The sequence below is a fragment of the Quercus suber genome, unplaced genomic scaffold (genome assembly GCF_002906115.3).
Source record: "Quercus suber isolate HL8 unplaced genomic scaffold, Cork oak 2.0 scaffold_41, whole genome shotgun sequence".
Classification (NCBI taxonomy): Eukaryota; Viridiplantae; Streptophyta; class Magnoliopsida; order Fagales; family Fagaceae; genus Quercus; species Quercus suber.
In genome coordinates, this window is record NW_027069506.1 from 1,811,644 (window position 1) to 1,883,732 (window position 72,089).

General features: G+C 36.2%; 2 protein-coding genes, 1 long non-coding RNA gene and 2 pseudogenes across 4 annotated transcripts; all 5 read left to right on the forward strand.

The window, feature by feature from the left end:
• Nucleotides 1-10,644: 10,644 nt before the first annotated feature.
• On the forward strand, nucleotides 10,645-16,979 carry LOC111985498 (cysteine-rich receptor-like protein kinase 10). Its single transcript, XM_065771259.1, is given in 9 exon segments — nucleotides 10,645-11,396; nucleotides 14,468-14,525; nucleotides 14,528-14,621; nucleotides 15,052-15,150; nucleotides 15,153-15,178; nucleotides 15,303-15,531; nucleotides 15,573-15,882; nucleotides 16,080-16,230; nucleotides 16,376-16,979. Coding segments are annotated over 9 exon segments (2,070 nt in total). The 3' UTR covers nucleotides 16,727-16,979.
• Nucleotides 16,980-22,104: 5,125 nt separating this feature from the next.
• On the forward strand, nucleotides 22,105-43,099 carry LOC111998270 (cysteine-rich receptor-like protein kinase 10; annotated as a pseudogene).
• Nucleotides 26,840-28,347, forward strand: LOC112029815 (cysteine-rich receptor-like protein kinase 10). The gene is given in 6 exon segments (XM_065771291.1): nucleotides 26,840-26,881; nucleotides 27,022-27,095; nucleotides 27,097-27,230; nucleotides 27,335-27,572; nucleotides 27,782-27,932; nucleotides 28,057-28,347. Coding segments are annotated over 6 exon segments (930 nt in total).
• Nucleotides 31,660-34,398, forward strand: LOC136066619 (uncharacterized). Of its 2 annotated transcripts, none has more exons than XR_010628139.1 (4): nucleotides 31,660-31,937; nucleotides 33,220-33,301; nucleotides 33,383-33,480; nucleotides 34,202-34,398. It is a non-coding gene; the product is annotated as an uncharacterized LOC136066619 (long non-coding RNA). The 2 variants fall into 2 exon arrangements; XR_010628140.1 differs by having other exon boundaries at nucleotides 33,267-33,301.
• Nucleotides 43,100-51,528: 8,429 nt separating the features above from the next.
• Nucleotides 51,529-55,228, forward strand: LOC111998269 (cysteine-rich receptor-like protein kinase 10; annotated as a pseudogene).
• The last annotated feature ends 16,861 nt before the right edge of the window (nucleotides 55,229-72,089 follow it).

Genomic DNA, 72,089 nt, shown 5'->3' on the forward strand with positions numbered 1-72,089 from the left:
GTTATGTCAGGTTCTCAGACTATAAACTTAGTAAAAATCAATACACTATGACACATATTGAAGTATTAAACAGAAGCTAAGTTATGTTAGGTCCACAAGCTTAGTGAAAATTAACACCTTTTCATATCCATTGAGGTGTTAAACAGAAAATAAAGCACGACAGATTGTTCAGACAACAAACTTAGTAGAAGTTAATGCTTCTTAACTGGGGTCCGTGCTATTAAAGTAGTGTATCAAAGCAAATTCCATAAGCATCACTTAAAGCATTTTAAGGTGCCCAGTACCTCGTTGGTTGGAACGTTTTTAAAATGTCTTCTCAAATTTGGATACTTTGTAATGAATTAAAAGCAAGCCTTGGTAAGGTGGTGAAGTTTATGATTAAGGTTTACTTTGGTTTCTAACTAGTACACCTAAAGTTAAGTTTTCCTTTATAGTATTAGATTTCCTTCTCACGCAATCATATAAAAACAAGAATATTCGCACAGAAAATTGCACAAGTGACAGATAAAGCAATAACATCTTATATAAATGTAATAAAAGGAAAAATATACATCACATTCCAAATGTCTTCAAAAGATAAATAAAATGGAAAATAAAGAGAATTTAACTAGGTTAATTATGGTTTTAATTTTATTTGGAGCTTGAGTTGGAGAGCTTTGCCAGTTGCTTATGGAGGAACATCTTTTTCTTTCTCCTTTTGAACTCCTCCAGCAGGCAAGGTGGTTGAAGCTAAAGCCTGTTCAAAGCTCTGAGAAGTTGCTCCATCTTTAGGCCTCTCTACTGCCTTGTCCAAAGAAATATCTTTGGCAACTTCAGGCACTTTGGGTTGCTCCTACTGATTAAGAGGGGGAGGATTCTGAATTTGGGATTTTTTGGCCGAATCAGCAGCTGTGGAGGATGCATCCTGTGGCTGAGAAGAAGGGCTTAAGGCTCGTATAGCTGGAGGAAAGTAGACGTTCTCTGGTCTCCTCAACTTGGAAGAAGGGTAAACTCTAGCTCGGTTGAGAGCTTCTGTCCAAGTCTGAGCATAGTATACTTGGCATACAGCTGGCAACTCAGTCCTGAATTTGTCCTCTGTTTCAGCTACGCCGATGTCATAGCCTTCCTGTTCAGCTTTGTCTTTTTCTTTTTCAGTCTCAGCCTTTGCTGTTTCCGCCTCAACTTTTGCATTTTCAGCCTGGTCTCTGAGCCTCTGGGCTTCCTCCAATTGTTTCTTCGGATTTGATATCTGTTCCTGGGAAGTTGCCAGCTGGTCAGTAGCGTCGCGCAGACGCTTCCTCTGATCCTCAGCCTGCCTCTGAGTGTTCTCCAAAGTTGACTTAGCACTCTTCCGAGCGTGTTCTTCCTCGGCTAACTTCTTCTTCAGCTGCACATTGCTTTGTTTAGCAATGGTGAGTGTTTGCACAGCTGTGGCCCGCATCTTCCTCTCATCATCTAGTTGCTGGCCATAAGAATTAGTTATTTCCTCCATCCTGAAAGTGGCTTGGATGGCCTAGAGGAAAGGGAGTTAGAGATGCAATAAATAAAGTTGTATGTAGGACATTTATAATTAAAGAAACAGAGTAAGAAATGTATCATACCATGCCTAAATATCTTTTAGCATTTAGGAAAACCTCGTTCTTCCTTATGCCTCTCAGCTCTGTCATGTCCTTGGGAAGTAAGAGGGTTTCCTCTAGGGCTGAGGCGACGTGGCACCCAATTCCGCCGTTGAAATTCCTAAGTGATGCATCCTCCCTTAGGGACTCACTGTCGAGCATGGGTGTGGGGAGCCAAGCCTCGGGCTCCAAGGACTGAGTGGTGGTCCTTCCCGTAACTTGTTGAGGTCCATGGCTAACCTTTTGCTACTTCACAGCTTGTTGAGTCTCATCTTCAAGAGTCGGACAGGACCTCCCGGCTTCTACCACTTCCTTATCTTTCGAATCCCTCCTCCTCTTTGGATCAATAGGTTCGATCACAGGTGGTGGGGATGGTTGATGAGGGGGAAGAGGAGATTTGGGAGGAGGGGGAAGTTTGGATTGAGTTGACTTCCCCGGCGCACCCTTTCCAGGCTGGCCTTCGATCACGTCCATCAAACTCCTCTGACTCTTTCTCTGGATGCCCATTTCATCAAAAACTACCTCAAGAGACGGGGGTTGGTTGAATACTTTGAATTCGTACGTAGAATCCAACAGTTCTACGACCCCCTTTGAAGTTTCTTCTTCTTCTTCTTCTTCTCTTTCTTCTTCCTCTCTTCCTTCCTGAGGAATAGGGCGCGACGAAGAAGCCCTCGCAGAAGGTGTGGCCACGTGTAGCGGTTCGGTAAAAAGAGTCCTTTTAGGGATCGGAAGCCCTCAGGAACAATAAATCCTTCAAAAGCTATACTGATACGGTGAAGCCGAGGATCCTTAGCCTTTATCACACACTTGGGAGCTTGAAATGCTGTGGAGATAGGCTTATACCTGAGGATGATGTGTGCTGCTTTAAGTTGGCCATCAGATAGGTTCACATACACCTCGGATTGCAAGAGTCTATCCAAACTCTCCCTGTTGACTAGTCCGAATTGAGGTCTGGAAGCGCGTTTATCTGCAAGGTCATTAAAATAGGAAAAAAACTGTGTTAGAAACAAAAATAATTTGAACTAAAGAGTACAATCCAAACTATATAGGCTTATTGCCAAAAACCCCACTTGGTTTTCCCTCTCTAGTCAGACAATGTAGACCGTCATGCCACTCCCCAGAAAAGATTAAAAAGTCATCTTTTAAGCCCTTATTCGATGTAGGGAGACATTGGATTAACCTGACTTCAGGGTGCCTAGACTTGAGATAGTAACCCTGACCCTTTTGATGATTAAGATTATACAACCAATTCACATCATGATGGGTCAGGCCTAGGTTCATCTTCTCGTTTAGGACTTCTATACTCCCTAACACCTTAAACATATTAGGGGCACACTGTGTGGGAGATAATCTAAAGAATCTAAGATAGCTTCTAGTAAGACTACTTATAGGAATGGTCATCCCTCCCTCTACAAAGGCAATCATAGGGATGATCACTACTCCTGTCTTCTTATCATTTACCAATGTTTCTAGAGAAGCATATCTCATACCCACTGTTGGGGGAATCCCATACTTCGATCTAAATGCCTTTATATTCTCCTCGGACTCAACTAGATTTTTAAACCTACCCATTCTCTAAAAGTTATGAAGAAAAGCTAATAAAAAGGGAATGTGAACTAAGAAGGTTCAAGGAGACTTACAGGTTTAAAAAGGAGATCCTTGGACAGGGTTGTGGTATTTATGAACACACGATGAGGCAAAAGAAAGTGACAGGTTCAATGGATGTGCCCTGTGATAATATGATTGTTGTAATTGGAAGGAAAGTTGATTTGAAAAGCTATTTATAGTGGCGTAGAAATTGTAAGTGGGAAAAATCCCGCTCATAAATATTGAAAACCCTCCACCGTTAGATTAGCATCTTGCTGTTGAACGTGGGGGACAGAGAGGCCGCCATAATTTAATAATGGCATGCTCCTGAATCCAAAACGTCAGAAGTGCACCTTGGGCAGGTAGAAAGGTGTTCTAGAGATTAGGAAAAGGAGATGACGGCAAGATATCAAAATCTCCCTTCTACCGAGGTGACAAAAAGCGAGATTTTGAAGGACTAATGTGGGGCCAGCTATACAAGGAGGTATTGGTAAGTTTGTAGAAATTGGGCCTGTGGCCCAGTGGCCCAATCCGAGGATAGCAATCCGTCCGAGGATGATTTAATAAGGGCATGGTACGAATAATATAAGAAGAAGAGCTGAGGATTGCAAATGAAAATTCAAAATGTGTTCGAGGAGAAGGTTCACATGGGAACGATAGTCCGAGGTAGATGCAACTATCTTGTTACCCTGGATAGTCCACAAGGTTGTATTGTAATTGAGAAACGGATATGGGATAGTGGAGGCAACAAATATCTTCTGACGCTGCTACCTCCACATTAAATGCTTCCCAGCTAACTCTCTAGTCGCATTAATGTGGAGGTGATGCCTGAACAATGATCAAGCAGCCTTATGGTTGCTAGTTGGAGATTCTAGGGGTGGGTAGATGGGATAGAAAGGAGTTCCCAGGATAGAACCTACACGTGTATGGTGAAAGCAAGGGGAGGAACGTGGTATATAACGTGAAAGGGGATGACATTATAGAGGACTTCTAGCTGTACAAGAAGAAAGGGCTTTTCCTATTGAATAGAGTTAGTTGTTTTGCCCACTCTCTAAAAATTGATTGTTTGGGCTTGTTGGACCACTTCTCCTTCTTATTTTTGAAGGCTTTTCCAAATTGAGTCCATACAATGATAAATGTAAATTATTAACCTTAAAAAAAAAAAAAAAAAACAAACAAACAAACATAAAAGAGTCTCTAAGCACGCGTGTGAATATAGCAACTCTAAATTATGATAAATGTAAATTATTAACCTTTAAAAAAAAAAAAATAGAAGAGCCTAAATTATTTATTTTATATATTATCTATTATATATATATATATTAATAGGTAAAACTTAAAGAAAATCCAATTAGATTCTACAATTGAAGTCTAATTTTGCGTTATATGTCCTAAATTATTTATTTTTAGAAAGAGTTTTATTTCTTAATTTTGGAGTTAAATGTTGGACCACATCATAAATATCCATAAAAAACCAAAGAGTCTAGAACCAAAGAGTCTAAAATTAATGAATATAAATTAATTTTAAAAAATGGACAATTTACATTTTCTACCTAATAATATTCTTACAAGACTTTTTAAAGAGTTAAAAAAATATATAAAAAGGACTATCAATAATATTTAAATTATACTATATATACTACTATATATACTAATGCATAGTATATGTACACTAATGCATTGTATATGTATTATTTATGGGTGTCACATAACTTATATAAAAAGTTTGTGTTAATAAAGTTACACATGGGTGATTTTTTTAATTGTCGTATAGTGGGTTAAAAGAAAATAGCCCCAAGCTAAATGATGGAGCTAATCTTTTTATCTAATACCCATAATTTATTGTAAAGTTATAGAGGTGGGGCAGTTGTTTTTAATACTTTTTTTTTATAAAGTTTTGGGAGCTAATTATTCAATAGAAACTATGATTTGAACTAAAACTTTACATCCATGAGGTCTTGGTTTCTGATTGTAATTATCCAATCTGTATGAGACTGGAGTCTATACGTACTTGAGAGCATAGATAGGTGCTTGAAGAACTCAATTTTAGAATGCATGCAATTATTTGGTGTATATGAGATGAGGGTACCCTCGAGATAATAGTCAGATGATTTTGGAGAACTCTATTTTATATATACACAATAGAGAATTAGTGATAGCATGGATTACTATGATTTATAACGGTAGGATTTACTTGGTCGCAATTTAAATTATAAGTTTAAATTAAATGTAAAAGCTGAGTCTAAAGATGATATTGTTTTAACAAAATTTTAAGAAGTTAAGTAAAATTAATGAAGAAATTTCTCTCTTTTTGTAAGTGCTCATGCTGTGATACATTTTATGAAGTTCTCATCGCCATTAAGGGGTTATTTATTCAACAACTTTTCCATTGCCGTTAGTCATATTCCTTTTGTTTTAGCAATCCATTTAGTTATATTCAATTGGTATTTTATAAGTTGACAAACACTTTGCCCAAATTAGTATGTACTTGGTATAAAATGGATTAATTGAGGTTACCCCTTGTTTGCAGGCTTGCAGCTAATGTCAAGTTCTGCTGATCCATAGCAAAGTCATGATGACCTCAAAAGAATTTGCTCCAAGTCTTAATCATAAAGTGTAGAAGTGTAAAAAGATCACCTTGCCAATGACAGCAGTAGTGTTTTAAGCAGCATCTAGGGAGTCTGTTCTTTGACGAATTTCATGGCTCGCACTAGCCATTCCTGCAATTCCACCAGCAATGTCACTTATGTGGCCATAAGCATCAATTGGAAGACCAGTGGCAATACACGATAGTGCTGAGCATTCTCAAAGTAGACAGAAATTCCATACATAGCAGCAAAGCTAAAGCTCACATAAATGGCAATGGCAATGTCAAATATGGGAAAGACGACAGATTTGTATCCCAGAGCCAATCCAAAATTTACATTTATTGCAGCACCGATCCTACAAAAATCTGCCACTTCCTTCACTGGACTGCAATATTTTGAACATGGTTATAAGCATCACATTTATAAGTTGATGGGTACATTACATACAAATATACACAAAAGCGTTTCTTCTATGAGACGTTGCACAATATTTTGCACAATGAAAATTTCCTCATATTGAAAATTTGTTAGGATTGTTGATGCCATCTCTTTGACAGTCATGAATTGAAGAACATGTCACAATGTGATGAAGGAATCACAGTCCACAAGTAATCTACATGTTATTTACTTTTAACAAGAAAGTTTCATCGAAAATTTAACAATTTTGGTATTTCATCATGATTCTGAACCACTATGGGTCGACCTCTAGGCAAGTCCAATTCTAAGGAATAAGTTGGGAATGCTTCAATTTCAAAATTATACCTTTTCTTGAACCCAATTTTGAGAGGTTCCCAGTATTAATAGTTTTTGTTGGCAAATGCAATTATAGAATGCCAAAGGCAGAAAAACTTGATCCAAATATCAACACATGGCAATGTATCAATATTCAGATCATTTGATGCAGTATAGAAGACCAGAAGAAGGTCTAAGCATTAGTAACCTGAAGAAGAAAACTCACTTGTAAGCATTGCTAGCTAATATACTCTATAGTGTATCCAACAAAAAATCCAGCCTACAAGCCAATTGCAACACAGAAGAAAAGGTGCCTGTATTAACATATCTTTTAATGAATGAGACAAAAATCTCTTGAGGAATAAACCAGCTCTGCCGAAAGATAGAAGAAAGAGAGTTTTCAAAGTAAACTGCAAGAAAGAAACATTAGAGTAGAAACATGGTTATCATTCACTAAAATTACTCTTTTGCATGCTGTAATCCTTTCAGATTATAAAGTAGAAAGGTATTTCATTTCTGTATTGGGACCAAGACTTTAATCACCAGGACCACGACCTGACGGAAACCACCTTATTAGGCGATAAACAATGTTTTGTTTTGTTATAATTATCGACTTCAACTTCACGTTGTTCCAAAGTGTAACCCGGAAGATCTGTTTACGTTATCGATTACTGTGAAATTGCGCATTAATTCTTGTTTTCAATTTTTTTTTTCTTTTTTGCTGTGTTCTGTTCTCATTTCCTTTTCCTTTGGACTGTTTGACTGAAAATTTTTAGAATAGATAACTGCATGGATTGTGGGGTTCAAACAGGAAAAGTTATTTACTTACGAAACAATCTAATGAGATCATCATTCCACAATATTTTAAATTCATATAGATGAAATCTATACATGTTGTCAGAGAAATGTTTTATAAAACTGTCTTATCGAGTGGTACTTTTTTTTTTTTTTTTTTTGTGTGTGTGTGTGTGTGCGCGCGTGTGTGTGTATTAGACCTAAGAAAAAAAACAAAAACAAAAGGAAAAATCCAAAATTCTTATATTTTTGATAAATTTAAACCTTATATATTTAATTGTGTCAATAAAAAAAAAATTGTAAAAAAAGTCTTATAACTCAATTTGCACCTCTTTGAGAATATCTAGGGTTCAAATCATTCTCTACCATTGTTATATCTAGCAAATTATATATATATACACACACACAGAGGGACGATGGGGGGCAATGGCCTCCTCCCCTAATTTTTTTTTTTAAATTATAATATATACTAGGCATTAATTTTAGCAGTTTTATTCTATAAAATTACACTCTGCCTCCTTAATTAATAATACCATTAATTCTTTTAAGAGTGATGTTATAGTAAAAAAAATTCTACGATATTTTTGCAAACTCTTGAGGTAGCAAATTCTTATTAGTTCGCATCTAAACCCACTACTAACACCATTTGTGAAAAAAAATAAAATAAAATAAAATAAATAAATAAATAAAATTGTAGCCCTAGCATTTTCTTCTTTTTAAAGACCATAAAAGTCTATAAATTTAAAATTAAAACAAGATATACAAGCCCAAAAAAATTAGTCCAACAGTAAACAGTACCAATAGTAAAACTAAAAAAAAAAAAAAAAAAAAAATATTTAAGTTAAATCAACCAATTTTAGTTAAAACAAACAACATGACCTTTTCAAAAATTTCAAACAAAATAATTTTCCTTAACCAACAACATGCATCAAAATCAGGAAAAAAATTAAAATAAAATAAAATAAAATAATAAACACCTCAATGGCTAAGCTACCGTACACAGCCAGTAGCAAAGTCGCCCCCTAACTACAAATCTTGACTCCATCCCTATATGTATATATATATATATATACACACATTTTCATTCCTATAATAATCAAAATTCTCGTCTATTTGCAAAATAAATCTAACATCAATCACACACACACACACACAAACCGTTTTACTCAACTTATATAGCTCTATTTTATATACTTGTATTGCCAAATTTTTTGGCTACATCTCCTTCATTTTCCATAAACTCAAAAAATTACATTTGGGTCTTACTCAAAACCACCATCCAAACCACCCCACTTCAAGACCACCCAGAGGCTTCACCAAAGCCCTACAAAAAAAAAAAGAAAAAAAAAAAGAAAAAAAAAAAAAGAAAAAGCTTTCTCACAACTCTAATGGAAGCCACACAACACTTTGTTATCAATCGTTCAAAGAAGACACATACTTCATCTCCAAACTCAAGTCCTCAGAGAAAAAAGCTCTCCATGAACTCAAAGACAAGCTTGTAGCTTCTGAAGCCTCTGATTCATCCATGTGGGGTGTTCCTCTATTGGGTAGTGATGAAAAAACCGATGTGATACTGTTAAAGTTTCTAAGGGCTAGCATGGGCGGCACCATGTATAGTTCAGGTGGTTTAGATGAACCCTCTGAGCTAGCAATTTTTCTTTTTTATATAATATATTTTGTTTTTTTATTTTCCCTCCTAAATAAAAATTTGAACACTCTGATTCTAAATTTTTTTTAAACCCACTTGAAATAAGTTTAATTATGGTTATCTTAACAATATTTTGATCTTTTTAAGTACAAAAAAAAACACCTAACAACAATCCAATTTTATCTAAAATCTGGGAGAAATAGTAAGCCCAACAACAAAGTAAATTTTTTTTTTTTCATTTAAAATTGTTTTGAAAAGCCCATTTAGATCTTAATAAATTTGAAATAAACTAATGGAAAATTCATAGTTTACATTGTACTATCATTGTAATATCTACATAGTTTCTAAACAAATGTGTACAATATTGTATAGTTTTTGCAAATGTGTATAGTATAATTATCTATAATATAAATCTCACATTAATAGTACAACGTAAACATATAATCGTCATAAACTAATAAATAAAAGTATTTTAAGAAGTAATAATTAAAATTCACTTAACAAGAACAATTAACATGTTCATTATATTAAGAAAAAATATGTCAAATGAACCTACAATTTATTTTTATTCTATTACTAGTACGTACTATAGACAAATTTGTAATAAAAAAGTCATTTAGACCGCAAGATTCATATTTTACTTAAGATGTATCTTCTTATTGACTCTCCTAGGAAAAAATCCTAGAGCCGCCACTGAGGGCTAGAGATTTCAGTGTCTCTGACTCACTCAACATGTTGCTCAAGTGCTTAGCTTGGAGGGAAGAGTTTGGAGTAGATAGTGTGGTTGAAGAGGAACTTGGGTTTAAGGAACTAGAGGGTATGGTGGCTTATATGCATTGTTATGATAGAGAAGGACACCCTGTGTGTTATAATGCTTATGGGGTTTTTAGAGACAAGGAAATGTACGAGAGGATTTTTGGTGATGATGAGAAGCTTCAGAAATTTTTGAGGTGGAGGGTTCAAGTGCTTGAGAGAGGGATTAATCTTAGGGCAGAAATGTCGTGTGCATTTGCATGCATAAGTGTCAATTCCTGCTAAAAGAGAATCGCCCTACCATTCTACAACTACATTTGTTCCATTTCACTACTTAATTACCCATGCACTACGTACTTTCTTGATTTGTATTGTAATCTCTCTCTCTCTCTCTCTCTCTCTCTCTCTCAAGAATGAATATATATGGCAATGCCCATCTTGTTTCATGTATTGAATTTTTGTGTGGTTATAGATCAATGAATTATTGATAGGTGGAAGGAGGATGAGATAAGGAAATAGAGTCACGCACCTAATTACGCATTTTATTTGTCTATACAGTTTCAATAATTACGCTTGGAAGAGAATAATCATGTAAAAATGTTGTAAAATTGTTTGTAATTCTAATATTTTCAGTTATGAAATTGGATACTGATTTTGGTGTCTCAAGAGTTTTTCAAAACAAAATCCGTGAATTCAACATGGCACACGAAGGAAATCGCCTTTTTTTTATTTCAATTTTTTCCAACCACTATTCACTCACGTCTTCGCCAACCATATATTATTCGGTTCAAAGCTTTGAATTGGTCATAAAATTATAAAAGTTTCCGACGCATTAGTCAATGGAAAAAGTAGATACATGCATGAGAGTATAGAGCAGGAATGATATATTATTGCAAGACTAAAATAAAATGCTTCCAACCTACAACTAAAGAGGAACAATATGAAAATGGGCTGTTCAAGACTACTATTTTTCATGTATGTTGCTCTCATTCAGCTTGTTATTCCCACATCTGCCCAGTACTGTTATAACACTGGTAACTACACCAGTAACAGTACCTACAAGGCAAACTTCAATAGTCTCTTGGCCTCCACAATTAACGACACCAAATTTGATTATGGGTTTTTCAATTTGTCTACTGGTGAATCTCCCGATAAGGTATACGCGATTGCACTTTGCAGAGGAGACACTTCGCCCAGCGAATGCCGGAGTTGTATCAACGGGATAAGAAACGACCTATTACGGTCTTGTCCAAACCAAAAGGAGGCTATCATTTGGGGTGAAACATGTTCACTTCGATACTCTTTCAGATCCATATTTAATATTATGGAAGCTCGCCCTTTAATAATAGCTGCCAACACAGCAAACTTCTCAGACGTAGAAGGTTTCAACGACGGGCTAAGACCCTTGTTAGATAGCCTAAGAAACCGTGCTGCATCAGGGAATTCTACTCACAAGTTTGCTCTGAAGAGTGTGGCTGCCCCAAAGTTCCAAACCATATATTCACTTGTGGAGTGCACTCCTGATTTGAGCGAGCTGGATTGTAGCAGTTGCCTCCAGCGGCTTCAGGATTATATTCCACTATGTTGTGATGGAAAGCAGGGACTGAAATTTGTAACACCCAGCTGTGATTTAAGGTATGAGATATACCCATTTTATGCCTCTTTAGCTGAGCCACCACCATCGTCGCCTCCACCATTGTTAGAGATATATATTAGTTATATTAGCCCAATGTAATTGGCCCAATCTCATTCCTGCTTGTACTAGTAGTCTAAGGTTTAGTCGCCTATATATACTCATGTTATGGTTCATTATAACATAGGTTATTGTATTATACTCTTATACAATAAAGATGTAGCCCTTAAGGGATTCCTCCGTGGATGTAGGCTAACAAGGCTGAATCACGTAACTCTCGTGTTCTCGATGTTCCTATTCTATGCTTCTCCTTCCGCATCCACTTTAGCATACACAACATGGTATAACACATCGCGTTTGCTAATAATATATTCTACATGGTATCAGAGCTAAACTTCGCTCTTGGCATCAAACAAACATCTCTAGCAAGCAAAGAAGAATCTCAAGTACACACCACCATCAGAAGTCACACATGCTTGTCTGTTGGATTTAGACTCCACGGCATCTCACAGCCTGGGTCCAAGATCCACAAACTCAAGCAAACCTGTGACATCAATATCAGATCTATGCAAATCAAGGCTTCCCCTGACGAAATCAACCTACATACGTGCTCCTCGGCCTCCCATGAGGAAAACCCAAAAGTTCGATCACCCGAAACCAAGCCATGCGCCACCACGCGCTGAAGTTGGCTCTGGAAAATCACCCACGCACCGCCACAAATCTCGAATCTCGAATAGCATTGTACTACACATGCCGCCCATACGGCCTCCCTGTTCACCGATCTACAAAACTTGAGATTCCTGGCTGTAATTTGACCATGCACGTGCCCTCACGCGCCTCTAGGATTTCGAGCTTCTCCTCCACGCACCGATGAATATCACACTCTCCTTCCACGCGCCGGAAACTGCTACTGATGTCATTTGACGTCACCGAATGACGTCATCACTCCACGTCAGTAGCCACGCAGCACGTCCACATCAGCCCTAGTTCACATCAGCGACACGTCATAGGATGACATTAGCGGCTTCGCTACCCGATCCGTGACCCGAACCTAAAACCTGGAACTGACCCGGACCAGTATCGTTGACTTTGACTTTTTACGTTGACCTTTGACCAAAAGGAAAAATTTCTGAAAAGGCCTATCTTACTCAATTTTTCACGTATATTCCAATTTTGGACTCCGTTTCTTCATTTGATGCTCCGAAATTGGTCAATTGGCACATTCTTCATTGTGGTTTCTTTAAAAGCATTCTTTAAGGCATCTCCAAGTGATCTTCTCATGCTTATCCAACCTCAAATCTTCATCAAGCTTCTACCTTGAGTTTGAGGGAGGGTGTTAGAAATATATATTAGTCATATTAGCCCAATGTAATCGGCCCAAGCCTATTCCTGTTTGTACTAGTAGTCTAGGCTTTAGTCGCTTATATATACTCATGTTAGGGTTTATTATAATATAGGTTATTGTACTACACTCTTATACAATAAAGATGTAGCCCTTAAGGGATTCCTCCGTGGATGTAGGCCGACAAGGCTGAACCACGTAACCCTCGTGTTCTCGATATTCCTATTCTATGCTTCATGCCTACATCTACACCAGCAATGGCACTGATATGTTTCATGACTTAGAACTTATAAGTTGACTTATCTTGTTGGTTTAATTATTTATTTGTACGTGTTTTCGGTGGAATTGTTAATATGATTTTTTTTTTGTTTGTAGAAACACATAATAGAGCAAAGTTGTATTATTGAAATGTTTGTGTTTGTGTGTGTGTGTGTGTTTTTTTTTTTTTTTTTTTTTTTTTTTTTTTTAATTATGGTTGAAAACAACTTATTTTCATAGAACATTTAAATAATATATTGCCTGAAGGTAAATTCTATTTTCAGATTCAAGAGGAACAAAAAAATTGAAACGCCATATTAATTACAAAAAAAAAAAAAAAAAATTATGTTCTGAACACAGTTTTCGAAATAGTATACGTTTAGACCACACAAGTGAACAAGCCTTTTGATCCTTGATTGTAATAGCTAGGAGGGTACGTAAAAAAAAAAAAAAAAGCGAGAGTATATTGGTAAATTGCCAATCAACAATTGCTTACTGAAATAAATATGAATTTAGGATGAAATTATTAGAAGTTTAGGATACAAAGAAGAAAAGTTTAATTCAAACGATTAGTTGAGTAGCTTCCGGTTTTGAATATATCCGAATTAGTTCTTACTTTTCACTGGCTATCTATGATTCTGAGATTACATCCTCTCTAAATATTCAGCATGGATTAATTTGTCGAGTTATTTTGAATATCACCGTATTCTTCATCTCACATGCTTTGATTGTCTCACACTAAATTCTTTGTACACATCATGTTTCACTAGCCGTTAAACTAAATTTACACATTCTTAAATGGGCAATGAGATTCTTACACGGTTCTTTGGCATTCTTTTTTTCACATATAAATCATAAATCGTGGATATTGATATAAATAAACGAGTATAAGATAATATATATTCCCCTTCTTAAAACACAAAGATAATTGACGTAAAAGTGTGGACGTTATATTTATATGTACTTCAAAAGAGGGCGAAACAATCATTTTTTTCCGATTTTTCCGAAATTAACGCAAAGAAAAGGCTTTACTTGTCTTTCCCAGGAAAGTTCAACGACGGTCACATTTGTTTATTCGGTGGAAGAAAAATGGCCTAGTAGGCGCTGCCTCCCCACTTTTCAACCCTGGTATTATGCGGTCCATATTGACAAATACTTTCTTTATGTTTATTTTATACTCAATTACCATTCAAAAGTATATATTTTCAACTATGAACAGTGAACTTCCTGGTCAACGTAGACCGAAGAAACTATATTATATTTATGGTTTGTTGGTGTCATTAACTTCGCACCACTTTTGATCTCAGAATTGAAAATATATATATATATATATTTTTTTTTTTTGAAACCCAGAATTGAATATTAGGTTGTTTCCAAAAAAGATATTTCCTCAACATTATTAAGAACGTACCACAAAATACAAATAATAAAGATGCAAAATAGTATAAAACATAAATAGAAACAACATATATATATATATATATATTTCCCTCTGTCCCGAAATTGAACACTATTGCGATGTTTTAATAAAAGCAGAATTCCGGATTTTGCAGGAAAGGAAAGTAACTCATCTCGAACTGTAATCATTGTAGTAGGACTACTATTGCTTCTATTGTTTCTGCTGTACTAATCATCTTATCAGCATCTGCATTATTTAAGAGCGAGAATCCCGTGGATAAAGTGAAAGTAAGTTTGAAATTGGTTACCTTTCCTTTTTGCTAAATGATAAGTGAATCATTACTATAAAAGCAAGAAAAATACTATCCCTACAATTTTATGTAGGGTGAATGCATTGTTTAGAGAATAAGCATATTAGTGAAAATAAGATTCGCTATTTCAGGTATTATTTCTCCCTATCATTTTAAATGAAACAAAAACATAATCTAGAGGCCATTAATTGGATATTAATCGGATTTTGTAGAAACTACCCTACTGCAAGAGTTGTACTAAACAAATACAAGAATATTACATAGAAGACATTTTTAGTTCCTCAGAATCAAGAAGAAAGGATTTCAGTAATTCGTTCTGCTACCCCTTGTTGTTTTTGTATATACATAATTGCAATTTCGATTCAGGCAATACTTTGTAATCTAACTCAGACGCATTGACTTATTCTTCAGTTGATACTGATGATCAAATTAGTGTTGTTGAATGCTTGCAATTTGACTTTGGCAAAATTAGAGTTGCTACACAGAACTTCTCTGATGCTAATAAGCTTGGAAGGGTGGATTTGGTGTTGTTTACAAGGTAATGTGACATTATCTAGTGGAAGAGTGTATCATTTTTTTTTCACATAATATGTAAATCCCAAATTTGAATTATTGATTATAATATATTATATATTCCTTTTTTTTTTTCTTTCTTTTTTCAGGGTAGGCTCCCAAATGGACAAGAAATAGCTGTGAAAAGGTTATCCAAAAATTCATCACAAGGAGAAATAGAGTTTAAGAATGAGGTCATGTTAGTTGCTAGGTTACAACACCGTCATCTTGTAAGACTCTTAGGATTCTGCTGGGAAGGAGATGAGAGGCTTTTAGTCTATGAGTTTTTGCCAAATGCAAGCCTTGACCGCTTCATATTTGGTATGGTTTCACTTCCACTTAACCTTCATATTCTCTTTGTAATAATTTCTTATTAAAATAAGTATTGTTGGGTTACAAGCACTTCTACATGTATTTATTCATTGGAAATGTAAACTTACATGAATTTGTAGATTCCATCAAACGTGCACAATTGAATTGGGAAATACGCTACAAAATTATAGGAGGTATTGCTCGAGGACTTCTTTACCTTCATGAAGATTCACAGATTCGTATCATTCATCGAGATCTCAAAGCTAGCAACATTCTACTAGATGCCTATATGAACCCCAAGATTTCTGATTTTGGAATGGCTAGATTATTTCAACTAGATCAAACTCAAGAAAATACAAATAGAATTGTGGGGACCTAGTAAGTATATATCCACCCAAATTTTTACTAATAATCACAACATTGAGCATATAATCATAGAAATAATGGGGAATTCCTAAAATATATTTTTAACCATGTCCCACAAATATGATGAAATCAAAATAAAATTTTAAAAATATGATATAAAAGTTCTATTTTCTTTCAAAGAAACTAATCTTACTTTTATTCATATTCAGCGGTTACATGCCTCCAGAGTATTTGTTACATGGTCAGTTTTCAGTGAAGTCTGATGTTTTTAGTTTTGGTGTATTGGTTTTGGAGATGGTGACTGGACAAAAAAATAATACTTTTCGTGGTGAAGACAACGGAGAAGGCCTTCTAAATTATGTGAGTTCTAATATCTTTAACTACTTTCTAACTCATTTATGTGACTGCTAATCCATATGATTACCTTATGCTACTAATTCATAGGATACCATATGTTAAAACAATATTCTCTTTGTTATTGTGTTATAACTATTTTAACATGCAGGCCTGGAAAAAATGGAAAGATGGGACTACTTCTAATCTTATAGATCCCACATTGTGTACTGATTCAACAACTGAAATAATAAAATGCATCCATATTGGGTTACTTTGCGTTCAAGAAAATATGGTTAAGAGACCAACCATGGCTTCAGTTGTTCTCATGCTTAATAGTGAATCTATGACTCTATCAATACCCTCAAGACCTGCTTTTACAATGTATAGCAACACTAGATCCAGCGTGCTCCATGTGGAGCATAAATCAGGGGTGATGGGGTCAACACAATCCAGAAGTAGCTCTGTCCAAGCCTCAGTAAATGATGTTTCAATTACTGAATTAGACCCTTGGCAGTGTTAGATGGAAGTTGTATTTAAGAAAAATGGGTTTGCAATATAATTACATGGGTTCATGATTCCTTTTTACATTTGAAGATTTTTTTCGTTTGGCTTGATAAATTTATTTGTTTAGGTTCATTCCCACATTTCCATTTCCATCATGTATCTTTTTACAAGTCATGTACGGTATAAAAAAGCAATTTTGGTTTGCCATATACTATATATTTTTATTTCACTAAAGTGATGCACAGCAATCGTGCTCATGCCCATCTAAAACGACATGTATTAAATACATGCGTCTTATAGGGCATTACTTCTTTACATAGCTAGCATTATTGAATGAATGTGGCTCCTCAGTTGTTTCCCTTGTGTAACACATGAACAACTTCAATATTTTATTGAGTATAAGTGCTTATGAGGTGTGGGAGATAAGATAAGAGTCGAAATTCAAGTTTTCAGGAATGAGTTTACACATTCACACATATATATACTTAGATTAGGCTATAATAGAATTTCTATCTTGTATTATATATATATATATATATATATCATGGAGTGGCTATACAAGTATATATGTGGTCATTGTCTCACAGCAGGATAGGGGGTTTACATGATATGAGTGTTAGGATTAGTGCCATAAAATTCTATTGTATGATACTATGTATGTTATTATATATGACATTATATATGATTTAATGTTGTGATTATTAAAGTTGCTTTATTAATATCTAAAATGATGGTAATATGAATATTTGGATATTATCATATAATCCATGAAATGCATAGTATGTGATTTATGTGAAAAGTCACGGAAGATATAAATCATAAGTTTTTTTGTAAACTCATAATTTTAGTTCGTAGTCAGTGATGAAATTAGGCATTTTATCTGCGAAAACTATAACATATCAACTAAGATTATTTGTCTTGATCATGGAAGTGGAGACTTTTAGTTGATATGTTGATATGTTTTAAGAGTTAAAACATATTGAACTGGATTGCTGTGAGATTTATTATTTTCCTAACGACTGTCAAATGAATAATAAATCTCATGACTTATATTTTCATGAACTCTTAATTCTGAGAAAATAATAGACCTGATAATGAAGTGTAGATTATTTTGATATATCAGGAGTGAGATATAAAGTAACGGTCAAAACCTCAGTATGTTGGGCAACCATATTTAGGGTTGATAGAACATATATTCTTAAGATGGAATTCATAGTCTCTAAACGGAGATACAAAATATTCCTTGAGATAAGTTTAATGGGTTTGTTATTCAGAATGTTAGGCCTAACTACTTTAGTAAATAGTTATTAAAGTATATATTTATGAAATTGGATTTCACAAACATATGATAAATAACTTAAAGGATTAAACTGGGTATTCAAGGATTAAGATGCAGTAATTTACAAAGTGGTAGTCTATATTCATGATATTGTATTACTCCAAATATTTTATGAAGGGGTTGCATGTACAATAAAGTTTTGGGATATAATTTATTAATAAAGCTTAGAGTACAATTATATTTATATAGTGGTATTAAATATAATTAATGGTAACTTTGAACTTGTCCAGAGTTGACAGAAAAGCCCAAAACCCATTGGAGCTAGTATCTTATTTGTTCCCTTTTGATCCCACTCCAAGCAACATATTAAAACCCAATTGGAAAGACTCAAAAGGCTAGCCCAATTAGATAATCAGTTATAAGAAGAGAAATATACAGAATTTGAGTAGGAACATGAAATGGTTTGTATATGAGGGTTAAACACTCTCTCATTCTCCCTTGAACAAATTCATAAAAACTGATTGAGAGACCACACTTCTTGGGCACAAGTGGAATTGGAGTGAAGATTAAAAGTATTTTCAAGAACTTTTTATTTTTAGTTTTGAAATCCATTATACCAAGGTACACTCTCTTATTTTTGAATTCTGAAATTTACATAGTACATATTATCAATTACGAATGAAGTAGATCAGTTAATTTTCCGCTGCATATGTTTTGTATGCGATACAAATATGTATTTTTCCAACCATGAGAGCCGTAAGAAATTCTCCTAGAATTGGCCGTTGTATAACTCTTGAAATTATGATTTTTCATGCAATCCAAATAATGATCCCAACGTAGATTGGCCCATCCCAATAAACAGAACACTATGTTTCTTGAAAAAACTTGTAAATCCAAAAGGAATTACTTTAATCTACAGGGAAAAAGTTTGAAATCCACCAAAAATTAGAAGATGAAAACATATTTTTCTACGTTTTATTTTTATTTTTTTATTTTTTTATATTCGAGGCTTGACACCCCCCTTCCGGGTTATAAGCATTAGTTTATAAAGAAAAATATTATTATTAAAAAATAAATTCCCCCCCCCCTCTCCCGGGTTATAAGCATTAGTTTATAAAGAAAAATATTTAAAAAAAAATTATAAAAAAAAATAAAAAAAAATACACCTAAAGAGACTCAGAAACTCTAAAGGAATTTAAATTCCGCAAAATCTAGGATAAAAGAAGGGAGATCACCACACAAAAATAAATAAATAAATAAAACTATAAGGATTCAATTTTCACTAAAATACTCTCTAAAACAAGGAATAAAAAGCAAATGACAAGTTGTGATTGGTAAAAAATAAATTGGAAAAGAGGTGAGAGAAAGGATTCTTAGGCCTCTTCCCCAATTTCTTGGAAAATGTTAAAGTTCAGCTCATCAAATCATTACTTAACTTGAAATTTTTTAACCAATACAAGATTTTTATCAAAACTTGGTCCTATATTATTTGTTGACCCTAATATTATATATTCTCTTGATGGTTGAATATATATATATATATATATATAGAACATAAGAATTTATATTCATTGAGTATAAACTTTTTGGCTACTAGCGCACGAAAGTATAACATTATTGTATGTTTTTAGACCCCTTAAAACACAACCAGATTATTCTAGTTAATTAACCAAGTTACTACTTAGTCCAAATTTCAGATCTAGGTTATCACAATCAAACAATCATATCATGTATAGTAGTAGAAATATAAACAATACAAAAATATGATCATCTAGGAAAACCAAACTAGTAAAAAACCTGGAGAGGATTTAACCTAGTTATCCTCAAGGTAAACCTGAATCCACTATAGAAAGAATTGAAGTTTTACAATAGAATTTAGACCACTAACATTCTATTGCTACCCACCAATAGAAATTTACTGACACGACCATGTGCAAGCTCCGAGACCACGGACTCCTTCTTTCTTGGATTTTTCCAGAAATACAAGCACCCCCGCTTGTGTATCTTTAAACTCTTATGGCAGCAACTGAATGATCATCAAGTTCATGAAGAAATCTCCTCTTGATAATCCTAAGCTTGTGTGAAGGAAAGCTCCTCACAGATCTCACAAGAAATTCACACAAACAGCAACATGAGCAACACCTAAAACGTGGTTAGGGTTTGCCTTATATACCTAGGGTAAAAACATAAAACTCTAAACCTTTTAGGAGTTAGGGTTGAGTTGGAAATTCTGCAGAAAAAACGCATCTGCCCGATTTTTGATTGATTGAGCCTAAACTTCGATCAATTGAGTCAGGCCGAAATGCACATTAAATTCTGCGTCAACTCGATTCCAACTTTACATAAAATAACCAACTTTGAGCAAGTCCAAAACAAAGCTAAACAACCTGTTTTGATCATGGTTTGCTAACAATACATATTAGAGTTTTAAATACATTAAATCCTAAGTCTTTAGAACCTAACAATTATAATTCAAGGGAAAGAAATTCAATTGCGTGCATCTTTTTTATTTTTTTTATGATGAATGAATTTTGTCCTCACCATTTAAAAATTCACTGAAATTGAATTCCTTCCCAACCACTAACTAAAAGCATAATGATTTAGTTTTTATAAATAAAAATATAAAATTGAACTTTTCTTTCCTCAACATAACCAAATAGTTATTAAAATCTTCTAGATGAAGTAACCAAAAATAAAATTTTAAAATATTTTTTTCATGGGATCTATAAATAGTATAAAAGAAATTATGCTTATTAACAAGTTTCTATTTAAATTTTTAATTCTTTCCTAAGATCTTTATTGAAAACGTGGCTATAATAATAGGTTGCTTCAAAGCAATATTTTATCCCTAACAATTATGCTTATAATTTCAACACAAACATGTGCATGTCAATGTTGTGGTCTAAGGCCTGTTTGGTAAAAGATTTTTAGTAGCGTGGTTTAAGTGTTATAAAAATACATGTGGATAAAAAATATTGTGGAAATATATATTGTGGTATTTAAACAAAGAAAACTGTTGTTTAAATAACGTTACCAAACAAACCCCTATACTTTGGGAAATTGACATCATTCTTTTGGCTCATAGGACGAGAAATTATTAAGTCCACTAGGAGAACCGTTGATGTGATTCTCCTTGACCTCCCAACCAATAAAATGCTCTTATTTATGCAAATGCGATATCACTTGATAATTTTTATTTTTTATTTCTTGTACTGATTAGAAAGTTCACCCACACATTTGTATAAATGACATTATTTCATTATTTGGGAGAACTATATCTACAGTCTTCCTAGTGGACCTAATAATTTCTCTCATAGGACCAGAGTCTATCTTCCTCTAGGACACACAAGGAAAGGACTCACACTCGCCTCCATATTTATGGGAAGCTTGCACCACAGGGTAGTTTAGCAACATTTGAAATCATCTATATGGACTTAATTTGTGCGCTTACCTTATGTGATCCTTACGTGTGAGCGTGAGAGCTCCAAGTTAATGAGTATTCTTATTTGCTGGGTTTTTTTTCTAAGATTGGGTAAGAGGCTCCAAGTACATAAGCATCTTATCTTTGCTCCGGCTGCCAAAGGGACCAGCACGCGTTCTATTTGTGAAGAGAGCTTAATAACTTTGCCACCTTGACACATACAACTATGTTTTTTTTTTTTTTTCTCTCTCGAATACACAACTACTATGAGTTCTGATACCATTTGTTAGAATAACATTTTGAGTAGAGACACCGCTTAAGGAAAAAACAATTTAGTCTATAAATTTAGACTCAACTATATTATATCAACGAATCAAACAATTTCAATCTCAAGTGTGTGTCTCTAGTTCTCCAAAACAATTTCCATGTTTTCCAAAGGCGATCACATCTACGTGGCCCACAAGGAAAATATGATGGAAATCTCCTTTTTTTATTTCCATTTTTTCTCATCACTATTTACTCATGTCTTCGCGTCGACAGTGTAATATGCAGTCCAAAGCATGGAATTGAAATTTCCAACACATTAGTCAATGTAGAAAGTAGATACATGCATTAAAGTTTAGAAAGGAATGATATAGATGTATATTGCTAGACTAAAATGTTTCCAACCTACAACTGCAGTGGAAAAATGAAAATGGGCCATTCGAGTCTACTGTTATTCTTCCATTTTGTTTTCATTCATCTTGTTATTCCCACAGCTGCCCAGTACTGGTACTGTTATACCACTGGTAACTACATCAGTAACAGTACCTATAGGGAAAACCTCAAAACCCTCCTGGCCTCCATGATTAAGAACACCAAAATCGATTATGGGTTTTACAATTTCTCTAGTGGTGAATCTCCAGACAAAGTATACTCGATTGCGCACTGTAGTAAAGACGTTTCACTTGGCGAATGCTGTAGTTGTATCAATGTGTCAACATACGACCTATTAGGAGCTTGTCCAAACCAAAAGGAGGCAATAATTTGGGCTAATAAATGTTCACTTCGATACTCACCTAGATCCATATTTAATCGTGAGGAAGATAACCCTATGAGGGGGTTGTACAACACAGGAAACGTCCCAGACGTAGAAGGTTTCAACAACGTGCTGTTGCCCTTGTTAAATAGCCTAAGAAACAGTACTGCAGCAGGGAATTCAACTTACAACTTCGCTATGCAGAGTGTGCCTGCACCAGAATACCAAACCATATATGCACTTTCTGAGTGCACTCCTGATTTGAGAGAGTGGGAATGCGACAGTACGTTGCTTGCAGCAGGTGCAGAGTTATATAACACAATGTTGTAATGGAAAGCAGGGAGGGAAATTCCAGCTGTGATATAAGGTATGAGAGATACTCTTTTTATGAAGCTTCAGCTGAGCCACCACCATCACCGCCGCTGCCTTCACTACACCAGGTATTTAAGCACTGATGTTTCATGACTTTTTTACACTTTTATTTCTTGACTTAGAAGTTGACTTATCATAATATCGGTTTAATCATTTATTTGTTTGGTTGTTTGCAGTGGAATTGTTATCTTATGCAAGAGTTTTTTGTATGTTGAAGCAAACAATATTTCACAGTTGTGTTACTGAGCGTGATTGAAAACAAAATATTTTTATAAATAATTATTATAATATGTTTGTTAAAAAAGATTTGTTTTCACTCTAAAGAGGTAAGTAAATTTTATTGAACTAAATTCGATTGAAATACATTATTCAAATTATTAGGTAAAGCTTCTATCTATACATCCATTTCTACTGATAAAACTGTTTTTTTAATTAAGGCGTGAGCTAGTGTATTTCCTTTCCTTCCAACATTTCGGGAATCTGCAAGACTGAAGGGTAGCTCCTAGACTCTGACTCTCATCAATCGCATCACCGTACCAAACAAAATACTACATCATCCCGAATCTGTCAAAGCTTAGATAACCCGTGAGCCATCACCCTCTATCACCACTTTGAACAAGCTCAACTCCTTGGCGAAATCCACAGTTTTTAATTACATTCTGAACACAGTTTTTAAACTGCTGCTTTTAGACCACAAAAGAAAAGATGTCCTTGGTTTTCATATATGACGGCAGTAGAAGGAAAATTTTAATACAAACGATTATTTGAGTTGATTTTTATTTTTGGTTAAATGCAAATTAGTTCTTATTTTTCCTTGGCTATCTAGGATCTTGAGATTACAACCCCTCTTAAATATTATGCATGAATTTGTTGAGTTATTTTGAATATGACCATATTATGACCTCAGATGACATGTGTACGCAACTATATTTGCTATGTGACAACTTGTGAGTAGTAGAAATAAAATAATGGGTTTATGATTTCAACATTCACAAGTCACCATGTAGCAAAGTTGTAACAAAATTGTTTAAAATTTATGGCACTCAACTCATTTATTTACTGCTTGAAAAGTAAAAACTCATTTCCTAAAGAAAAAACTTTGCTTGCCGTCCACTCCAAAAGTTCAACGAACATCACTTTTATTTGTTAGGTTTGGAAGCAAAATGCATGGTTTTTAGACTCGGACTGTTCAATAAACTGTTAAAGGGAGGGGTTTAAGGTTTTGAAGATTGGACCGAGGTTGAACCTTGATGACGTCATAATTAATTTAATTTTTTTAAAAAGATAAATAAATATATTAAATTAGTAAAATGAGGAAAATTACTAAAATAGCCAAAATAAATATTGAAATCTATCTTTTAAATGTATTTTTTATATCATAACTTACATAAGACAAATATGAAATATTAAATTATAAGCAAACATAAATTAGATATCAAGTTTCTTAATCAAGGGAGTTAATAACATAATGAAAATTGTTTTAACATAATCAAAACAATTTCTATTATGTTATTAACTCCCTTGATTAAGAAACTTGATCATTTATTAATTTTTCTCCTTCAACAATGCATGGTTTTAGGAAATTAAACTTAAGTAATTTTTTTTGGATACTTAAGTTTTTCTCCTTTAACAGTTTATTAATTTTTCTCCTTCAACAATGACTGTAAGTATCCCAAAAAAAAAAAAAAAAAGTGAATTGGTTGAACCTTTAAGAACCATCCACAGTTTTCAAAATTGGGAGGTTCAACCACGGTTCATAGGGTCCGCTGCTTTTTCTACGTATACAGGTTTTAGGAGCTAAAAAACTCGTTTTTATGAACGATATCTAGTTAAACCGGTCTTAGTTTCAAAACCATGGACAAATGGCCCACTGGGCGGTGCCTAACCACTGTACTGTTCTCAAGCACTCGTAAATGAATGGTCGTAGCTCTTCTGTTTTGGATAAATCTGAACGAGTTTATACCTTTCCTTGGCTATCTAGGATTTTAATTGCCTCATATACACAATCCCTATTAATAAACCCAATTATGCATATCATGAATCTCTGATATCTCATGTAACAGTGTGTCTCACCGATTAAATATATGATGAAGCCTATTATTCATGTGAAATTAGGGGATACACCATTATTGTACTCTTGCATATTGTATAATTTTCCCTTTTGTATGATACTCATCAATAACCTTTTCTCCAAAAGCTAAGCTGGCATTCATAAATTAATGCCAAGGCTTAATTAGGCAAATTTGTGGACTTATTAGTCATTAATAATTTTCACTTATTAGTCATTGTTAAAATATTCACCTAAAGGGTAGGTATTACATATTAATGTCAAGGATTAAACATGCACATTTATGGACTCATGAATCACATTAAGAGTGGGCTCAAAAAAAAAAATTTCACATTAAGGTAATCTTTTTTCTCAAAAAAAAAAAAAAAAAAACATTATGAGTAATCTGTTAAGACTTAAGACTGAACCATGTTTAGTGTAAAATTTTGGAATTAGTCTACTATACATATAGTTTTTCAATAAGTTAAAACTAATAAGTGTAAGTTGTTAAGACTTAATCACGTTAATTATTTATGTTCTCTCTTCTCTCCCTCACATCCGAAAGTCACATCCAAAAGCCATAAGTAGAAACGTGTAGCCATGCTATTATAATTACGACATAACAAATTATATGTAGACTATTTTTAGTGGTGTAATGTTCTATCTAAATTATTTTTGTGTACACATAATTACAATTTCAATTTAGTCAATACAGTTATCTAATTCAGACGTATTGACTTGTTCTTCAGGCGAAGCTGAAGATGAAAATAGTGCCGTTGAGCAATTTGACTTTGGCAAAATCAGAGTTGCAACACAGACCCATTCGTTAATTCAAAATAAATAAATCCGTTTTTTCAAATTCAGACCCATGCACATGTACGTGGCTCACGGAGGAAAAGACCTTTCTGAATTCTATTTTGTCCTATTCGTCTATGACTATGACTATTCAGAATTCACTCACTATTCAGAATTCACTCACGTCTTTGTATGTAAACCGTGTATTACAGTTCAATGCTTTGAATTGCTCGTAATTTAAATGAAGTTTCCAACACCTTAGTCAATGTAGAAACTAGAAAGCAGATTCATAAACTGATGGAAGAATAGAACAGGAATGACATAGGAGTCTAATGCTAAAACTTTTCCAACCTAGCCACATCTGCAGAGGAACAATGAAAATGGGCCATTTGAGAGACTACTGCTATTCTTCTATGTTGCTCTCATTCATCTTGTTATTCCCACGGCTGCCCAGTACTGTTATAACACTGGTAACTACACCAGTAATAGTACCTACAGGGCAAACCTCAATATTCTCCTGGCCTCAATGATTAACAACACCAAAATTAATTATGGGTTTTACAATTTTTCTTTTGGTGAAGCTCCCGACAAAGTATACGCGATTGCGCTCTGTAGAGGAGACACTTCGCCCAGCGAATGCCGTAGTTGTATCAACAGGGCAAGTTCCGACCTATTGAAAGCTTGTCCAAACCAAAAGGAGGCAATCATTTGGCCTGATAAATGCTCACTTCGATATTCAAACAGATCCATATTTAATGCTATGGAAGCTAGCCCTCTTTTTGCCTTTTACAACACAGGAGACGTCTCAGACGTAGAAGCTTTCAACAACTCGCTATTACCCTTATTAAATATCCTAAGAAATTCTACTCACAAGTTTGCTCTGCAGAGTACCCCTGCCCCAAACATCCAAACCATATATGCACTTCTTGAGTGCACCCATGATTTGAGCAAGCTAGAATGCAACAGTGCTTGCCGCAGGTTCAGAGTTTTATACCACAATGTTGTAATGGCAAGCAAGGAGGTAAATTTGTAACACCCAGCTGTGATATAAGGTTTGCAGTATACTCTTTTTATGACCCTTCAGTTGAGCCACCACTATCACCGCCGCCGCCATCACCATCACCACCGCCACTAGTCCCATCTGCAGCATCCCTACCACCAGAATTGCCTACAACTACAGCAAGTATATAAGCATTGATGTTTCATGACTTTTTCATATTTTTATTTCTTGACTTAGAAGTTGACTTATCTTAATCTTGGTATATAGTTTACAAGGTAAGGAAAACATTATGATATGTAAAGATTATCAATCTTTATCAAAATGAATTAAATCCAAGTGACTGGAATTTTTAATTTACACATTATTTCTATAAGTTCAGGGTAGGTTTTCAAATGGACAAGAGATAGCTGTGAAAAGGTTGTCAAGAAACTCTCAACAAGGAGATTTGGAGTTAGAATGAGGTTCTACTTGTGGCTAAGCTTCAACACCAAAATTTAGTTAGACTTCAAGGATTTTGCTTGGAAGGGAATGAAAGGCTTCTTATATATGAATTTGTGCCAAATAGAAGCCTTGATTACTACATTTTTGGTAGTTTTACCTTCATACTTCAATTTTTTTTTTTTTAAAATTATGATAAACTATTTTGAATTTCATGGTATATGACTATCTAATAATATTTCATAAATATGTAGATCCAATGAAGCGTGCACGTATAAATTGGGAAAGGCGTTACAAAATAATAAGAGGCATTGCTCGAGGACTTCTATATCTTCATGAGGATTCTCGACTTCAGATTATTCATCGTGACCTTAAAAATAGCAATATTCTCTTAGATGTAGAAATGAATCCTAAAATTTCAGATTTTGGCATGACAAGAATGTTTGTACTGGATCAAACTAAAGGTAGTACAAATAGAATTGTGGGGACCTAGTAAGTATCCTAATTTCATAGAGTTGATGCTAATATTTAAGCTTGCCTTATATTTACACACACACACACACACAAAATTGATTTTAGTAGGTTACTATTATCTAGATCAAACAAAGAAGCCATAACAAAGATGGAAATTAAAATTTTGAAAATAATCGTTCTTTATTCCAAAGAAAATTGAAAATAAGTTTGTTGATATTGAATTACAGTGGATATATGGCACCAGAATATACAATGCTTGGACAATTTTCAGTGAAGTCAGATATTTTTAGTTTTGGGGTGTTACTTTTGGAGATTGTGAGTAGGCAAAAAATTACTTGTTTCCATGACGGAGAAAATACAGAGTACCTTCTAAGCTATGTGACTATAACTACAAAGTACAAATTAGACATTTCCTTTTTATTAAAAATATTTGATGAACGGAGAAGTACATAAATGAAAATTTTCCATAAGTTCGTATGTGCATAATGAACCATTTCGCCAGGCATGGAAAAATTGGAGGGAGGAAACAACTTCAAATCTCATAGATCCCACATTGAGAGGCAGTCCAATACCTGAAATGATGAGATGTATCAAAATTGGGCTGCTATGTGTCCAAGAAAATGTAAGTGACAGACCAAGTATGACTTCTGTTGTTCTCATGCTTAATGGCAATTTGGATCCGATTCCTACACCAACACAGCCTGCAAGTTTATCGTCCACCACAGTACAATATCACACTAGTTCCAGTGTAACTAACAATGAGGCTTCAATAACTGAGTTATGTCCAAGATAATGCTTTGTGAATAAGGGCTGTAGTATGGATATATATTTGTCTTGGAATTACACTTTAAACGATTAATGTAAATTATTCAAATTCTATAATTTGAACTCCTTGTATGCATTTATTTTGGATTTGAACCTTGGATGTTTTATTAGGAAACACTAGTTGAGTTAAGAAAAATGAATCAACCATGAATTATAATGAATGAAAATTTTATTTTTTTAAATAAAAATATATATAAGAGCCTCTAAGCACGCGCAATGCAAGTGCGAAGATGCTAATTTTATATTGAAAATTTATTTAATGAATGTTTTTCAAATAGCAACACAAGATTTAAATAATAATAGTGAAAACAAAAAATAAATAATAAGCATACACATGAAAAATACACAAATTTGTATCGTTTGATAATATTCACAGGTGGCGACAAAAAGAAAGCTTTACTATAAAAATAGGAAGTCTAAATAAGTGGCACACAAGAAACCCAATTTTCCCCCCTTCTGTGGTTTCTCATATGCGCCTTGAAAGTCTCTTTGATGGACTTCAGGGGCTTGCTTCTATGCAGCATAACATACTCATATATGGCACATGTAGGCTACGATAGAAATAACAAAAGTGTGGGATTCCTTGAACTAATAAAGGAATCGGCCAAAAAATAAAGGAATTTAGTCAAACCATTATGACCGACTTGGGCACTGTGACAAATTTAAGCCACAAAAGAAATCCACGTCAACAAATCTCCATCTCTACTTGAATATGATCAACCTACACTAACGAAACTCAATTATTTGTGTGATTGTACATGTTTAAATGTAACGTGTGTATGCTCAATTACTTTTTAATTCAAAAAGATTTTTGAGTGTTTTATTTCTTTTGAAAGTAATTTTTGTCACTTTGGTTTTAAAAGTTTTTTTCTTAAAATGCTAAATTTTTTTGTATTGAAAAACTTGTTGGGTGTTTCGTGACTCAATTCATGAGTGGATGCAATTAGATCCAAGTCGCGAGTTGAAATAGACATTTCAGTTTCTTCACAAATTCAGGCAGAGAGTTTCGTGACTCATTCACGAGTGCTTCACAACTCAGATCTAACCCATGAAATCTTCCCCTGTGCATCTGCACATTTCACAAGTAAACTCGTGGGTGGTTCGCGAGTCATTGACTTGCAAAATGCGCAAAAAGATAGTTTTAAAGGGCTCGAAATGTCAGTTTTTCAAAACTCAACTGCTCAACTTATCATTTGTATTAGACTTTTCTTACTTGCATATCCTATACTTCTAATATAATTATTTTAACTGGTATTTAACTCATGCAATGCATTGGAATATTTTACATATTTTAAATTCAATCAACTCCACATGTCAATACATTAAAATCCATCCATGTAATGTTGCACATCTACTCGTCTGTCCTTATAGTAATTAGTAATCAATTCTTTATGCTTTTTTTGGATAAATGCATTTTTCCAAAAAAAAAAAAAAATAGTAACCCATAATTAGTTCCTACGGCATAATTGCAATATAATTTATATATATATACATTAGCATTATTTTGAGCATCAAAATAAATCTTAAAAATTTACAACACGTAAATTTGTATAAGGAGAAATTATAGTAAACCCACCTGTGATTAGGCTCATTTTCACTTTGTCTACCCGTAGTTCAAAATTTAACACTTTGCCCAACTGAGGTAACTTCCGTTAGGGCTCTGTTACCAAACTCTCCCTTTGTCATTAGAAAAACATATTTTTAGGAAAAAACAAACATAACAAAAATAAAAAAGTTAAGGTTTTTAATTGCTTAAAAACTTCTATGAGAACAAAATGGAAGAATAGCACACAAATCAAAGGGCTCAATGAAATCACTTTTAATCTATATCAATATCAACAATCTCATAACAACTCAAAATTGTGAACCAGCACTACAACAAAATGTATTTTTAGCAACGAAAATTAGTGAGGAAATATTTTTCGTCGCTAAAAATACAGCTTTAGTGACGAAATATGAATTTTGTCACTAAAAGTGAAAAAAATTATTACATTTAGCGACGAAAAATAAATTTTGTCGCTATTGTGAACTAAAAAATAGGCACTAGTAGAGGGAAATTTTGGCGCAATTTTAATTAAGCTATAGTGACAAAATATTTCGTCACTGTAGGTATTGCTGTGATAGTATTAATGACGAAAATCATTTCGTCGCTATAAGGAAGAATTAGTGACGAAAACTATTCATCACTAAAAATAACAATGGTTTTGCACTTAAATGTTTTTAGTGATGAAATCATAATTCGTCACTAAAAGTATGCTACAGTGACGAAAGTTGAATTTCGTCGCTAAAAATCTGAACAAAATATGGTCTCTTTAATGACGAAAATAAAATTCGTCGCTGAAAGTGGGCAATAGTGACAAAAAATTTCGTCGCTAAAGACCACTTTTAGTGACGAAACTGATATTTCGTCGCTATTTCCCACTTCTAGTGACAAATTTCAGTTTCGTCACTAAAAGTGATCTTTAGCGACGAAAAGTTTTCGTCGCTAAAAAGCACTATAAATACTCCAACCCAAAAATTAGCCTCACCCACTCAGCAGAACAAAAAACACTCACCCACTAAAAAAAAAACACTGAGAAACCCAAACCAAAAAAAAGAAAAGAAACCCAGCCGATGAAGATGAAGACGAACCGTCGCCGATGAAGATGAACCGTCACCGATAAGCAGCCCACCGTCGCCGATAAGCAGCCCACCGTCGCTAAAAATCTTCATCGGTGACGCTTTATACACCGTTCTTTGAATCGCCGAGAAAGATGAACCGTCGCCGATGAGCAGCTACCGTCGCCGATAAGCCACTCCAATCATCGGTGACGGTCCGGCCGCGACGGTCCCAGCGTCGCTTCAGCCCCAGCATCGCTTCAGCGACGCTCCGGCCGCGACGCTCACAGCGTCGCTTCAGCGACGCTCCGGCAGCGACGGTCCCAGCGTCGCTTCAGCGACGCTCCGGCCGCGACGCTCCGGCGGCGACGATCCCAGTGAAGCACTCCGGCGACGACGATCCCAATGTCGCTTCAGGTCTTTTTTTTTTTTTTTTTTTTTTGTTCTTTCTCCTTTTGAGTTTTACTTCAGGGTTCTTTTTTATTTATTTATTTATTTGTTTGTTTTGGTGGGTTTTGCTACAGGCACAGTATTTGTTAGTTTTGTGCAGTTTCAAAGAGCAGCTTCAGCAATAGCTCACCGGAAGTAAAAAGGTTTTTCTTCTTTTTGCCTTTTTCAGGATTCACTCTATTGTCTATATCCATTTTTTTAGTGAGTTTAATAGTCACAAGGTGCCTTTTTTTTTTTTTTTGGGTATATGAATATCAGAATATTATTTGAATATCAAATGGGGTTTTTGTTTAGTGAGTTTAATAGTTACAAGGTGCTTTTTTTTTTTTTTTTTTTGTTTGGGTATATGAATATCAGAATATGGTTGAGTATCAATGGTGTTTTATTGTTTTGGTTGGATCAGGTAGTCTTATAGTAGGTAGTTTGGAACATATATTTAAAAAGGAGGGGTTGCGAGGCATGTATCGCGGGCTCTCCCCGACTATGATTGCATTACTTCCCAAATGGGCGGTGAGTCTTCTACCTTATAGTTCTAGCTTCTTACCTCTGCTTGTTATCAGTTTCTTGACTAGAGAAGTCCCTCTAAAAATGAAAATTTCTAATTAGTTTTGTCAAGAATCTTTCTTTGTGTAATTGGGACAAAGGCTTTGTTGGGGTGCTAAATTGAGCAATTTGAGGAAATGTTATATCTATAAATTGTGAATTTGTGTGATCCAATTCATTTTTCTACACGATGCATTGAAAAAGGGAACCATAGTAGTCTATAGTCTATACACATGTTCTTCACTTATTACAAGATGGGAAAATTGGAGTTCCATCTATACAGGAGGTTCATTTACTGACCAGTTCAAAATTCTCATAACTTGGTTAAAGTTGTGTTTTTTCCCATTTTACCTGCCTCATTATAGTAGTTATTTCATTACAACTAAGCAATGGATTTAAATTGAGCAAAGGTTAGCAAACAATTTAATTGCTCATTATAGTGGTTATGACTGATTCTTTGGCTGCAAATCTTTTGAACCTTTTTGTTTTACAGGAAGAGACCAACTGAATCTATTCACCTTGGAAATTATCTTGGAGCTATAAAGACTTGGATTTCACTTCAAGTTGTTTCGAATTTCTTCAATATGCTCTTGTTGTGAAACTGTTTTATCCAAAACTTGAACACAGTTTTATCCAAACAAATTTTTGTTAGTTTTTGTTTCTAAATGCTTGATGTTAATTTTTCTGCTTGATGTTAATTTTTTTTCCTTTTTTTTTTTTTTTTATTTTTTATTTAATTTGTTTGAAATTTATTCTCTGTGGTAGGATAATTTGTCTAAGTTTGAATAGAGACCGTTCTCATTTTGTACATATTGTTTTGGATGAGGGTTGTGCTGCTGTTGTTTATGAACTGGAATGGTGATTGTGGTTTGGAATGGTGATTGTTGTGAAATGGTTTTGGGTCTCAATTTTGAAATCAATCATAAACTCTTCATTGATGTATGAGCGTACTTATTAGGATGGAGATGTGGTGTAAAGCATAGTGGAGTAGTTGTCATGTCTTTAGCAAATTTTTTTAGGGGATATCTAATAGTTAAACATGATTACATGCTCTAAAAGGAAAAGTTTAGATTGATTTCCTTGTGTGTTTGTATTTGTAGAACTTCTTGATAGGGTAGTTTAACACCTTTAGTTACTATAACATTGTGTTTTCTTCTTTTTTTCAATGTTGGTTGTGATTTACCTAATTCTAATGACTTTATGTCAATTATCTACTTATTATTTATTATGTAAATCTATGGTATTCTAGATTGAGAGCCATCTTTTTATTGAAATTCTTACATTGTCTCCATCAAGAGGTAAAGCTTCACTTATCTATGTGTTGCATGCAGGTAAAGCTTCACTCATCTTTTTGTGCTTATCATTGGGTCTACTTAACTGTTCACTAAAAGCTATCTTGCTTTTATTTCCAGCTCTCTCTTTTGTGGCTGAAGAAATTATGAGGAACAAGGTAAAGAACACAAGTTAACTTTGGATTTTTTCTAAAAGTTGTAAACTTAGCTTGAGCAAAGTAAGTATATTCTAGTTAAAAACTTATAAAACTCTATATATACTTGTGATGTTGGAAATTTGTTTTGTGGTGAGTTGTTTTGTTGGAGCAAGCGGGTGGCTTGCATGGCGTTATAAGGTGTCTCAAATTCATATTGGGAGTGTTTTTAATTTCTTGCAAATGTGAATGAAACTTGTTAATTAGTAGCAATTGTGTTCCTTTATTCAATTTCAATACATGTAAGAATTATAGTTGTGATGTTGGAAATTTGTTTTGTTTTTGTGGTGGGTTGTTATTCAATTTCAATACATGTAAGAATTATAGTTGTGATGTTGGAAATTTGTTTTGTTTTTGTGGTTAGTTGTTGTGTTGGAACAAGCGGGTGACTTGCGTGGTGTTATAAGGTAGCTTAAATTCATATTGGGAGTGTTTTTAATTTCTTGCAAATGTGAATGAAACTTGTTAATTAGTAGCAATTGTGTTCCTTTATTCTATTTCAATACTTGTAAGAATTATAGTTGTGATGTTAGAAATTTGTTTTGTGGTGGGTTGTTGTGTTGGAGCAAGCGGGTGGCTTGCATAGTGTTATAAGGTGGTTTAAATTCATATTGGGAGTGTTTTAAATTAAAACACTTCATTTTTTATGTATCATTTGAAATTACTTGTTAGAAATGTTTTTTATAACATAGTTAATGTTTTTACTCTATGATTTTAATGAAGTAGTGTTTTTATATTTGTGCAGATTTCTTATTGGTGGCTTTAGGGGATTTACTTTTGGCATTATTTGAAGACATATGAGGACATCTTTTGGCTTTAAGGGGTTCTAATTATATTATGCTACATTTTTTGTATTGTTATAAAACATCTTAAGTTATTGTATGTGTTACAAACAATTATTGTATGGAAGGAGTTTGAATTTGATACTTGTTTTAATTTTAACTCGATTTTTTATAAATGTGTTGTTGAAATAAATGTGTTAATTAAATGTGAGGTTTTAATAATGTAATGACAGGTTACAAGTTAATATCAACGTCACGAAAATAATAAAAATAGAAAATAAGTTTTAGTGACGAATTTTTTCATCACAAATATGGCAACAAAAAATTGTTTTAGTGACGAAATATTTCATCACTAAATGCAGTGGAATTTTGTAAGAAATGGTTTTAGTGACGAAAATTTTCGTCACTATATGTGCATGGATTTTCTTAAAAATAGTTTTAGTGACGAATATTTTCGTCACTACATGTACCCGAAAATAGTTTTAGTGACGAAATTTTTCGTCACTAAATATGATTTAATAAACTGAAATGGTTTTAGTGACGAAATATTTTCGTCACTGAATACTGTTTTTAGCGAGGAAAACATTTAGCGACGAAATGTTTTCGTTGCTAAAAGTTTTTTTTTTTTTTTTTTACCAAATCGGACTTTTAGTGACGAAATTTTTCGTCGCTAAAAGTCGCCAGGACTTTTAGCGACGGGGCTACAGTGACGAAACGAATTTCGTCACTAAAAGTCCAATTTCGTCACTAAAGGTTCTTAGTGACGAAAAACTGGACTTTTAGTGACGAATTTTTTCGTCACTAAAAATACATTTTCTTGTAGTGCAGTTTTTACAAGAAGACCAACAATCTCAAAACAACCAGCAACATTATTAACAAAAGAGAGTAAGATAGAGATAAGCAATCAACAACCAAAGAATGAGGTAAAAAGATATCCAGCCGTGGGTTTGGATTGTGGTAGATCAGCCATGGGTTTGGCGGCGTGGTGGCGATCCTAGGTGTTGTTTGTGCCTCTTCTAACTTCCAACCCACCCCCAATTCCAACTTCAAACCCACTTTGAATCCCAACCACAATAGCAAAACACTTGAATCATCAAATCCAAAAAATCAAGTACCTAAATCGCTAAGAACCCACAGATTACCCAAACAACAACATATCATTTGGGGCTTGATCTTAGAAGAAACGAGTGGATTTATGGGTTCTGCCTAGGCTTGTCCACAGGTCAGGTCGGATCTAATTTGTGCTTAACCCGCATCCAAACTGACTAGATCAGGTGGACGGAATCTCAACCCACCGCCGACTGAGAGGATGATCAGATTGGGTGGGTTGAAATTTCAACAGGATCCGGGCAGGTCAGCCATCGAAAATCTAGAAAACGGTGAGAATTCAGCGTAGATCCAGCAAGAATTCGACAAGAAAACGGAGAAAAACGGTTAAATTCCTTTTGGTCTCACCAAATTCGACCTAATCTAGGCCATTTTCAGTAAAATCTCAACTAAATCTTGCAAAATCTTGCCGAGATTTCGATGAAAATGGTCTAGATCACGCTGGATCTACCAAAAATCGCAGAAAATTTTGTAGATTGGTCAAATCAGGTTGATCGAATTTAGGATAAAAGAAAACTGACAACAAACCCAGAAAACCCGAGTTTTGGAGGAATAAACCTGTCGCCGACTATTGGAAAAGTCGTTTCGGTTAGCAGCGGGTCGTGTCCGGTCGGTGGTGGCGGGTGGATCGAGTTAGCCGGGTCTCTGGACAGCCCTAGTTGTGGCTTTAGTTGTTGAGGAGAATAAGTTAGCTTTGGCGAAAGGCAAGCTTAGTGACACAAATTGACAACCACAAAGATCAACGGAGATCGAAGTTAGAGATCTAATTTAGGAGATCAGAGTTAGAGATCGGCAAAGATTGAGTTTAGGAGATCAATGAAGATTGGAGTTGGTAGATTAGAGATTAGTGGTGTATTTACTTCTTCTCTCTCTGGAATTTTTTGATGGTTTGAAAATGAAATTGATTTTTCTTTGGTAGTTTTTAAAACCCGGTTGGGTTTTGGATTATCTTTTTTATTTTTTGAATAATGGATTATCTTTTTCAGAACTTTAGAGCTATAGCATATTTGATGTGTGTGCTATTCCTTCACTTTGTTCTCATAGAAGTTTTTAAGCAATCATCAAAAACCCTAACTTTTTTATTTTTGTTATGTTTGTTTTTTCCTAAAAATATGTTTTCCTAATGGCAAAGGAAGAGGTAGGTAACAGATCTCTACCGAAAGTTATCTCAAGTAGGCAAATTGTTAAGTTTTGAACTATGAGTAGGCAAAGTGAAAACGAGTCTAACCACAGGTGGGTTTACTATAATTTCCCCTTATACAAATTTACTTACTGTAAATTTTTAAGATTTATTTTGATGCTCAAAATAATGCTAATGTATATATAAATTATATAGCAATTATGCCTTAGGAACTAATTATGGGTTACTATTTTTTTTTTTCTTTTGGAAAAATGCATTAATCAAAAAAAAGCATAAAGAATTGATTAGTAAATACTATAAGGACAAACGAATAGATATGCAACATTACATGGTTGGATTTTAATGTGTTGACATGTGGATTTTTTTTTTTTTTTTTTGGAGAAGGAAGACAACTAATATTATTAGTCAAAATCAGCGAAAAGAACAAAATAAAGGTGGGGGGAGCATCCTCCAACCACACCAACAAACCTCTAACATGTCTAGCTAGGTTGTGAGCAACCTTGTTACCAATCCTAAAAACATGAGAAAATGAAATATAATCATTGGTATCTAAGGTGGATTTAGCCAAAGAAATGATGTGACCAAATGGAGAAAGTGAGTCTTCAGTAGAAATAAGGGTATTGGTCACTACTTCCGAATCTCCTTCAAGGATGAAAGGTCTGATACCAAGCTCTTGGGCGAAAGAAATCGCCCTTGCAGCAGCCATAGCTTCGACAATGTCTGGTGGGAAGGGAAGTGGAGCTTGTTTCGAGAGTGAAGCCACAACTTTACCTTGCCAATTTCTGATCACAATGCCCAGCCCTACCTTGCCTAATTCAAGAAACGTGGCCCCATCAAAGTTGACTTTGAAGTAATCTGTAGGAGGTGGAGATCACTGAGACTGAACCCGTGACAATCCAATAACATCCTACTGAGATGGGATTGAAATATTTAACTGTTTAAAATCAGACATGTTAGGACATATGTGAATTATGTTAAGTACATATGTCAATATTTTATGTAATTGGCTAATCATTTGGCAAAACTTACTTTACTTATAATTTGGTAGATCTAGGATGTATTTAACGCTTTAAGAAACAAAGTTTCAAGTTCAAGTGTTAAAACCATGCAAATTTGTCAAAGAAATAAGTGAAGAAGTGTTGGATTTTAAAACTAGACAACTAGTATTTATCAAGGTTTAAAAAGTTGCTGAAGCCCGAAACTCGACAGCTAACTCGATTGATACCCTATCTGTTGATATTTATGAAAAACAGATTTTCAGTTCTGTTTTGCATCCAATCCGTGAGTACATGTTTAGATTCTCTTTTCTCACAACCCTAAACATATATAAGGACTATTTTAAGGGCTGTCAAAGGTTGCGTGAGTGTGAAGCAAAATTGTGTTCATGCAAATTATGACCGAAGACAGAATTTACCCTAGTTCATTTTTCTCTTGAATAAACTGCTATGTTTGTACACCGTAGAGTTTTGTGACCAAGGAGCTTCGTAATCTTCATCTTGTGATGAGCTAAAGAACTTTACAGCCAACATCTTTCTCAAGTTGGTGATTAAGTTGCGTATTGGGATTCGCGCATCTATTGGTTAGTCACATACTGGGAGCCGTGCATTGAAAATGATATATTGTCACTACAAAACAAATCCAATTGGGTATTGGGGTAAGGGTTTAATTGTAGGTTAGTATAAAATACTGAGATTCCTTTACTTGTAACCGCTTGTTTTGATAATAATGGATTCTTGGGAGTGGTGACTTTAAAATCACTTAGTGGGGTTTTTGCTGTGTAGGTTTTCCTCATTCGTAAACAAATCATCATGTCAATTTAATTTCCGCTGCACTTTAGTTAATTGGTGATTTGTTTGTGCTACCACGCATTTTGCATATTAATTGAATTAATTAATTAACTTGGCTAAATCAATTAGTTAATTTATTATAAGGGGTCAATACATTTTTAGCCTATCAAGACAAAGCTTACGTAGCTTTGTAAAATATGTAAAATGCTCCAATGCATTGCACAAGTTTAAGACTAGTTAAAATAATTATATTAGAAGTTTAGGATAGGCAAGTAAGAAAATTCTAATACAAACGATAAGTTGAGTAGTTTTAAGTTTCTTTTATAAATCCGAATTAGTTATTCCTTGACAATCTAGGATTTAGAGATTATCATACCCTCTTAAATATTATGCATGAATTTTTCAAGTTATTTTGAATTATGGCCATATTTACACGATCGACTGCATTCCCCAAAGAAAAATCTTTACCTGCCTTTCCACTCGGAAAGTTCAATGAACATCACTTTTATTTGTAAGGTCGAGAGGAAAAATGGCCACTGGGCGTTGCTTATCCACTTTAAATTGTACTTCTGGAATGCTTACTAGTTACTACAAAGACACAATCTGGTCCATGTTGACACAGACATTCTCGTTTTCGTGGACTGTTCTCGGGCACTCATAAACGAATGGTTGTAGCTCTGCGGTTTTGGATAAATCTGAACGAGTGCATGAATTTGACCAAGTAATTTTGAATATGACCTCACTATTCAATCACGTCTTCGTCAACCATGCATTATTCGGATCAAACTTCAAAGCTTTGAATTGATCATAAAATGAATGAACTAAAAGATGACTGATTGATGCATTCTTCTCAATTGGAAAATTTTGAAAATTATAGATATTTACTGTATATAAGAAGCATTCACATGCGTAGGAGAAAAGAAGGGATATCACGACATAAAAATAAACAAATAAATAAAACTCTTATACATATTTTAATTAATACTCTGCCATGTAAGGATTTAGTTTTTACAAAAATACTCTCTAAAACAAGGAATAAAGAGCAGATGACAAATTGTAAATGATGAAGTATAAATTGAAGCATAAATTAGAAAAGAAAAAGTGAGACAAAGGATTTTAGGCTTCTTCCCCAATTTCATGAAAAATATTAAAGTTAAGCCCATCATTTGTTATATAACTTGATCTTTTTTAACTAATACAAGATTTTTATCAAAACTTGGTCCTATATTAATTGATGACTCTAATATTATATATTCTCTTTATGGTTTAATATATATATAGAACATAAAAAGTTATATTCATTGAGTTTAAACTTTTTGGCTACTAGTGCATGAAAATATTACATTATAATGCAAGGGAAAGAAATTCAATTCTGTAAAATTGTGATTTACAACTATATTTTATGTTAGCTTTATTCCATGACAAAAAGTGTTGTAATTGCTTTAATTTTGTTCCTTGTATTTTGTAGGATTTTATTATATTGGGTTTAGTATTAAGTTGGTGAAGAATCAAGCATGAATTGAAGAACAAGTGGATTTCGTGAGAAGCTAACCCATGAAATAGTCACGTGAGAAGCACTTGACTGGAAGCTGAAGAGTCGTGCCAGGTTGTCAATTTCGCGAGTGTCTCGTGGGTAAGGTCTTCCCGAGAGGTAGTCACGAAACATTCTGCCTGAAGGAATTTTAAGTGTGACTTTCTTACCCTTCACCCATACAATATATACCCTCATTACCCACAAATGTAAAGGAGGTCATTTCAGAGAGAAAAACCCTAGATAGGTTTTCTACAACACACACACCCATCTTTTAGAGAGAGAGCTACTCATCTTTAGTGAGAAATCATTCTAGCCTCTTCTCCTTCCCTCTCCCATTGTCATACCTTGAAATGAGATTTGTACCCAAACACAACCCACACACCTATTTAAAGTGTAGAGAGTGTTTTGGAGCATGTGAAGCTTTGAGATTTGCCAAAAGAAGCCAGTGAGGCTTGATGAATACAATCGAGCGTATTGCGAGATCTGGAGAACTAGACAAGACACAGTTCCGAGAAGTCATGTTGGAGTAGGAACTTGGAGGGCTTAGGTACATTGGGTAAATTAGACTTTGAGGGTCTCTTGCTATTCATGTATCCCAACTTATTGTCTAGTGGATCAATTTACCGCTTAGAGAGCAACGGAGAGGTTTTACGCTGAGTACTTCAGTTTCCTCGTCGATAACATATCGGCGTGTTATCTTGTGTTTGCTTTCTCTCTTCCCTTACTCTTGTGCTTTACTTTTATTGTTTGTTGTTCATGTTTATGTACTAGAGTAGTATTGGTTGATTGCGCTTCATTTACTCTTGTTTCTGCACTTAGATAAGTTAGAGTAAAAGCAATCTAGCCGTAATTTTTAATCGGAGGTCTAAACAAGCTCTTGTGTTTTCACACAATTTCGGATTTTCAATTGGTATCAGAGCAAGTACACTTGTTTTAGTTTCATTACCTAAGTGTGATCCTTGACCTCTTGTGTGTTTTGCCATGGACAGTGTTTCGTATGCTTTAATGGATGTTGTTAAGTGTTACATGCCATGTGTTTGTGAAAATGCCTCTGTGAGTATTAATCCTCATAATTGTGATGACATGTTACCTGAATCCATGGGTGTTGTTGTTGATATTCAAAATGTCAAACTCTTAAAGAAAAAGGCTAAGAAGTTTTATGAGAATTTCAGCAAGTTCATTTGTGAAAATGACAATTTGATTACTAAGCTCAATGAATCCAATAAATTAGTTGAAAAAAACGCAGCTTTGGGATACATGTTGAAACACGTAGCTCGATACATGTTTAAACAGCGTTTAATAAACGCATCTTTGGGATATATTGAAGGAAAAAAAAAAAAAAAAACTCGTATAGGTCTATCTATAGCCGCATTTTTAAAACGCGGCTTAAGCCCTACCCAGTTAAACACAACCTCAACACCACAAAACGCGACTTCAAAGCTAGTCTATAGCCGCGTTTAGTAAACGCAACTATACGTCCAGTGGTGGAGCTGCGTTTGTGTAAAATGCAGCTCAAATAGTATCCTATAGCTGCATTTTTGTAAATGCAGCTTGAAAAACGCAACTCTAAAGCATGTTTTTTGTAGTGTTTTTAAAATTTTAGAATTCTCACATTGTGAATATGTACATGAAATAATAGATGTAAAGTAGTGTAAAAATATATTTTAATTTCCATGGTAATAAAGTCAATTTGACATACACTTTAGTAGCACCACTTCGGGATCCCGCGTGCATGCTCATGGTCCCATGTTCGAGTCGAGGCAGGTACCATGTAGGGGGGGGGGGGGGATTTATGGCATGCATTGCGCCCCACACTCTGGCTCTCTTGGGGTACTAGGGTGAGGTCCGTGGTGCCCCGGTCACAGTAACTATGGCTCAATCCAACATTCCCTAGCGGGGGAGTGCCCCTGTTAGGTTACGCCCTGGGGGTTAAGTCACATATGGTAGCCCCTGCCCCCCCTTTCGTTCATTAAAAAAAAAAAAAAGTAGCACCACTCCGTTGTCCGTTGTATGTTGCTATACTATCCACATCATGCACTTACTACATATTAAAATATGAGTTAATAAACGTCTACTCCACGAAGCATCGATTGACATCAGTTTTGGAGAGTCCTTGCAATTTGACTTCAACACTGTAAGAGCAGCAACAGATGACTTCTCAGATGCAAATAAGCTTGGACAAGTGGATTTGGGGCTGTTTATAGAGTAAGGAAATGTTATCATGTAAGGACTACTAACCATCCATAAATGTGTTAAAGCAAATAAGCAATGTATTTGAATTCCTTCTGTATTGTTTCGTTTGTTTTAATTTAGACTTTATTTTGATCATAGGGTAGGCTTCCCTATGGTCAGGATATAGCTGTCAAAAGGTTGTCAATGAATTCTAGACAAGGAGATGCGGAATTTAAAATTGAGGTGTTGTTAGTCGCCAAGCTTCAGCATCGCAACTTAGTTAAGCTCTTAGGTTTTTGTTTGGAAGGAGCTGAAAGACTTCTTATCTATGAGTTTGTGCCTAACAAAACCTTGGATTATTTCATATTTGGTAAATTTGCAATTTTTTTTTTTTTTTTTTTTTTTGTTTCAAGGTTTTAAATCAAAAGAATTTATTTGAGTTATAAATCTTGCATAAATGATACTTGAGAGTTGAGATAGTAACATTCTTCCCACAATTATTTTAGATCCAATCAATTGTGCACAGTTAGATTGGGGAAAACGTTACAAAATCATAGGCGGCATTGCTCAGGGGCTTCTTTACCTTCATGAGGATTCTCAACTTCATATTATTCATCGTGATCTCAAAGCCAATTACATTCTTTTGAATGAAGAAATGAACCCTAAGGTCTTTGACTTTGGCATGGCAAGATTATTTGTATTGGACCAAACTCAAGGAAATACAAGTAGAATCGTGGGAACCCAGTAAGTATCAAAATAATACCAACTCAACTAAGCATGGCTCCCCAATTTATTTCTAGAGGTTACTTTCATACATGAATCTAATAAAAATTCTTCCAATAGATGAGAATATCCCGAAATGAGTGGAAGTTAATAAAGAGTTTGAATATTATCTTGATTTGTAAAGCTCTACTACCATTTGAATTGAAGATAGTAAAGAATATTATCTTTTATATACAGTGGATACATGGCCCCAGAATATGTAATGCATGGACATTTTTTAGTTAAATCAGATGTTTATAGTTTTGGTGTCTTAATTCTGGAAATTGTGAGTGGCCAAAGAAATAGTTGTTTTCGTGACAAGGAGAATGTTAAGCATAAATCTCAAATTCCCAACTAATTCATTAAGGTTTTTCTTTGAATTGTTAATACGTTGATTTAATTATTAAATTCACAGGTTTATAACAGTTAGGACTCTAGAGAAAGTTAGTAATTTATCATAAATTGTGATCATGACATTGAAAAGAAATAGAAGTATTTCCTTTTTAATTTTGTACGTACATATTGTTATATACAACCATGTAGGCATGGAAAAATTGGAGGGAGGGGAATATGTCAAATCTTATAGATCCAACGTTGTGAAGCAATTCAACAACTGAAATATGGAGATGCATCCACATTGGCTTACTGTGTGTTCAAGAAAATATTGCTGAGAGACCAACTATGGCTTCAGTGGTTCTGATGCTTAATAGTTTCTCCCGCAATCTTCCTGTACCCTCCCAACCTGCATTTTTTAGGCACAGCAGTGTTAAATTGAATACCTCATCATCAGAACAGGAGTTTCACTTAGGGTGCGTTAATTTGGTTGAATGTAAAATATTTTCCGAGTGTAAAAACTTTCAGGTGAAAATATTTTCAAGAAAGGAAAATATTTTCAAGTGTTTGACTGCATTATAAAAATTGTTTAGAAAATATTTTCATGTGTTTGTTTGCATTCTGAAAATGCTATTTTCTCACATTTTCTCAACTACTTTCTCAGCTTCCAAACAAATTTTATAATAAAAAATTTTAATATATAAACTTAAAAAAACAAAAATCAAAACAAAACCATTCCTAAACTCACACTATTCGATCAAACTGAGAGAGGGAGGTAGAGAGAGTGATCAAAAATTGAGGGAAAGGGACAGGTAGATCGAGAAAGAGAGAGATCGGTCATGGGTGGGTCATGGGCGATGATCTCGGCAGCGCGATTCGGCAGTGCTGGGGTGCAATCTCAGCAACATGATCTCAAAGGTGAGGTTGAGTTTGAGAGAAGTGTGGGTTTGAGAGAGGTGAGGGATGTGGATCGGGTATTGTAGAGGGTGGATCGGTGCTGAGGTGCGATCTCGCCAGTGGCGTGGGAGCGATGAATCGGAGATGTTGGAGATGGGATGGGCTTCGCCAGCATGAGGGAGAGTTTTGCCTTGGTGGATCGGGTACATGCAGAGCTCAAAGTGGGCGAAGGTGAGGTTGAGTGGATCGGGTACAGCAGCATTGCTCGTCGGAGTGTGGGGGACCTTGGACCGACGTCTGCGTGTGGGGTGGAGCTACGTCTCTCTCTCGTTGGTGCGTGGGGTGGAGCTGAGGGGAGATGGGTTTCGCTGTGCTTTTTCTTCTCTCTCTCTCTCTCTCTCTCTCTCTCTCTGAGTCCTGGAAATCATTTGAAAATAAAATGAGAGTGTAATTGATTTTACGGCTGAAGTGGGAGAGTTTTACGGTCAACAGAAATTATTTTTCGTTTGACCAAATTTTTCATGCCCAACCAAACACACGGTAGGCTGTAAAATGATTTCCTGAAATGCTTTTCAAGCGAAACAAACGCAGCCGTAGTCTTAACAAATGATGCTTCAATTACTGAGTTATATCCTCGTTAGTGCTTAATGAAATCTACAATGTCCCATTTTTTGTGCTATAGCCTAATTGTTTGCTAAGGTGCAGTAGTACTGTAACAAAGTTAAAGGGAATAAAAAATACACCATAGGCCACGTGAGTGACATGGCCATTTGGATGGGTAAAAAGTGAACATGAAGACTTGTCTTTTTCACTTCCTATCACTGACCACAAGTTTCAAAATTTTGCCTTGAGATTCACAGCCGGATAAAACAAAGAAAAAGAAAAAGTGGGCAAGATGGAACCTGCTAGAAATAAAAGAAGAGAGGTTCATAAAGAAGGAGAAGAAGTTCATGAGGCAGCATCAGAGAAACGAGAAGAAGCAGCAGCTTGATCAATTTACAACGACAGGTGAAGAAATTGTTCAAAGAATCACAAAAGCCTCAACTGCTTCTTTTATTTTTATTCTTCTTCAAAGACCTTCAATTTCTTAGAAATCTACAAAACAATGGAGATTTTTATTTCGAATCGATATCCATTTACCGGCCGAAATCCGGTATTCGCTCCGGTATTGCCGGAATGACTCTGGTAAGGCCAGTATTTAAACCGAAATGAAATACTAGAGTTTCTGTACTGGCCAAGGTTCCGGTATGGTAAATATCGGCCGTACCGGCTGGTAGGGTACGAAATCGACTCCACACTGCGGTTGAGTTTGAGGAAATAGGTCATGATGAACAGTGTCTGGGCTTCCAATCGTAGGGAATTTCTGGTACAGTCTTCATCTCCGAAGCTTGGTTTAGAATCTGGGCTTAATTTGGAAAAATTATCTTGAAGACAGATTTATAACAACCAGTAAGGGTTTTTTTTTTTTTTTTTTTTTTACTACATCAATAAGAGTACAGCTGAAAATCTTATCCTATCTTATTTTACCATCTCAAAAAGCTACTTTATCACCTATACCATACCATTTTTCAATTCACCCAACATCCCAAAACTCTATTTTTTTTCCCATTTTATTTAAATATTCTTTTTTAATCTTTTTTTCTATTTCTCTTTTTCTCTTCCTTTTCCTCTCATTCTCCCTCAACCTCCAGTATCGGCCTCAACCTCTAGCAAATCCATACCCAGCAAAATCATAACAAAAAATATCCAAATCAAACAAGCACCAGAAATCCACCTGCCACCCCAGAAAAATCACAAAAAAAAAAAAATTCACAAAAAATCTAAAAATCCATACCAAAATCACTCAAATCACACAAGCAAATCACAACAAATCTAAAACCCAAACTCCACACCACCCCTTCACCACCCACGACAACCCCCACCTCCACCATCATCAATCACCCACTACCCACCCCTTTACCACCACCATGGCAACCCTCACCTCCACCATCATTAACACCCACCACCACCGCAACCCCCCCCCCCCCCTCCCCCCCCCCCCCCACTACCACCACATCGGACTAACCACACCCACGTCGGACCAAGCAAACACTCATCAAACCACACCCACGCCGATTGGTGGAGATCAGACTAAGCACACCCACGCCGATCTCAACCAACCACACTGTGAGAGAGAGAAAAAAAAAAACCCCAAAGAGACAAAAGAAACACAATTGATGCTTAGTGTGAGAGGCTTCAGCGATGGCGAGAGAGTGAGATGAGCCTGTGTGAATGAGAGAGAACAAAGAGGCTTGAAGCTTCAGTGGAGAGAGAGAGAGAGAGAGAGAGAGATAAGAGACAGAATGAGAGAGAAATTTGATATTTAGAATTAAATAGTATATTTTGTTTTACCATTTAGCTATAGTGCAATTCCAAAGGTAGAATTGCATTGTAGCTGAATGTCAAAAAAAATTGGCTTTTCACAATTGTACACTTCCAAATGCTGAGCTCTATTTAGGCCTAAATGCTAAAATACCCTTATATTTGGCATTCCCACTTCTGGATGCTGATGCTCTAAGGCTTATTATGTGTTTTGTTATATGTCTATATTTGGGGCTTTCAAACTGGAGGCAAATCAAACACTGTCGATGGTTAATTTTCTACCCCCTACTTCCATACCAAAATCAAACACTGCCTAAAAGACCTCCGGTATAATTTGCGCTCCACTGACAACAAATACCAAGTGGCCACTAGACAAATCTTGTTAGCCTCCTTCTCGTCACTCGGGATTTGATCCTCGACTAAGAAGTCGATAATCGAATCGATCCAACATGGTCCGGTTACTAAAATCATAGCAATGTCAACCCCGGCCGTACTAGCATTACCTGCCACACTAATGCTCAGCTCCCTTATAAGCTCCACTTTGATTAGCCGAGGCACCTCTTCAATCATTGACAATGCCAACGTAGCTAGGGAGTCGGCGTGTCTATTGTGCGTCCGACCAACTAGGGCCATCTTTGTCGTGTTGAACTCATTCATAATTTGCTTTACTGCCTGCAAGTATTCTTTCATCTGAGAATCCCTGGCCTCAAAGTTTCCCTGGACTTGATTAACAACCAGCCAAGAATCTGAGTAGATTTCTACGTCGCGAGCACCCATGCCCTGAACAGTCTTCAATCCGGCAAGAAATGCCTTATATTCAGCTTCATTATTAAAGGCTTTAAACCCCAATATGAAAGAATGCTCCAACCGTATTCACTCAGGACTAATTATGACAATTCCGACGCCGGCCCCTATGGCCTTCGAAGCACCGTCCACAAAAACTCTCCATAGGCAACTCTTTACATGACATACCATCTTCTCGTCATTTTTTGGAGAAAACTCCACAACGAAATCAGCAAGGACGTGGCCCTTAACCAAGCTTCGTGGCTTGTACTGTATGTCAAAGGAACCAAGTTGGGTCCCCCATTTTGCTATTCGGCCCATGAAGTCTGATCTTTTTAATAGTGACTGCAAAGGATACTCGGTTAGGACAAATACAGTATGAGCCTGGAAATAATGTGGCAGCTTCCTCGTAGTGTGCACTAGGGCTAACACTAGCTTCTCCAAGGGTAGGTACCTTGTCTTGGTGTCTATCAAGGTTTTGCTGATGTAATACACTGGTTGTTGTATTCCTCAGTCCCTTAGTAATACAGCGCTCATAGCATGATAGAATACTAAGAGATACATGAACAAATCTTCTCCGGACTCTGGCGCTACCAACATGGACGCTTGCATCAAATAATCCTTCAACTCTCGAAAGGCTCTGCCACATTCCTTATTCCATTGAAATCCTTTCCACTTCTTCAAAAATTGGTAGAATGGTCGGTAGCGATCAGCAAATTTGGAGATGAACCGGTTAAGCGCAGCTAACACCCCGGTCAGCACCTGCACCTCTTTCGAATTGCTCGGCGGCTTAAGGCGTTTCACAGCTTCTATCTAGTTGTGGTTAACCTCTATTCCCTAATTAGTAATTAGATACCCCAGGAACTTACCAGCCCCCACACCAAAAATGCACTTCTTAACATTCAGGCACAACTTATGTTGCCGAAGTACCCCAAACACTCCCCAAAGATCTTCCACATGCCGTACTTCCTGCTTGCTTTTCACTACCATGTCATCGATGAATACTTTAACCATTCATCCTGTTTTATCCCGGAATATCCTTGTCATCATCCGTTGGTACATGGCCCCGGTATTTTTTAATCTAAACGGCATCACATTTAATGATAGTTGGCATCTGGGGAGATGAATGCAGTTTTTTCTCGATCGTCAGGTGCCAGGGCAATCTAATGATATCCCTGAAAGGCATCTAAGAAACCCATCCTTAGATGTTCATATGTGGCATCCACCAACTGGTCGATCTTCGGCATATGGAACGGGTCCTTTGGGCATGCCTAGTTCAAATCCGTGAAATCCACGCAAACTCTCCACTTGCTATTCTTTTTTTTCACCATCACGGTATTTGCTAGCCACTCAGGGAAGAAGATCTCCCTTATCACCCCTGCCTCCTTCAACCTTTGAACTTCCGACTTCATCGCCTCAACATGCTCCTTGGCCGCTCTCCTCGGCCTCTGCTTCTTGGGAGGGAATGATAGGTCCACGTTAAGCTTGTGGTCAATGAACTCAGGGTCCACCCGGGCACCTCGTACGAACTCTAAGAAAACACGTCCATGCTCTGCATGAGGAACAACAACATTTCTATCTTATCTTGGTTCTTCATGCTCATTCCTATTTGAAAATACTTATCAGTGTCTGGCAATATTTTAACCTTCACCAGTTTTTCAGCGCAACCAGCCCCCATTCCTTCCTAAGGCTCCTGTAATTGCTATAACAACGCCTCCTCAGTGGTTTCCTTCTGTTCAGCCTGCTTGTCCTTCCAACTAATCGTGGCAACTAGGCATTGCCTAGCCACTTGCTAGCTTCCCTGTACAATGACAACACCCTGTTCAGTAAGGAATTTAACCTTCACATGTAAGGTGGACGGAACGACCCCCATTGTGTGAATCCACGGCCTTCCCAAGATCACCGTGTAAGGGAAAATGAGCTAACTACTATAAAGGTAACCATCACCTCCTTACCTCCCATGTTTACAGGAAGGGAAATTTGTCCTTCTGGAATCACCACCCTTCCATTAAACGAGACCAGCGGTGTATCATACTTTGTCAAGTCCTGATTTTTCAACTTGAGCCCTTTGAATAGGGTTGGATACATCACATCGGCCTTGTTCCCCTGGTCTATCATCACCCTTTTTATCAAGAAGCCGCATACCCGAGCCGTGACTACCAACGCGTCGTCGTGCAGTTGAATCATTCCTTCTAAGTAATCTTCATCAAAAGCAAGGATCTCCCGAGCACGCTTCGCTTTCTTCTCCGTGGGTCCTTTGTCTGGGGGATCTTCTTCGGGCACAACAGTCAACACCCTCTTTTTGGTCACAGCCGTACCCCTTGGGGCGACATGGATCACTTCAATCACTTCCAACGGTGGTGGGAGAGGATTCCCTCTCTGCTGAGTACCTTGGCCGGTGCCCCGGTCACCGGGGTTTACTACGAACTCCTTTAAATGTCCTGCTTTTAGTAACTACTCTAGATGGTCTTTTAATACTCGACACTGCTCAGTGGTATGCCTCTTATCCTTGTGATAGGTGCAGTACAGATTCTAGTTTCTTTGAGAGGGATCGCCCCCCATCTTGTTCAGCCACTTGAAATACAACTCGTTCTTGATTCGGTCTATAATCTTGTGCACTGGTTCCTTAAATGTCACATTCACCTCCCCCACCTACCACGGTGGCTCATATATCCTTAAATCCTTCCGAGGCCTTGGCTGAAAACCGCTCTACTAAGGACAATTTATCAACGGGGCCTTACCCTTACTATGTAACCTATCATCCTCCAAGTGCTTATACTCCTCATAAGCTGTCTCATATCCTCGGGAGGCTTTTTCATCAGTGACTCTCGTAGTTTAGAATCCTCGGGCAACCCCATCCTAAAGGTGTTTGCTGTAATTTTCTCATTGCCCCTACCTATTTCATTATAAAGCTCCGAATACCAATTGGTGTAGCTGCGAAGGGTCTCCCCAATCCTCATCTTCATCGACAGTAAAGCATCTACTGGTTGCGGCACCCAGCTATAAGTTACGAACCGGACATTGAACTCTTGGATCAACTCGGCGAAAGTGTGGATGGAACTCTTCTGCAACCCGTTAAACCATCTCAGAGCAGTCGGGCCGGGGCTTGAGGAAAACACCTTGCACATCAGCGCATTGTTGCGAGAATGCAGGGACATCATGTGGATGTAATGGCTAACATGCTCAACCAGGTCCCTTTTTCCGTCGTAGATATTAAATGGTAGGCATGTAAACCTGTTCGGCATTGGGGCACGTTCAATATCATCTGAGAATGGAGACCGAGCAACTCTGCGTAAGGCACGACTCATTGCATCCATGGCAGCATTATGGGGTTGCCGCTCTTCGGGGGAATTAGAATCCTGGTCTGCATACTCCCATGAACGTGAATGATCCCAGTGACAGCAAGATCCCTGCGAATGTGAACAATCCTGGCAATGGTGGGATTCTTGTGAACGTGAACATTCCCGACATCAACGGGACCTAGATTGATTGGACACCGTACCATGGCGATCTCCCCCTGCACCTGACCTCCTATCTCAGTTGTCTCAGTCCCCTCTTTGGCGTCTACCCCCTACTTCCAACTTAGATCTCTTAACAACCTGCATAGCCGTTCAAGCTCCTCACATTTTTCATCAAATTGTTTGCGCCCCAAGGACCCAAAATTGTCCGTTATGTTTGGTACAACCCCTCCTTGAGGCTGGAATGCTCCTCCTCTTGTTCGCGGTCCCTATCTTCACGTCTCTTTTGCCTTCTCTCTCGCCAAGAAGATCCCCGAGAAGACCCCACAGAAGCACTTGCAGCATCACTCTCCGAACGCCTATCAGACATCCTTCTGGGATTGAGCCTCAATAGAACCACAGTGTTGTAGGAGATTCCCACAGACGGCGCCAATTGTGCGTGCCAGAAGATGAGGCTTTTGGGCCTAACCTCACTTGGGCTGACAACCTATTTGTAAAGTGGGTATAGGATTTCCTACTATGGGTTGTTCTCAGGACAGAGGCTCAATGAAGCTCTCTCTTTCTCTTCCTCTCTCAGTTACTCTTTTCTCTCTATTCTCTATTCCTTGTGAACCTTTCAACAACCTTTTTCTTCCTCCAACATCCCATATTTATAGCTCTAAATTAGTGGAGAGACTATGATTACCTCACTGGTTAGTGCAATGGAAGGTCCAATATCATCAGCCATAATTGGATGGTTAGGTGCGAGTGGGATAAGGTGAGAGTGGCCTTGGAACTTGATTCCTACTCACACTGTCGGGTATGCTAATGATGATGCGTTCGGATGTTATTCTTCCTTTATTGTTTGACAATGGGAGGTCCAATATCATTAGCCATAAGTGGATGGTTAGGTGCGAGTGGGATGAGGTGAGAGTGGCCTTGGAACTTGATTCCTACTCCAGCAGGCATGCTCGACATGGTGCTTCTGGGCACTGCCAGGTATGCTAATGATGATGCGTTCGAACGTTATTCTTCCTTTATTGTTCGATAATGGTCCCTCGAGCAAGGATCAAGTGATGAAACCTGGGCCTGCAGTCCGCGTGGGCTTAGACTCAGATCTTAGGTAGAAAAAGATTGGGGTCATGGGCCGTACTATTGTGTCAGAACTTAAGGCCCAAATGGACCTGGGCATCACGAGGCCGTACAATGTTAATTTCAAACTCCAAGCTTTGGATATTTGATTGAGGAAAGATTTCTGATTTATTTCAGGAAACAAGAGTAACCCATCTAAAAATACCATCATTATCATTGTGTCGGTGGTTGTTTTCGTGGTGCTAATCATCTGCATCTGCATCTACCTCTGCTTAAGGGTAAAGAAGCAAAGGACAAAAGTACAAAGTAAGTTGAAAATTGGTCTGTTGTTCCTATTATTAAGGATTTCATTTCTATAATGTATAAGAATAAATACCATATTCAGACATATCTATACACACACAAAATATGAATTAATAGATTAAATGGTAAATAAGGCTTGATTTATACAAAATTCGGTGTAAGCGTTACAAATAAAATGAGTATCTAATGTAATAATGAGATTTTTAAAATATTAATTTAAAAATACATTACTAAGTTGTGAAATATTGAGAAAAAAGTACCCCAAGTATAATCCTGACTATACATATACATTCAAGGCAATACTGATGACAAGAACATATTGACTTCATATTTTTTGTCAGTAAAAATTTAGATGTAAAAACAAGCGTGACAGAGTGTTGGGTATTTGTCAATGAGGTCTAGCTGGTCCAGATGCCACCTTTTGCTTTTATAAGAGAGATGTGGAATATCAGGTCCTTTGTTCATGATTCACCGGATACTTTTGTAATTAGAATGAAGAAAAGAATAAGTTAGGTGTATTTACCAATTATGTGAGGCCAAGGATTGGGCTCAGACTGTTTAGTGTTTTATGCATTGGACTCATGTCAAAAAAACATGTCGGCATTTCAGTGAGTCCAGTGCACAAAAGTACTAGACTCAAACTGATCTTTTCTGAAATATTAATAGGCTACCATGAATTCAACATTATATCATAATTTCTAGGCTCAATTGTAAAGTACACTCCTAAAATTTTGGGTTATTTAGATTTTACACTGTAAAATTTGAGAAATTGAATTTTACACTGAAATTTCATTCCGTTAGCAAAATCCAACCCGCCATTAGTGACTGGTTTATGTGGCTGTTAAATGACATGCTAGAGTTGATGTGAAATTTTTTCTTTTTCTTTTTTTAAGCCAAATCAGACCCTCAAAACGAGTTCGTTTCATATATATTTGAATTCCAAAACACCTACTGGTCTACGCTGTTTTGGCTCAAAATACAAAACAAGTGTTGTGTCGCGGCTTCACCAGAAATCAAAAACCCATTCCCAAACCTGCTAATATCTAAAGCAAACGGATATTATACTGGCATACAAATTTTCTGTGCATTAGTGACTTTGTAAGATGGCTTCATGTCGGTGAGCCCATTAATGAGGTATGCACGTAACTTAAAATTGCACCAATCTTCTTTAAGCAATTGACTTATCTAATCCAGATGTATTGACTTGTTACGCATGAGAAGCAGCGGATGAAATTAGCAATACTGAATCCTTGCAATTCTATTTTCCAACAATTATAGCTTGTTTGGAAGTTTAGAGGGGGAGGAGAGTAGAGGGGAGTAGAGGGAAGGGGAGTAGTGGGGAGGAGAGTAGAGGAGAATGGTTCACCTCCACCTTATTTGGATGTTTTTAAAATTAGTAAGGGGGAAGGGAGTAATTAGTCATTCTCCTTGTGTAATTTTGTTAATATAATAAGGGTAAATTAGGTAATTTACTTGGTCAATAGTTTATGTACTCTACTCTCCTTCCAAATCTCTCCAATTTGGGAGAATTAAAATTGGGGGACTAAAGGGAGTCCAAACCCCTCCAAACCCCTCCCCCTCATTCTTTAAAAAACTTCCAAACAAGGTAATTGCATTACTCTCCTTCCCTCTACTCTACTCCCCCTCCTTTTTTAAACATCCAAACATGCCATTAGAGTCGCTACAAATAACTTTGCTGATGCAAATAAGGTTGGGACAGGAGGATTTGGTGCTGTCTACTAGGTAATTTGACAATACCATACAAAAAGTATCTCAGTTGTCTATCAATACAAGTTAGATTCAGAACTTTTTTATTATTAAGGGTTGCATATTGAATATTTTGATGCATCTATAGGGTAGGCTCTCTGATGGATAAGATATAGCTGTCAAAAGACTATCCATAAGTTCTGGACAATGTGATTTAGAATTTAAGAATGAGATCTTGTTAATGGCTAAGCTTAACCACCAGAATTTAGTTAAGCTTCGAGGTTTCTGCTTGGAAGGAAATGAAAGGCTTCTCATTTATGAGTTTGTGTCAAATGGAAGCCTCGACCAAGTTATATATGGTATGGTTGCAATTCTACGGTAAATGATTATTAATAATATTCTACAAATTGCACTTTTGCTCAAATACACTTGGATATATCCTTTGCAACTGACTCATAGCTTAAATAAACAATGTAGATCCAACCATGCGTGCAGATTTGGATTGGCAAATGCATTACAAAATTATTGTAGGCATTGTCCGAGGTCTTCTTTACCTTCATGAAGATTCACGTCTTCGCATTGTTCATCGTGATCTCAAAGCAAGTAACATTTTACTAGATGATGAGATGAATCCCAAAATTGCTGATTTCAGCCTAGCGAGATTGGTTCTACTAAATCAAACTCATAGCAGTACAAATAGAATTGTTGGGACATAGTAAGTATCCTAGCTAGTTAATAACTAGCATTAGATGATTTTTTTTTTTTTTTTTTTTTTTTGTGTATTGTCAAATACAAGATTACATTGCATCAAAAAAAAATAATAAAATAATAAAAAAGTTCCTAAAAATTGTTTAATTATCTCCTATAAATTAGAGAAAATTAATAGACTTTGAAAATGATGGTTAAGAGCTCTGTTATCATTCAAACCAAACTAATGTTATTAATTTGCATATGTAGTGAGTATATAAAGTTATGTTACTAATTTCTTCATGCAATGGATATATGGCTCTAGAGTATGCATATTATGGACATTTCTCAGTAAAATCCGATATGTTTAGTTTTGGTGTGCTAGTTCTTGAAATAATATGCGGGGAAAAAAATGGTCACTTCCATAATAACAAAAAAGAGGACGATCTTCTTAGTTATGTAAGTGCAACATTTTTGTATACATTTCCCTTTTTAACTTATAGTACTACTAAACGTGATATTGGAAAAATAAAATAATTTTTATTCTGAAATTTGTTGTATACTATTTAAATAATTTTGCAGGCATGGAAAAATTAGAAGAACATGACAACTTCAAATATTATAGACCCCACATTAGGAGTTGATTCAAAAACCGAAATAATTCGGTACATTCACATTGGATTATATTATGTGTTCAAGAAAATGTAGCTGATAGGCCAACCATGGCTTTAGTCATGCTAATGCTTAATAGCAACTCTATCACCTTATCAGTACCCTCACAACCTGCATTTTCAATGCACAACAACATTGAACCAGACACATCATCAGATCAATCTATGCTAGCCTTAAGAAATGAAGCTTTAATTACTGCGTTATATCCTCCCTAAGGTTTCATGGAAGTAATTAGAGTTCTTTATCTGAGCCTTGAGAAAGGCTACTAGCCTTTCGTTTAGTAGTAGTCTAGACTAAACTATGTGACGTTTGTTGTAAAATACCAAGATTATTTGTTTGGATACATTTTGTATGCTATATATTAATCTCTTAATTGGAGTCATGCTTAAGGAGCCATGCTTAAGTACTTTATTTTCTCGTCCATGACCATCCCGACTAGAGGTTGTGTGGTTCACTTTTTTGTGTCACTACTACAAGCATAAGCATTTTTTTTTTCTTTTCCTTAATTCACTTTTGCAATAACATTATCACATAATCTCTTTTATTATGAAAGTATATCAAATGTTGAGATTAATACACTATTGTAAGCTTAGAAATGCACGGAGTAGAGTTTACAGCTTGGTGTATGGACATGTATCATGTATGTATCTTTCAGTTAGTTCAAAACAAACTATTAATTAATTCAGAAAAAGCTTCTCAGAAAAAATATTCACCAAAAAAAAATAAAAAAGAACTGTGTACTTTTATTAAAAAAATTGTCTAAGATCTTTTAATTTCGAATTTAAAATGAAAAGGTGTCATGCATATTAAGTTCTTTCTTCTACCATTTTTTTATTTGTTGGTAGTATTTATATTATATTGGTGTTACTTTGGATCCCATATTTAACGTAGAAATATGAAATAATAAATGTGAATGATAGATTTTAAATTATAACAAATGAATTTTTGAACTTTTTTTTTTTGGGTAATTGATCGTACCATTAATTTATAAAAACTAAATAATAAAATTTATAATATACTTAGCAACGATCAGTTTTTAATAAATAAAATGTGTGACATCAAATTTAGAAGGAAAAAAAAAATCATCAATTTAGAAAGAACGTGTCTGAAGAGAACAAATAGCGTTGACATGATCGGGAGGAACGACCATTATGTATTTGATGAAAGGAAACTTCCATTCTATTTCGAGTTTGTCGACATCCATTCATTTCTTGATCGACTTTGTATTAAATTTCGAAGGCTATTCTTAGTCATAAAAAAATAAAAATAAAAAAAAATAAAATAAAAAAAAAGGTCAAATCCGGAAAGTTGTTAGCATGTAAAAGTAGCATCCGTACCTAAACCAAAGATGCTTTTTTGAATACTGAAAGTAGAAGGCATAAAAGGTTGGCCATACGCGTTTTCACGGATAGTGTGAGAAAAGTGAGAAAAGACTAAACTTAGAACTGGTCTTTACTCTTCTGGTCCAGATTGATTTCATTCTAATAATATTAATAGTAAATCCTTAGCTCATCTTGGACAAAACCACTCCACCTGTCGAGGCTCAGAAAATTAAGCGAGTAAATCAATTTTTGTTCAAAAATTTAAAGAGCAAATAATAAATCACAATTCTTGCTGCAGTAGTAGAAAAAAGTAATAAGTTTATGTGAAAATAATATACAATCAATCATAATCGGCCACATAAAATAATTGTGAGAAGAAATAATTAAAAAATAACAATGAGTCCTCTTATAAGCATACCCTTGTACGGGGGTGTTCAGGGTATTAGGTATTCATAAAATAAGAAAGAAGTGAGTCTTTGACATTACTCGCTCATAGTTAGTGGGAAATCCTCCCTAAAACATATCGGTAGGCTTGTAGCATATTATCCATGAGGTTTGAGGGAACATTTGTTAGACCTACACCCAAGGGAATAAGTCTAGTCACATTTAATGGGTTTGTGGTTGGTGTGGTATAATAAAATTTTAGAAAAGTTAATAAATATCTTAAGGTAATTAATTTAAAAAATAGTTTTAAAAATGTTTTATGAGAAAAGAAAAATTAATTAACTTTTTTGACATGGGTTGGTATTCCAATGGATCTAGTGTAGAGGAGCACTACCTGATCCAAACTAGTTCCTTTTATAAAATAGGATTAGGCTACCACGAATTCAACGTTACATCATAATATTTAGAAAGATAAACTTTTGAAGGAGTGAGTGTTGGCTTAAAAATAACTTCAACAAAAATAAAAGGATATTATAGTGGTATACACATTTTGAGCATTAGTGGTTTTGTAAGATTACTTCAGTAATTAGTGTTGGTGAGCATATTAATGAGGCATGTGCATAACTTAATACTGTATCAATTGTCATTAAACAATTGACTTATCTAATCCAGTTGTATTGACTTGTTCCACATGTGAAGCTATGTGTTAGGGTCATTTTTTTTTTTTTTAATGTATTGGCATATTGTTTAACAAAATGTATTTTACTTATAATTGAGTAGATCTAAGATATGTTTAGGATATCATGAAGAATGTTGATAAGACAAAGTAAGTGGTATCATCAAAGGCATGAAGATTGAACCAAGAAACAGGTAAAGAAAAACAGATTTAATGAAACTTAACACTAGTCTAAACATTAGTATCTATCGAGGCTTAATGAGTAATTCTCGGCACTAAACTCGATATCTCTCGATCTATTGAGTTCTGCAGATCTAGTATCACATCAAAATTTCAGCCAATGATGACTTGGATTGCTAAGGTTTCGTTCACTAAACTTCTAGAACATATAAAAGTATTATTTTAAAGACATAAAATGCACAGAGACTCTGTTTAGAGAATTCATACACTCTGTGAGAAGCTACTGCGTTCTTGTGTGCCTTAGGATTTTGTAACCAAGTGCTTCTAGATCTTCAACGTGTTTTGAAGTGAAAAACTTTGCATTCAATAACAATCAATAAGTTACTAGGAAGTTAGACACGTACTAGGATCCGTGCATACAAGAACAAGTCTCTACAAGATCAAGTCCAATTAGGGATTGGAGCAAAGATTAAACTGTAGGTTGGTATTTTAAGATAGTTCAGGGTAGTGGTAAGATTCTTTATACTTGTAACTACTTGTTCATGATTAGTGGATTCTTGGGAATGTTGACCTGAAATTCACCAGATGAGATTTTTCGCCTTCAAGAGGTTTTTTTCATTTTTCAACAAATCACCATGTCAATTTAATTTCTACTGCACTTAATATATTTGGTGATTTGTGTGTACATCCATGATTTGCATATAATTTGACCTAATTAATCAACTTAGGTAATTGATTTTGTTAGGTTCTAAGGTCTTAGGATTTTATGTATTTAGAACTCTAATTTGTAATGTTGGCAAACCATGATCAAAACAATGTATTTAGTCTTGTTTAGGCTTGCTCAAAGTTGGTTTATTATTGTAAAGTTGGAATCGAGTGGCTGCAGAAGTATTTGGAACTTTCGGTCTGGCTCGATCGATCGAAGAATAGACTCGATCGATCGAAAATCACACAGGTTGATTTTTCTGCAAAATTTCCAACTCAGCCCTACTTCATTAAACGTTTAGGGTTTTATGTTTTTACCCTAGGTATTTAAACTAAACCCTAGCCACGTTTTTGAAGGTTGCTCCAATTGTATTGTTGCTCATACATTGCTGTTTTGTGTAAATCTCTTGTGAGATCTAGAGGAGCTTTCCTTTACGCAAAGTTTAGGATTTTCAAGTTAGAGATAGTATCAATAGCTTGATGATCAACTTGGTTGCTACCATTGAAGCTTAAAGAATATCAAGCGGGGGTGCTTGTAGCTGATTGAAGAATCCAAGAAAGAAGGAGTTCGTGGATTCGGAGCTTGCATGTGGTCGTGTCAGTAAGTTCTACTGGTGGGTAGCATTAGGAAGTCAAGCGGGGAGCTTGTAGTCCTTCTGTATGAATTTCGATTCTTTCGCATAGTGGATTCAGTTTTACCTTGAGGATAGCTAGGTCAAATCCTCCCCAGGTTTTTACCGTGTGGTTTCCTGGGTCATTATATCTTATGTTCATTTTTTTTCCGCTGCTTTATATCTTGATATGATTATTTGATTACTTTAACCTAGAATTGCATAATTTGATTAAGTAACAACTTGGCTTATTAATCTAGGCTAACCAATCTGGTTGTTTTAAGGGGTCTAAAACCGTTCAAGTGGTATCAGAGCGGGTAGCTCTTTTGTTGGAGATTTCTTGATCTCTGAGCTGATCATTAACCCCTGTTGTCATGGAGCATGGACACTCTTTGTTTGTTCCTCCTCACTTTGATGGGAACAACTATGCTTATTGGAAAGTAAAGATAAAAGCATTCCTGAAATCCATTGATGAGAGAGTCTAAAATTCCACTGAGTACGGATGGGAGAAGCCCACTACTCCAGTGAGTGAGTGGCAAACTTCTGAAAAAGAAGCAGCTGGCTTCAATAGCGAAGTTATGAATATCATCTTCAACGCTGTTTCCATGGAGGAATTTAAGAGGATCTCTAATATTGAGGTTGCTTATATTGCTTGGAAAATTCTCCAAACTGTGCATGAAGACACAAAGGCAGTTAAGATCAATAAATTGCAACAATTGACTTCTAGATTTGAAAGCATTAGAATGTCTGATGATGAATCTTTTGATGAATTCTATGCTAAATTAAATGATATTGTCAATTCTGTTTTTAATTTGGGTGAAGTCTATGATCAACCTAAAATTGTTAGGAAAATACTTAGATCCTTAACTGAAGACTTTAGACCCAAAGTGACTGCCATCACTGAAAGCAAGGATGTGGACTCCATCCCTGTTGATGAGCTTGTAGGATCTCTTTAGTCCTATGAGTCTGACCTACCTAAGGTGAACAAATCCAAATCAATGTCTCTTAAGTCTGTTGATGATGTTGATGGTGGTAGATTTGATGATGAGCTCTCTGCTACAAAGATTGCCTATCTTGCCAAAAATTTCAAAAACTTTCTTAGAAATACCAACAGAAAGGCAAGAGGTACATACACTGCTGAACCTAGAAATTTTAGGAAGAATGATCCCACTAAGGTTAATAACCTAAAAAAACCTAAAGAAAAAGTTGGTCAATCTTCAAATAATTCTTTGGGTCCTCAGTGTTTTGGTTGTCAAGGGTATGGTCATGTGAAATCTGAATGTCCTACATTCTTAAGGACTAAGGGTAAAGCTATGGCTGTAACCCTTAGCGATAATGAGGTTTTCGATAATGAGTCCGGATGTGATGAGGATGGAAACTTCATTGCTTTCACTGCTACTGCTGTAGTCAATAACAGCATATCTGTTGAAGAGAACCCTTCTGATGGGGAACTCTCTGAGGATGCAGATCTTCAAGAAGCCTACAATAAACTCTGCAAAATTGCTGCTAGAGATGCTATGAATGTAGAACTTGGCCTGAAGAACATTGATTCTCTTGAGCTTGAAAAGAAAAATTTGCTTGTTAAACTGTTTGATGCTAATGATCTTTTGAACAATGTTAAATCTGAAAACATGCTTTTGCTTGATAAAGTTAAAACTTTGGAACATGACTTATCTGTTGCTAGATCTGCTAGTTCTAAACTTGATCACATGCTGAATGTTCAAAAGTATCCTTCTGATAAATCTGGGTTAGGTTAAGTTGAAAGCATCTTTGACTCTGTTTTGCTTGATAAAGTTAAAACTTTGGAACATGACTTATCTGTTCCTAGATCTGCTAGTTCTAAACTTGATCACATGCTGAATGTTCAAAAGTATCCTTCTGATAAACCTGGGTTAGGTTATGTTGAAAGCATCTTTGACTCTGCACCGCATTCCACGAATTTTGTTCATTCTTCTTCTTTTAAACCTTCCATGAGTGAGGTTGTGAGTGAAACTGTCAAACCACCTGTGAGTGAGGTAGTCAAACCCGTAGAAGTTTCACCTCCTAAGAAGAATAGGGTTGATCTGAGAGAAACTAAACCTACCCTTTCTAAGGACAAGATGCATGGTAAACCTGCTTGGGTTTGTCATTTTTGTGGTAAGTCTGGACACATTCGTCCTAACTGTTACAAGCTTCAAGCTACTAAGAGAGCAAACAAACCAAAAGTGTCTGTGTCACAAGCACAAGATCCTATGGCACTTATTGGTGAATTGGTAAAGGCTTTGAACCTTTATTCTAATCCTGGAGTTGGAAATCACTCGAATGTGAATAAGAACTCCAATGCTCGTGATGCATCTAAAAGGTTTTGGATGCAAAAGACTCAACCTAATTGAGTCTTTCTGACATGGTCCTTGTGCTTCATTGCTCATTCCTCTGCGACCATTGTTCTTTGGTTTTTTGTGTTTTCTTTTGTTTTGTTCTAGGATTTGCATTGCATTACATTCATGCATTTCATTCTAGGATTTATTTGTTTTCTCTTAAATAAATAAAAATAAAAAAATAAAAAAAGAAAAGGAAGAAAAAAAGAAAAGGAGAAAGCAAAAATTATGTCTGACACTATGTTTCTTGATTTTTGAAAAACAAGGTTGGTCTATCTTTTTACACATGTCATGTCTTGTGTACCTTGTTTAACTTTGATGATCTTATTCATTGCACTTGACTAGTTGAAACTTTGTAGTGCATATTGTGTAGGAAAGATGTGTATGGTTCTTAATCACTCTGTCTTAATCATGAAGTCATATGTTATTTAACTGTCGGACTTGACTCTTTTGAGAAAGGCATAAATAACCATCTCACTACTGTTCACTAGCCAATCATGAACACCTTAGTGCATATCATAAGATTGTGTGCTCGAGAAAGTGTAGCACATGCATAAAAAGAACATAAGGTGTAGGGTCAAATTAAATTAAAACTGGTGTGTACTATTAGGCTTAATGCCAATTCACTTAATTCAAACCGGTGTGTACTATTAGGCTGAATGCCATTTCATACAAATAAGAGGCAAAAATGCAAGAAACTTACATGATTGCAAGCTTTTGTTCTAGGAGATGTGGGAGTTATAGGATATAACTCTTTAGGTGATAGTCTCTTTTAAATTCTATGTGATGAATTGTGTAGACTTTGTGTTTGATTGCTATTCACATATCACCTCACATGTATCTCAAGTTTTTGCTAGTATCACACACTATACAAGTTACTCCTTGTTAAACACTGTACATGCTAGTGTGTGTGTTTTTGGTCTGACCAACCAAGTTTGAAAATATCTTGAGATGTGTGCACAACATTTTTGTTGCTTGAGAAAATTCAATGGGAGAATGATTGAAACTTGTTTTTGACATAATTTGGGTTTAAAAATTTGGGTTTTTGAAAAAGCATTCCATCTCATACTCATACATTTTGCTTTCCTTGTTTAATGCTTTGAGGAGTTGTTTTTCAAAATTAGGTTTGTGTTTTTTAAAACTAGATTTTTTTTCTCAAAATTTAGTGAGCCTCTGCCCATTTCGATCGATCCAGTCTGTTTTTCGATCGATCGAAAAAGTGCTCTAGTTTGTTTTAAAAAGTCTGGCTAATTCGATCGATCGAATGTAATTCTCGATCGATCGAAAATCGTGGAGAAGCTTTTTTAAAAGATCAAATCTGACTTTTTCAAACCTTTTTCAAACTTTCTCTTTCTCTCTCCGACGAGGCAAGCCAAAAGTTCAAATTTTTGTCGTTTTCCTCCGAAGTTTTTGCAAAATTTCTCTTTCCTCAAGCCGGTAAGACTCTTTTTCCCTTCCTTTTGTTTTTATTTTCACGTTTTCATGCATAAATCCATGCATTTAAGGGAGATTTTCGGACTTTGCATTTTTGGGATTTTCTGTTGATTCAAGCCCTATTTTGTGCAATTGATCATTGGGTTTTTGTAGGAACACATCATAAACATGATTCTTGCTTATTAATTTGATCAATTTTGAGTTTGGTGAAAAATTGAAAATTCTAGGGTTTGTTCTTGATCCGATTTGGGGCTTTTGTTAAATTGGGTAGAATTTGATGCAATTGGCTTGTTGTATTGATGAAATTAAGCATTATAATCTATGTGCTAAGTTTTGTAATGCTCAATTCATCAATTTGTTTTAAAAATTTTCAAGTAATTTTCAATTTTTGGGGTTTTTGTTTAGAAATTCCCTGCTCAAGCCAATTTTGTCAATTTAATCTCAATTGAACTTAAGTGCTTACTGCATTAGTACATGCATCATGGCATTATATCTGTTCATGCATCATATAGATTTTCATTCTATTATTTTTGTTGCTAACTTGCAGTCTGTCCTTGGTTTTGTTTTCTTGTATCTTTTTGGTTTTCTCTTTTGTGTCTCTGTCCTTTCCTTAGCATCATGCCTAGGAAGACTAGAGGCCGTAGGTCTATTCCTTCTTCCTCTCCATCCCCTCCTTCCTTTAACCGTGAGAGATTTTTGAGTGAGAAAAACCAAGAGCTTTTTGAGAAACTTAACCTTAAGAGGAAGATTTGGGCTGAGCGTTCTGTTCTATTAGATGAGCTAGATTCTGCCATTAGGGCTAACTTTGAGCGTCGGGGCTGGTTGCCCTTGTTGGACATTTCTGATCCTCCTCCACCTTCTGCCTTGATTAGAGAGTTCTTTTCGAACATCTCTATCCGCGTCTATGATTCCAACACTTTAGTAAAGAGTTGGATACGAGGCGTAGAGTACACCATTACTCCTCAGGTAGTGGCTAATGCTCTAGGGGTACTGTTGGTTAGGAATCCTATCTATCCATATGACGAGTCTCCCAAGCTGAGCGACGTTTTGTCTTTCATCACTGGGACTTCTGTCTAGTGGGGTTCTAATCCTAGGATCACTTCTACTGAGCTCTCCGAGTTGCACTATCTGTTCTTTAGGATAGCTTGTCATTCCATCTGGCCCATTTCTCATGTTCACACCATTCCTCTTGAGAGGTTTGTATTTTTGTACGCTCTGGTTATTGATGCTCCTATTAGTTTTCCCCATCTCTTTCTTCGTTCTTTGAACGATGTTTATAGGAGTTCATATACTTCTCATGCCCTTGTTCATCCTATTTTCATTCATAGGATTTTGCTCTATCTTGACCTTAGTGACTTTCCTTCCTCTGAGCCCGTTCATGTGATAGCTCCCATAGGTGCGTCTTTTCTTAAACAGAGGGCCGCTCATCTTCGAGCTGGTTCTAAACACCCTAGGTCTGAGCCGTCTAGTAGCGCACCTCCTCCTTCTTCTTCTACAGGTATTGCTGGTGAGGATGTTCCTGATCCAGTTGGTGATGATGCTGCTGCTGCTGATGTTCCTCCACCTCCTTCGACCGACTTTGATGTTCGTCGTACTCTGGAGACTGTCATGACCGTTCAGGGGGCTCATGGTCACATTTTGGTGGACTTACTCGATGAGATTCGTGCTCTCCGAGCCGATTTAGCACGTCTTCATTCACCATCACCACCTCCTTTTGATGGCGATTCATGATTGCTCTTTGGCATTCCGTCACAAAAAGAGAGAGTGGAGTTTTGACTTGTAGAGAGTTTTTAATGTTAGGGGGAGATTGTTTTTGTTTGAGAGGAGCTTGTGGAGTTTTTAGATTGTATCTAGGTGCTTCACTTTGTATATCATTTTTGGAGATATTCATGTTAGGGGGAGTAACATTGATTGATATACATATTCTTTTTCTCATTGATTTTTGTTGATTTGTGATTCACTGCTTATTGATTTATATTTATGAGTTGATCATTCATATATGTCTTTATTTTGTATTGTGTGAATCTTACAAGAATGTTATACCTATTATTTTACTCTTTTCTGTTACACATGCGTTTATGCGTTTGTTGAGTATTTCAGGAATATGCAGGTTGATTCAACTAAGCTGCTGTCTACACTTGCAACCGATGGATAGTAGTTAGGCTGAATTTGAAGTTTATGAGCATTTCTTTGTAAAGGAATTTTTACTTGTAAAACTTTGAGCTTTTAATTAGGGTTTTGTCGCGGATTGCCAAAGGGGGAGTTTGTTAGGTTCTAAGGTCTTAGGATTTTATGTATTTAGAACTCTAATTTGTAATGTTGGCAAACCATGATCAAAACAATGTATTTAGTCTTGTTTAGGCTTGCTCAAAGTTGGTTTATTATTGTAAAGTTGGAATCGAGTGGCTGTAGAAGTACTTGGGACTTTTGGCCTGGCTCGATCGATCGAAGAATAGACTCGATCGATCGAAAATCGCACAGGTTGATTTTTCTGCAGAATTTCCAACTCAGCCCTACTTCATTAAACGTTTAGGGTTTTATTTCGATCGATCGAAAATCGCACAGGTTGATTTTTCTGCAGAATTTCCAACTCAGCCCTACTTCATTAAACGTTTAGGGTTTTATGTTTTTACCCTAGGTATTTAAACTAAACCCTAGCCACGTTTTTGAAGGTTGCTCCAATTGTATTGTTGCTCATACATTGCTGTTTTGTGTAAATCTCTTGTGAGATCTAGAGGAGCTTTCCTTTACACAAAGCTTAGGGTTTTCAAGTTAGAGATAGTATCAATAGCTTGATGATCAACTTGGTTGCTGCCATTGAAGCTTAAAGAATATCAAGCGGGGGTGCTTGTAGCTGATTGAAGAATCCAAGAAAGAAGGAGTCCGTGGATTCGGAGCTTGCACGTGGTCGTGTCAGTAAGTTCTACTGGTGGGTAGCATTAGGAAGTCAAGCGGGGAGCTTGTAGTCATTCTGTATGAACTTCGATTCTTTCGCATAATGGATTCAGGTTTACCTTGAGGATAGCTAGGTCAAATCCTCCCCAGGTTTTTACCGTGTGGTTTCCTGGGTCATCATATCTTGTGTTCATTTTTTTTCCGCTGCTTTATATCTTGATATGATTATTTGATTGCTTTAACCTAGAATTGCATAATTTGACTAAGTAACAACTTGGCTTATTAATCTAGGCTAACCAATCTGGTTGTTTTAAGGGGTCTAAAACCGTTCAGATTTAATTAACCGGGATCAATCTATAACCTAAAACTGTGGATGAAATTTGCAATATTGAATCAATGGAGTTCAATTTTCCAACAATTAGAGTAACTACATACAACTTTTCTAATGTAAATAAGGTTGGGAAAGGAGGATTTGGTTCCTGTTTACAAGGTAATTTGGCAATATCATATAGTCAAGTATTTCAATTGTCTGCCATAACAGGTTAGATTCAGAACTTTTTTAATATTAAGGGTTTCATATTGAATATTTGATGCATCTATAGGGTAGGCTCTCTAATGGACAAGAGATAGATGTTAAACTACTATCCATAGGTTCGGGACAAGGAGATTTAGAATTTAAGAATGGGATCTTGGTAATGGCCAAGCTTCACCGCTGGAATATAGTTTAGCTTCAAGGTTTCTGCCTGGAAGGAAATGAAAGGCTTCTCATTTATGACTTTGTGCCAAACGAAAGTCTCGACCAAGTTATATTTGGTATGGTTGCAAAAAAAAAAAAAAAAAAAAAATTACTAAATTAATTTGTTTATTAGCCACAATAATTTTTGTACTATCGAAATATTTTACAACGTATTATCGGATTAAATAAACACTAAACTAGTTTTATTTAATGTGAAATGCTAATGAGTGCCCTTAGAGCACTAGTTAATAATCTGTTTTGGGAAAATTTTAATAAAACAGGCCCCATATACAAAGACTTTCTACATCTTCAAGTTAGAGTTCAACAGCTCTCGCCATCTTGGATTCCCCACACGTAATTTACTCGCCTTTAGTTCTCGTGCTCCCCTTAATTTTTAAGCTAAAAAGAAACCTAAGCCATATAGGCGTATTATATAGTTACGCCTTAGTCTATACATTTTTTAAGTAAATAAAACGTGTGGCATCGAATTTAGACCAAAAAGAGAAAAAGGAAAAAAAAAATAGACATCGATTTAAAACTATTGTGTTTGAAAAGAACAAAGGGAGTCGTCATTATCGTGAACTACAATTCAATTTCAAGTTTTTCCACATTCACTCGTTTCTTCATCGACTTCGAATTAAATAAGGTTTTGCTTAGTAATAAAGGGATCAATTGGCAGTTGTTATCATATTAAAGTAGCATCCATAACGAACCTCAAACGTCAAAGGTGATTTCTTTTTTGGATGAACTTCAAAGGTGATTTCCTAAATAAGGAAAGGTGGATGAATGGAAGAAAGGTGGATGAAAGAAGGTAAACGTTAATGGTACTATTACTTACTATATAGTGATGTGGTAACTGATAATGCATGTAATTCATGAATTTTAATCTCGTAATAAATAAATGTTTAAAATATAATTAATAATTTGTGACACATTAGTTTTACAAGTTCAATGTTTTAAAATTTATAATATTTTAACATTATACATGAAAGAAATGTATTGAGAAGATTATTGTACGGCACTAGACTCAATGGCAAGGCTTATGAGTATACACGGATCGAGAAATGATTTATATACATACGAATTCATTCCATTATTGAAATTAGGAGGAAGAATTTTTAATTATTTAATCATTATTTTAACTCTCCGCGTCACATGGGTGCTCAGAATGTAGACAATAATCCAACTAAAGACCACATAGATTGTCATTTGGACTACAAATGGGCTAAACCAAAAAAATAAAATAAAAAGAACCAAGTGCACGCGCAAACAACTTCAATCTTTCTTTTTTCTTTTTTTAATAAGAAAACGTAGCCTTCAATCTATTTTCCCTTTTTGCAATTTCTCTCGTCTTTCGTTACACTTTCCTCTGAAACAAACAGACACAAATATTTCAAAACCAATTATTCAGCCTCATCACCCAAAGAAGACCCGATCAAAGGCTGCCAGCCTGCCACCTTACCCTCTCTCTCTCCGCTTGTCAATGGCTCTCCCCTCAAATAAAACCACCAACTTAAAAAATTAAAGGGAAAGAGAAAGGAATATGGCACAAAACAATTTCAAACATTTGTTCAGATAAAGAAATTCAGCAAATAAAAAAAAATACAGAAAAAAAATTATTCAACAATGAGATTTACAGGCACGCATATGTTGATGTTTGCGCATGATTCAAGTTTTCATCCATATTCCAAAATGGCCGGAAATGAAAATCTCTTCAAGGTATGTATCAATCATTCCATTTTCAAATATATGTGAGCTACCAAATCAAGTTAACTAGAAAAATCATGTCAAAAACCCAGGAATGGTGGAGGATGGGAAGTCCAGGTAGAGAGAGAGAGAGGGATATGTGGGTGGTGTTGGGATCATTCTAAGTTCATCTTATAGGTGGTCTGTGGGTCAAGTCCGTGAAGGAGTGTGGTTCTATGAGTACCATTTCTGGGGAGTAGAGAGTCTGGGTTGTTTGGAATTTTAGGGAAGTAGTGAAGAGTCAATACCGGAGAGGAGTTCGAGAAATGAGCATGGGTAGTATTTGATTCCTGGTTGCTGTTGGGATGCCAAGAAAATGTCATTTTTTCTTGGTGGATGAAGCTTAAATCTTTGGTTAATTTTTTTTTTTGGACGTGTTTGTTTCTAAGGAAAATTTCCAGGAAAGATGAGAAAGTGCAAACAGAAAAATATAGATTGAAGGATGCGTTTACACGTGAATTTTGGTTTTTGATTTTTACTTTTTATTAATTTAAGCCACAGGGCAGTTCAAGCGGCAATCTATGTGGTAAAGAAATTATATTTTATTTTGATAGTTAGGCATGTTAATATTTTTTATCCATCGTTTAACAGTGGAGTTCATTTTGATACAATATCAAAAGTTTAGGCACCAAATTGATATGTTTAAAAAATTAAGGACAAAATTAAAATACATCGTAAAGGACAAGGACTAAACATGGACTTTACCTTTGTGGGGTCTAAAGAATCTGGCAATCCTAACCTACTTTATATCAAGCGCAAGGCTTATGCTGAGAAGGAAGAAACGCCCGAGGACGTAGTGAGAAAGTTCAAGTTGCTCAGGGACGTTGCCGAGGACAATCCTGTCCTCAGCCAATCAAGATCATAGGAGGAGGAAGCAGCGGGCCATCAAAGGTAGCCTCCCATAGCATCCTAAGAGAATCAGCAAGTACAAAGTGTCTACCACGGAAGCATGGTAGAGGAGCAATTTCAGGATAAACTGTCACCTCCACATTAAATGCTCACAGCTAACGTTATGGCTACATTAATAAGGAAATGACCCCTGAACAATGCAACCTTAGTTGCTACAACCCACAAAAAGAATAAGAATGTAGCTGATGGGATAAGCACTCAAGTGATGACCTGTCTAGTCAACAAGTGTAGGGCTAAGATCAACGGAAAATGGGTATATAATGTAAGAAACCCTTCTAGGAGAGGGGGATAACTGGGAGAACTTTCTTAACCTTTGTAGTAAAACACTGAAGAAATAAGAAGTAGATGTTCCTCGAGGGAGGGCCGGGGAGTAGAATTTCATATTTCAGCCCATATTCTTGTCATTCCACTTACTCACTACCATGTTTAGTTGTTGTAATCCTCACTAAGGTCTAGTTCTTAAACTCATTCTCTACAAATTCATTGTATTTGACTAGTTAGGTCTGAGTCCACTCGTCCAGCAAGAGAAGCGCTCAAATTCAGTCCCTACAATTGGCGTTGTCTGTGGGAAGAACTTGTGTGTTAGTAAGGGCAACAATCAAGCATGGCAGGATCAGGCCCTTGCCAAGCAGACCACCACCAGCTTGAACCGGTTGGATCCCAACAGCAGGGTAACTTCTATAACCCTGAGCATGATCAAAATGAAGAGAATGGAAGGTTTCGAGAGGGAAGTGTACACATCACTCAAACCAGCATAAGCCATTTTCGTGGGGGCAGCCACATGCTCTAGAGACGAAATAACAACCGGGCCATGCAACAAGAAGAAGAAGTTAGGAGCCACGTATCTTAGAGACAGGATGATAAGCTGGCCATACAGCGAGAGATAGATAACCTAAAGAGACAATTGCGTCATGCATAATAAAGGTAATCTCGCCCTAGTCTTGACATGCCCTCTGACGACGAAAACGACGATGACTATAGGCAAAGATCGAGAACTCCTCCAAGCGAGACCTTCTCACATGAAGAAGAGTACTACCAGAGGCATAGACGTAAAAGCCCATCTCCTAGGGGCTTGGGGGGCGATGCCATGAGCAGGGCACTGGACAAACTCTCCAAGTCACCTTTCACACGTCACATATAGAAGAAACTATACTCCCTCGGCGATTCTAGCAGCCAACCTTCACCATCTATAATGGCAAAACAGACCCTGTGGAGCATGTGAGGCAGTTCAACCAAAGGATGGCTGTCCATTCCAAGAACGAGGCGCTAATGTGCAAAGATTTCCCCTCTAGCTTGGGTCTAGTGGCGATGAGGTGGTTCAACGGCTTGAAGACGAACTCCATAGATTCGTATAGACGGCTGACCCAGGCCTTTGGCTCCCACTTCGTTACGAATTAAAATACTTCTCGGCCTTTGAGCGCACTATTGTCTTTATCCATGCATGATGGAGAGACTCTAAAGGCCTACTCGGACCGATATTAGGAGATGTACAATGAACTGGATGGCAATTTTAGTGATGTCGCCATTAGCACCTTCAAAAATGGTCTCCTAGTCAGGCACGGCTTGAGAAAGTCCTTGACTAGCAAGCCCGCCATCAGTATGCGCCAGCTAATGGATCGGATCGATTATTACAAACGAGTAGAAGAAGACTAGCTGCAGGGTAAAGGAAAAGAGAAGGTTATCCCTCAGAAGATGAGGGATTTCAGGTCAAACCGATATAATAGCAACCGTCCGATGAGAGACTTCGTAGGGTAATCCGAAGCAACCAACACACAGACTGTCAATACTGTATTCTAGGAACCAGTACACCGGGTGTTGGAAAAAATCAAGAACGAGCCATACTTTAAGTGGCCGAACAAGATGGTGGGAGAGCCTACAAAGCGCAATCAGAACCTTTATTGTTAATACCACCAGGACCACAGACATACCAGGGAGGACTGTAGGAACCTCTAGAACTATCTAGACCAGCTAGTCCGAGAAGGAAAGCTGAAGCACCTTCTGCATCATTCCAGTGGTCCCCAAGGCCAGGCCCATTAGGAGACCCAAAGAGATACTACGCTGAAACCACCCGCAGGAAAGATCAATGTGATCTTGGCCATGCCAGGACGAACAGGCACGCGCCCTTCGCAAGTGCTATCTGTGGCTCAGCTACCTGCCAAGGAGTCTCAACCAGAGCCGAAAAAGGCTAGAAGGAATTTTCACACGATTTTGAGTTTTCAAGGGAAGACAAGATTGAAACCATACAGCCCCATGGCGATGCACTGGTGATCACCCTCAGAATTGGGGACTACGATGTGAGGAGTGTGATGGTGGATGATGGCAGTACGGTCGAGATCATGTACTCGGACCTCTACAAGGGGCTAAGGTTGAAACCGGAAGACTTGACGCCCTGTAGCTCTCCCTTGATGAGTTTCAATGAGAAGCCTATTGTCCCAAAGGGCATGATTAGACTACCCATCCAGACCGGCCCAGAGATAGTGGAGGTGAACTTTATTGTAGTGAACACGTACTCTCCATATACAGCCATTGTTGGTAGACCCTGGCTCCATGCCTTAGGGGCCGTTGCCTCTTCATTGCATCAGAAGGTGAAATTCTTGTCAGGGGACCAGGTTCTCGAAATCCGTGGTTGCCAATCCACGGCAAGGCAACGTATGGTTGCTGCCATTTCACAGTGGCTCATCGCAGAGCCCTCGGCCATTGCTAAAAAGAATTTATAGCAATCAAAGGCCCTAGTGGCGCCTACTGATGTAGCTGCCGGAGAGGCGAAATGTGAAGATCTGGAGAAAGTGGTCATTGGTGATGACCCAAAAAAGTTCTTTCAAGTTGGAGCCCGGCTGCCTCTTTAGGAGAAGGAGGAGTTAATTGAGTTTCTTAAAAGAAATATCGACGTGTTTGCATGGGATGCCTGTGATACCCCAGGAATCGACCCATCCTTCATCTGTCACCATCTCAATGTCAATCCGTCCATAATTCCTAAGAAGCAGCCACCCCGGCGCCCGTCAAGGGAGCATTTTGATGCGATTAGAGAAGAAGTGATGAAGCTTAAACGAGCGAGGGCTATCAAAGAGGTTTTTTATCCCAAATGGTTGGCCAATACTGAGGTGGTCAAGAAGAAAAGTGA